This window comes from Cryptomeria japonica, chromosome 2 (assembly GCF_030272615.1).
Source record: "Cryptomeria japonica chromosome 2, Sugi_1.0, whole genome shotgun sequence".
NCBI lineage: Eukaryota > Viridiplantae > Streptophyta > Pinopsida > Cupressales > Cupressaceae > Cryptomeria > Cryptomeria japonica.
In genome coordinates this window covers 460,264,619-460,336,707 of record NC_081406.1, presented here as the reverse complement: position 1 = coordinate 460,336,707, position 72,089 = coordinate 460,264,619, and the positions used below count along the sequence as shown (strand labels likewise).

The following is a 72,089-nucleotide window of genomic DNA, read 5'->3' as shown; positions in this document are numbered from 1 at the left end:
ACAAACACATTGCTAGATGTGACCTGGTTAAGGGATTTCCCTCAGATCTATTAGGATCTTCACTTTGTTAGAAGTGACCTTGTCAAAGGATTTCAAACACTCAATAAGAATGTCACCTTGCTAGAGGATTTACATATAAGACTGTTAAGTCCACTCGATTAAGATATTTTCTACCACTTTCACAAAATAACAGTAATAAAAATCTATCTGCAACTTCACATCTAAAATGCTAAAGCAGATTCCTATTTTTTCAATACAATCTTGACATAGAACTAATATTGTCTATCTGTTGGGCATCTATACTTTGTTATTATAACAGGTCTTCAAGCTTATGTGCTCGGTAATCACTATGTAGCATCCTTGTGCATACACTTGCCCGCATACATTGTTTATCAACAGTTTCCTATTTATAAACAATCTTCTAACCGCTTAATCTCCTTGATCACATTTCCCATGATCAATCATAGCCATCAGATCTTCAATGTTGTCTAGGTTCAATGTATTCTTCAATCTGAAAACATTTTACCCCACCTTGGAACTTGCATATTTGCCTTGGAACTTGTGTTAGGGTATTGCGGTTCAATTTGAGCTGTAGATCTTCATGCTGATCTTTCTTTACCATAGATTTTTTAACAATATTCATACACGGCTTACAAATCATTGAATTCTCTCCAGCTCATCAGCTTCCTTCATTAAATATCACATGTAAACATTTAATGCATTCTGTTATAGCTCGGTTGTAACTCAGTGAAAACTAAACTTTACTCGATAGACATTCTACCTTCATTAACCGATAGCGATAACTTTAGGGTTTACCGACTAGGTTCTTTGCCTGATAACATAGTATAGTATTATCCTTTACATTTTATAACATATGTATGATGTTAAAACAATCTACAACATCATAATCTCATCATTGTCTGATTCGGTAGTAGTTGCTCATTTGAATAACTTATCCCCTTATTCATCATATTCCTTCCTGTGTCTTTTACCGACTTCTTTATAATCTTCATATCACACTTCTCAAGATATGGCAACATCATACTGAATTAGAAAATCAATTTCTTGACATCAATGACAAAATAATAATATTAAGATAGTAAAACATCTTTAATCAGTTATGTCCATAATCATCAACAACCTTCTCAATATCCTTATTGAAATGTCAACAATCCTTCATTGTCTATTATAATGTAATATTGCCAATAGTAAGAAGTAGTCAGACTACCAATTTGACCACCCAGAATATTACTAATTTTAATCATCCTCTTCGTGGTATTGATAAAATAAACAAATCTTTTAGACCAATTTATAAGTTGACCAGTGGCATTTCCATAGTTATCCAAAGCCTTTTTTAATAATCTATAATCCTTCATTGTAGCTTTCCCCATTATTATAGAATCATCAACAAACTGTTGATGGGAACATATTTGATCCACCGAAGAAGGATTCAAACCACAAAACTCCCTTTTCTTAGCCATCTCTCCAATACATCTCCCTAGACATTCCACCATAATGATAAAGATAACTGGGGATAGAGGGTCCCCCTGTTTGAGACCTCTAGAAGCTTTAATGAAAGGAGAGGAAGATCCATTCATTAAAATAGGGAAAGAAGCCAAAGAGACAAGTTGCCTAATAAGGCTAACACTTCTGGGGCTGAAGCCAAAAGCAGAGAGAACATACATCATAAAATCCCAATCCACTCTATCATAAGCTTTAGAGAGATCAAGCTTCACAAAAAAAAAACTTCCTTTTTAGAGAAACAGAAAGAGTGGATATTTTCATGGACAGCGATGATTGAATCCAAAATTTGTCTACCCAGGACAAAGCCACTTTGCTAAGGCAAAATGATAGAGGGGAGCAACTTAAGAATTCTAGGTTAGAACCTTGGAGATAATCTTATAGAGAGAGTTGCATAGACTAATAGGTCTAAAAAGATCCATTGAGTTAGCCCCCATCTTTTTGGGTATAAGACCAATAAAGGTACCATTAACTGCTTTCAACATTTTTCTAGCACCAAAAACTTCTTTCATATCTCTGGTAACATCATCTCCAATAATATGCTAGTACATTTTGAAGAAGAACATGGGAAAGCCATCCCGACCTGGGGCCTTATTACCCTCAAAGGAGTTTATAGCTATTTGAATTTCATCATGGGAAGGGATGGCAGTCAGGTGAGCATTATGATCATCCCCTAAAATGGTAGGAATACTATCCAGGAGGCCCCTTTGGGCCTATATATCCAAATTCTGATCCTTAGCAAGTAAATTGGAGAAAAAATCCATAGCAGCCTTGCTCATGGAATCATCATCTACTACACATCTGACATTCATTTTAATCTGAACAATTCTATTAATGGCCTTATGTCTCAAGGTGGACATATGGAATTATTTGGCATTCCTATCCTCCTCCTTCAACCAGACATTTCTCAATCTTTGTTTCCAGTAGGTTTCCTCTTTAGCTATAATATCATGATATCTCATAAGAATATCATCTTAAGTGTCTCTAGATGTATTAGTATAACAATTGTTTTGTATCTCATCCTGGATTTCCTTGAGCTCTAAGAGGATTGTAGATTTTGAGGTAAAGATATTCCCAAAGCATTCCTTATTCCACTTCTTAACATTATCTTTAACAATCTTCAGCTTTTTGACCACTTTGTACATGGTGTTTCCTTCAATACTGACCTGCCACGAGTCCTTAATCTTACTTTCCAGATCTAGGTGTCTAGTCCACATTTTTTTAAATCTATAAGGGAAATGTCTCCTTCTATTCTTTACTTCAGCCATGAAGGTTATAGGGCAATGATCTGATCCTGCCCTTATATGAGAAGATAAAGAGCAGTCATGAAGGTTAAACCAATCTAAGGAAAGGAGAGCTCTATCAAGTCTAACCTGAATCAAATTTTCACCACTTCTTCTATTAGTCCAAGTGTATTTGAATCCTTGCAGCTCCATATCATGAATGGCATTATTGTTTATGAAATCCATCAAGTCTAATCTACTGTCCAAATTAGCTTGACTCCCTCCCTTTTTCTCATTTTCCATCAAGGGTGTATTGAAATCTCCCATGATTAACTAGCTGTCCTCAGCAAACCTACTTCTCAACCTAGTATGATTTCTCCACATCTCACTTCTCCCAGTCTTAGTGTTAGGCACGTATAAATTAGTTAGGACCCAAGTAGTGCAATTCTTGAGGTGCTTAATTCTTATGCAAGCCAGGTTGTTGTCCTGAATCAGCACCTCACCTTCTACATTGTTTTTTTTCCAGAAGGTAACAATTCCTCCTGATGCACCTTTTGAACTACCTCCGCTGACTCCTCCAATTTTTAAAGATATTCAGACTTTCAACTTTATCTTTTGCCATCTTAGTTTCTTGAATCAAAAAAATATCAGGATTTTTATCTCTAATCATACTTTTAACTAAATCATATTTGTGAGGGCTGTTTAGTCCCCAAATATTCTAGGAGATGATTTTCATGGGTTTTTGGAAATACCTGCCTCAAAGATGGTTCTTTGGGTGCCATCTGCTATATTCCTGCTTGTTTCCATTGATCTTTTCTTCGCATTTTAATGTCTTCTTGCAGAAGTGTGTTGCGCTCCCACATCCCCAAGCCCGCTCTTGGTGTTTCTAGTCAGCATACTATTGATTAGGTTATTGTTATTCTTTTTTTTTGCTTATTCTTTCTTTTGTCCTTTGTTGCTTCTTCATCCTCCTGCTTTGTTTCATTCTTCCCCAGTTCCTTTTTGATGTCTTCCTCATCTCCCCATTTTGGATCTTATTCCTCTGAAAAGGCCAGCTTTACTTTTGCTGTGGTAGCTAATGAGATTTCTGATAGCCCTTGGCCCAGGATCTTATCAGGTTGAGCCTCCTGAAGCCAGTCTAATTCTTTATCTGGATCATGAGATCTTGCAACAAGGTTAAAGTTATCTCCTTCCTCTTTGTTATCTGAGGGCTTTTGATTTACTTTACTCTCACTTTTATCTAGGACTAACTCTGTCTTGTCCTCTTCTAGATCCTCTTGTTGAATGTTGTCTCTTTCTTTATGCTCTGAGTCCTTATCACTTGGTTCCAACATCTGAATCTTTAGTGTTGGCATTATAATAGACAAAGGGAGATTATTGGCATTTCAATAAGGATATTGAGAAGTTTGTTGATGATTATGGATATAACTGATTAAGGATGTTTATTGTCTTAATATTATTATTTTGTCATTGATGTCAAGAAATTGATTTTCTAATTAAGTATGATGTTGCCATATCTTAAGAAGTATGATTTCATGAGTATAAAGATGTTGGTAAAAGACACAGAAAGAATGTGATGAATAAGGGGAGGAATAAGTTATTCAATGGGCAACTATTACCGAGTTAGACAATGATGAGATCATGATGTTTTTATTGTTTTGATATCCTACATATGTTGTTGATTGTAGGGTTGATACTATACTATGTTACCGAGCAAAGAACCTAGTCAATAAACCCTCAAGAACCTAGTCGATAAACCCTAAGGAACCTAGTTAGTAAACCCTAAGGTTATAGCTATTGGTTAATGAAGGCAAAATGTCTACCGAATGAAGTTTAGTATTTATCGAGTTGCAACCGAGTAATAACAGAATGCATTGAATGAATAAAAGCATGATTTAATGAAGGAAGCTGATGAGATGGTTATGATTAAATGATTGGTATGCCGTGAATGAAGTTTGTTAAAGAATCTATGGCAAAGGAAAATTGGCAGGAAGATCTACAGCTCAGATTGAACTGCAATACCCTAGCACAAGTTCCAAGAAATGTATGCAAGTTCCAAGGTAGGGTAAAACATTTTCAGATCAAAGGATACATTGAACCTAGTCAAGTTTGAAGATCTGATGGCTATGATTGATCATGGGAAATGTGATCGAGGAGATTATGCGGTTGGCAAATTGCTTATAAATAATGAACTATTGATAAACAATGTATGCGGGCAAGTGTATGCACAGGGATGCTACATAGTGATTACCGAGCACAGAAGCTTGAAGACCTATTTTGAATAACAGAGTATAGAGCCCAGCAGATGGACAAGATAAGTCCTATTGTATTGAGCAAATAAGAATCTGCTTTAGCATTTTAGATGTGAAGTTGCAGATAGATTTTTATTACTATTATTTTGTAAAGGGGTAGAAAATCTCTTAACCGAGTGGACTTAACAGTCTTATTTTTAAAACCCTCTAGCAAGGTGACATTCTGATTGAGTGTTTGAAATCCTTTAACAAGGTCACTTATAACAAGGTGAAGATCCTAACAGATCTGAGGGAAATCCCTTAACCGGGTCACATTTAGCAATGTGTTTGTAATCTTTAACAGGATTTGATTTTAACCGAGCATACTCTAGAAGAGTATATTTCTTAGTGGGTCTGAAATCCCATAGTGGTTTTTGCCTATTCGGGTTTCCATGTTAAATCTGGTGTTATGAGTTTTATGATGTTTATATGCTTTTGAGTTTTTATGTTTAGCAGTTTTGGTTATATTACTGGAGTATATGTTCTGATTGATTGAAAAACAGGTTTTAAGGACCCGAAACCATTACAACATAGTTGCATAGAAAGCTGAGAAAAAAGAGTCCACATACAAAGCGACTGGTCAAAAAACCAGTGAACAGAAAAAATAGCTAAACAACAAAAAACAGCAAAGAACCCAAGGAGACACTACCTAGTAATTTTTTTCAACAAATCCTCTGCCTTAGTCACCAGCTCATCATAGGTCACCCCAACTTCTTTTAGCTCCTCCAAGTCCTTATTCACTTTCTTTTCCTTCCTCTTTCCATGGGTGCGGGTTTTGAGACCTTGGGCTTCCCCCGTTCCTTCTGCATCTAGGTCAATTTCCTGGGTTTCCTTTTCATCATCAAGCTTGCTGATGAGGGTATGGGTGTTGTTGGCTGAGATTTTCAGAATGCTAAGACTCTGCTCCGCAATGTTCTTGAGGCACTCCTCTATCTTGTCCACTTTGGCAACTGTATCCGAGAGCTTCTTTTCGCTAGTTTCCTCCAGGGTTTTTCTATCCTGTATCTCCTTTTCAATTTTCTCAAACCGGGGATTAAAGGCATCTCTGATGTCTTCTGCTTTGGCAATTGTGTTCTTCAGATCTTCAATATAATTGGCCATAGTGTTCCCCTCTCCAATGTTAATGGTCTCCAGGATCATGACTCTGTTGCAAAGTTTTTTGTATTCATCCGCAGTATTCTTATTCCCATCAATAAGCCATTCAATGGTTTTCATAAAACCCTTCAAGGCCTCAGGGTGAGGACCAGGAGAAGGAGTAACTTTACTAGGGGTTATCTATTCATCTTTAGCGATATGGAGGGCATAAATAGTATTGGTGGCCCTGAGGGTCTCCTCCATAGTCTCCATCTCCAGGCTTTGTTCAACTTCCAGGGTTCTTGTTTGCTTGTCCTCTTCCGGTTCCTTGCCAGTCTCCTCCGGATCTTTGCCAGTCTCCTTTGTTTTCTTTTGCTTCTTCCTAGGTTGGACTTTGTTCTTAATTTTTTCATTTAGCACTCCCTTAGGGTTCTTCTTCTCCTCAGGGAAATCAGAGTCCTCTTCTTCTAAAGAAATACTAATCAAGGGTTTGCTTTGGGGTTTTTTTCTCTTAGAAGAAGAGGGTTTTGATTTCCTCTTCTTTCTCCTCTCATACTCTAAGTCATCTGAGCTTTCCTCATTATCAGTCGAGGAATCATTATCTGAATCCTCCTCCTCCGAGAAATCGGAATCAGACATATCTTCTTCCGAATCCACAAAGATATGCATTCGGTTGATTTTACTGGCCTTTAAATGATCATAAATGAGGACCATAAGTCCCTGGTGCATTGCAGTGTCACCCCGAGGATTTTCTTTATATGCTTTTAGGGATGCATTCATATAATAGAGCAAGAAGTAAGGGAAATTCACCTTATCATTATGCCTAAAATGATTTAAGAGGACAAAGTGATATCCATATACTTTCATAAACCTGCCATCTAGAGTTATATACCTCACTAAAACAAAGAGAATTTACTGCCACGGTTTTGCAAAAGCCCTAGGCGGGTAATAGGTTTTACTCAACTTTACCAGTCTTTTCTTCTCTTTCTCTATGACCGGGAACCTTTCAATGGCTTCCCTGTTGACCTTCCTGTCTCTGTAGAAGTTGTAGCCCTCCCTTTTGAGTCCCGTAGCTTTAGCAATTAGCTCTTCATCAATTACCACCAGTTGGTTGCCCATTTTAAGCATGCCCTTCTTCCAATTTTTGCAGAAGAAGCTGGTTATCTTTCCATCATGGCCATGGAGTCTCTCAATGAAGCTTGAAAGACCACCCTTCTACAAAATTTCCCACACCTCTTCTTTCTGTTTCCACTCCTTACAACTTCCTGGCTCATATCTTCTCCTATTTCCGCCCATGGTGTCATTTCTCACAGTCAAGTTTAGGTTATAGAGCTGGTGAAACAAAAAGCTTTTCAAAGTTAAAACAAAAACCCAGAAAGCGTGCGTAGCATTAGTGATTTTATAGGTTATAATGCACGTTCTGCTAGCTTTGATGTTATAATGAGTAATTCCCTCATTATCGAAGTAACTCGAAGCGCTTACTTCAGTACATATCATAATTGCCCTATCAATCAAGATTCTTTGGGGTACTTCGATATCTTTCATTTATTATGATTTGTCTTACATCTCTGGGAAGACCTCTCTCACCTGTCCACGTGGTAATTGTCTCATTCTTCACCACCACGTTTGCAGCCCAATCAGCAGAACAGTTGGCCTCCTGATATATATGGGATATGTGGCATTTTTGAAGGTTCTGATGATGTCAATGGCAGAAAAAATTATATTGTGAATCAACCAAGAGGGCTTAGAGGTCCCATTGAGACACTTAATAATATTATTGGAATCCCCTTCGATCTAGAGATGGGTATAGTTCCATTTTTTGGCTAGAATAATGCCTTGAAGGGCTGCCATAGCTTCCACCTTATGATTGGTTTGAGTGCCAATAGGGACAGCAATCATACCTTTGCAAATGCCTCTGCCGTCTCTGAGAATAGCTCCACAGCCTGAAGGACCTAGATTTCCTTTGGCTGCTCCATCAAAATTGATTTTAAGCCAACCATGGGGAGAGGTTTGCCATTTAACTTCAAGTCTTTTATTGTAGCTGATTTTATGCCCATCGGTGATCTTCATATTCCAGGCTCTTAAGATATTTAACTCCAAAGAGTTGTTTGAGTAACAAGAGACCTCCATAGTTCCCATATTTTCCTGAATAGCCCTTTGAATTTTCTGAAAAACAATGTCTTGATTTAAGGACACATCCCTGAAAATTTGGTTGTTTCTTTCTTTCCAAAGGCCCCACAAAATGTGAGGAAGAGAGAGTTGCCACATACACCTCAAAAAAGAGTTGGTCCAATGAATTTGCCAGGAAGAGAACAAATCTCTGATGTTACTAGGAAACACCCAAGCAAGACTAAAGCTTTTGAGGAAGCTTTCCCAAACCAAGGTTGAGAAAGAATAGTGGAGGGAAAGATGGTCCACTGACTCTTCCTCTTGAAAGCACAACACACACCTATTTGGAAGGGCAAAACCTCTGCATTTAAGGTTGTCAATAGTAAGGATCTTATTTTGGAGGATAGTCTAGAAGAACATATTGATTTTAGGAGTGAGCCCTTTTAACCAAGCTTTAGACCAGAAAGGATTCATAGGAGGGGAGGGGGAGATGATAGAATACATCGAAGATACAGTAAAGGTACCTTTGGGGTTATATCTCCAGATCAGAAAAATCCTCTTCTTTATTCAGCCAAATAGTAGACAATTGGGTTTTGAGCTTGGAGAGGCTGGGATGAATACTATCAATGTTCTGCCAGTTGTTCCCATCCCAGTAATCTGCCACTAAGGTACCAAAAGAGCCAATACAAGAGGGTGCATGGGAAGCCCACTCATAGAAATCCATGAGGGGTTTGTCAAAAAGCAAGGGATCTTCCCAGAATCTAAATTTTCTGCCATTTCCAAGTTTCCATGTCACACCTTTAGCAATCACATCTTTACATTTAGAAACATGGTTCCAGATATGAGATCTATTTATACTGAGATCCAAATTAAGAAAAGACGATAAAGAAGAAAACAAAAGAGAATACTTACTTCTCCAAATTTTACACCATTCAGAGTCAGAGTTAAACCATCTCCAAACTTGTTTTGACAAGAGAGCTTCATTTAAAGTGTGAATCCTCCTAAGCCCCAGACCACCTTTGCTTTTTTGCTTGCAGACCTGATCCCATGCCACCAAGGACATTCTTTGCTTTTCCTCAACCCCAAACCATAGGAATCTTCTTTGAATTTTCTCAATAGCTTTAGCATACTTGCCTTGAATTTTGAATAAGCTAAGAGCATAAATGGGGATACTTTGAAGAGTAGCCTTAAGAAGAAGGAGCTTACCAGCTTGACTTAAGAGAGCCCCTTTCCATCCTGCAAGTTTTTTGTGAAATTTATCAACCAGCGAACTCCAGTAGGAGTCGGGAGGGGCAATTCCCATGGGGAGACCAAGGTAGGTAGTAGGAAGGTCAACAATCTTACACTCCAGAATTTTGCTGATCCTTTGTTGTCTTCTCTCCAGGGTGTTAATGAAAAAGACATCACTTTTGGCCCAGTTAATAAGCTACCCCATTGCAGAAGCATATTTACACAAGGTATTCTTCAGAACTTTAGCTTCTGAGATGCTTGATTCCCCCAAATAATTGTATCATCAACAAACTGCTGGTGTGAACAAATAAGGTTAGCGGAAGAAGGTTGAAGACCCTTAAAGGATCCTATCTGCACCAAATTTTCCATGGTCCATCCAAAGCATTCTGCCATAATAATGAAAAGGATGGGGGAGATAGGATCTCCTTGCCTAAGACCTCTTGAAGCTTGGAAAAAGGTTGAAGGAGAACCATTGACAAGAACAACAAAGGATGCAGTATTGGTAAGTTGGGAGAAAAGATCCACAACTCTTGGGGCAAACCCAAAGGAAGTGAGGACTTTCTAAAGAAGAGACCAGTCAACCCTATCATAGGCTTTGGAGAGATCGAGCTTAAGGATGAGACCCTGCTTCTTCGCTTTAACAAGAGAGTGAATATTCTCATGAACAATAATAATGGAATCGATAATTTGTCTTCCAAGAACAAACCCATTCTGCTGGTGTTTAATTAAAGTTGGGAGAATAGACAAGAGTCTAGAGGTCAAAACCTTAGATATGATCTTGTAAAAGGAATTGCAGAGGCTAATAGGTTTGAACTTGTCCAGAGAATCAGCACCTTGAATCTTGGGGATAAGAGCAATAAAAGTACCATTTATTTCCTTCAAGAGTTTTCTAGCCCCAAAGAATTCCTTAACCCCATTAGCAACATCAGTTCTGATAATGTCCCAAAATTATTGAAAAAAGAGCAATGGGAAACCGTTAGGACCAGGAGCTTTGTTTCCATCAAAGGAGAAAGCAACATTTTTAATTTCTAAAGTGGAAGGAATGGAAGAGAGAAATACATTATTTTGGTCATTAATGAGACAAGGAATGTTCTAAAGAAAAGAGGACTGAGCTTCAGCATCCAGACTTTGATCCCTCGAAAGGAGGTCCGAGAAATACCTCTTAGCTTCATTCCTTATTTCATCTTCCTTGACCAACTCCTCATTGTCCACAACTAACTTGTTCATCCTGTTGGCAACTTTATGTTTGATGGTTGACATATGGAAGAATCTTGTATTCCTATCTCCTTCCTTGAGCCACATGCATCTCGATCTTTGCTTCCAGAACATTTCCTCTTTAGTAATAATATCATGGTATTTCTTAAGAATCTCATTCTCCTCAGCAATAGAAACAGTACTGAAACCATCCTTTTGGATCTGGTTCTATATTTCTTTAAGGTTTTCCTGAATTTTACTCTTAGCCTCAAATATATTCTCAAAGTTGTTCTTATTCTAGATTCGGATGTTGTCCTTCACACTTTTGAGCTTCTTAACCACTTTGAACATTGCCGTTCCCTCAACTTGGATACTCCACCATTTTTGAATATCAGGGTGAAGAGTCCACATTTTTTCAAATCTAAAGGGATAATTTTTTCTTCTGTTGATCAAATCAGCATTAAAAGTAATTGGAAAGTGATCGGAACCAACCCGAACATGAGCAGATAAAGAACAGAAATACTGACTGTACCAATCATCAGAAATAAGAGTTCGGTCAAGGCGCACTTGACTAAGGTCATTACCATTTCTTCTATTTGTCCATGTGAAATTACAACCCTGTATCTCCAAATCATTAAGAGCTAGAGAATAAATAAAATCCATGAGGGCCATCCTACTTTCCAGCTGAGGCGGGTTGCCTCCAAATTTTTCCTCCTCTTTTAAGGGCGTATTGAAATCCCCCATAACCATCCAACTTAGATTTTTGAAACTTTCCCTAGCCTGTTTTATCCTTTTCCAAAAAGAGTTTCTAGCCTTTAAGGTATTAGGAGCATAAATTTTTGTGAGAACCCATGAAAAACCATCTTTAAGATGCTCAAATTTAATACAAGAAAAATTACCTTCCTGAATAATGACCTGGCCTTTAACAGTGTTAAGATTCTAGATGGTTGCAATGCCTCCAGAAGCACCCTCAGAACTTCCCCCACTAATTTTACCATTTTTATAAAACTTCAAAGATTCAACTTTTTCTCTACTCATTTTGGTTTCTTGAATAAGAAAAATGTCAGGATTTCTATCTCTTATCATATTCCTAATAATATCATGTTTATGGGGATTGTTTAGACCCCTTAAGTTCCAAGAGATTATCTTCATAGTTACTTACCAATTCCTAGCTCCTTGAGAGTTTTCTGAGCTCCATCTGCTATGTTCTTGCTAGCCTCCATGTCTCTAACTTTGTGATTAGAGGGTCGCCCTGGGGAAGAGGAGACATATCCCACATCAACTTGAGCTATTCTACTGGATTTCCTAATCAAGGATGTCAAGGGTGTTGCTGCTTTCTTACTCCTGTGTTTAGGCTACTTCCATTCCGTTTCTGACATAGGAGCCACTTCTGGATTGGTTAGGGTTTTGGAAATTTCATCTTCATTACCCCATTTAGGAGTTCTAGACTTAGTTGAAATAATGTTTGTTGTTCTTGAATGCTGATCCAAATCTGAAAGACTCAATCCCAAAATTGCACACTTTTGGGCTTCTTGTATTTCATAACTAGGTATGGCTACAGAAGAGTCTGTCCTTTCAACTTGTGGATTTGGGATCTCACCTTCCTCCGGTTGATAGTCTCTAGCTTCTACTGCCTTATTTTCATATGTGTCATCCACCACTTCATCTTTTACTTTTGGAGGATCATTCTGATCGATCAAATCCCTTTTCTACATAATTTTTATGGGGCTAGCTTTGGTTGTTTCATTCCTATCTGCCTCCTGAACCATGGGACTGAAGATAGATTTTGAAGCTTCCTTCTATTCCCCCAAAGGAGAAAAGCGATTTGAATTTTTTTCCTTATTTTCTATGTTTTTAACTTGCCACACCCTTTTCTCTGGCATATTCTGGCTTTCAATCTGAGGTTTTAACTGATTTTGTTCCGCCTTTTGCTTTTTTGGGCAAGATTTTGCCCAATGATCTACCTTTTTACAATGGAAACAAGCAAAAGGAATAGTTTCATATTCTATATGTTGCTTCCAGGTTCCTAGTTTTGAAACTAGATCAATCTATTCTGACATATCTGCCTCAGGGGCTACTCCAACACAGAACCTTGCATGGGTTAATCTTCTTTTTGAAGCAGTGACTGGGTCAATAGAGAGCAGCTCACCCAAAGAGCTTTCTATTCCAGTGAAGATGCTTTCTGCCCAATACTCGAGAGGCAATCCTGGGAGTTTTATCCAAACTAGAACCTGTGCCAGAATAGAATCATTCATATTTAATTTCAGATGCCATTTTCTTAGGACCAGGCCTGTCTTTCCCACCATCCAAGGACTCCCGCACAAGATCTTAACCTTATCTTCTTCACATGAAAAAGAGAAAGATAGAAGACCTTTGGGTAGAGCCGAGACCTCTACATTTCCTTTAAGTGCCCATTTTCGATTAACAAAGGCCCTAACAACTTCAATGTTTGGGCGCGGACCCATAAATTTCCCTACCAAGGAGTTTGACATACTGTTGATATTATGGTCCAGAACCTAGTCAGGGATGGAGATAGAAAAATTACCACCAGAAGGGTCAGAAATGTTCTTAACAGGAGGAAGGGAGGATTTACCAGTTGGTCTAGATCCAAAAATGGAAGACCATTTTTTTCCCTCGCTCCCGTTATCCACAAAGTCAACTAGTGGCATAGGCCCCCCATTGGACCCTACCCCCAGATGCCCAGAAGAATCCGCTATCATGGCAAACAGAGTACCATCAGACTGTGAGTCAGCAACCGGAACTAGAAGGTCTGGGGGCTTGTCCTTATCGTCAATAGGACCAGCACCATTGATCTGGCCACTCTCACCATTGGAACCAAGGTTCCCGCCTTGATGGAAATTTGAAATTTGAGCTCCCGATCCTCCCACTCCTCCCATTTTTTACTAAGTTGTCACAACTTGGTATTACTGGAGTATATGTTACCAAGGTTGAATCTGTTGTTTTTATGGAAGATTAAGTTTGTATGATTCACCCCCCCTCTCATCTTATTAGCTTGGCATCTGTACTTAACATTAAGTATCAAAACTATCAATTGGTATCAGAGCTTTGGACTCCGGAAGAAAATTTTTAAAGGCACTTGAGGAAAAGATCTAAAGATGTATAAGAGGGATGCATCGAAGTTGAACAAGTCAAGTTTCTCTACATGGCAGAAAAGGATGAAGCTGCACCTATCAGGAGTTGGAGAATATGTTGTATATTATCTGGAGAATGATTTAATTACACCGAGCACCTATCCATTGACAATGGAAGAGATAAAGGCAAAGCAAGAACATATCCAAGCAATTATTGAAATAACATCTGCATTGACCAACTCATAGTTTAATGATCTAGAAGGCTGCAATGATGCAAAGGCAATGTGGGACAAGCTCATATCTATGTATGGCGGTGATGAACATGTTCAAAGAGAAAAAGTGGACAGTCTAAGAGTAAAACTTGAATCTATCAGGATGAATGAAGGTGAGAACATAACCCAGTACAATACAAGACTAAAGGAGATTGTCAATCAAATCAAAGGAGCAAGTGGAACTATTGAAGAAAAGGATATAACAAGTGAGTTGTTAAGAACCCTTCTACCAACTTATGCAATCCCAGTCTCTGCAATCAATGAATTGAGGTCTGTACCCAATATGCCAGTTTCTTTGGATGCTACTATTGGTAAGCTACATGCATTTGAGTTATGTAATTTTGATAAGGGTGGGTCTTCGGTAAATAAAGTTGAATATGCATTTAGTTCTTTTCATATTCGTGAATCTGATGATTACAATGATAGAATGAGTAAGTACACTAAACGGGATCACAGTGGAGCAAGTGAAAGATTTCGCAAGAACATGGAAGAAGTACATAAACTATATGAGGAAATCAGAAAGCAAGAAGAATTTGAAGCACTGTTGGCCAGAAGGTTACCGAGAGGCAAAGGTAAGTATAAAGGAAAACTACCTTTGAAATGTTTCAATTGTGATAAGATAGGACATATGGCTTCTAACTGTCCTGACAAAGAATCTACTGAAAAGAGAGATTACCGAGATGACAGACAGAAAGATAATCATTACAGAGGACACCGAGATTTCAGGAGAAGAGATAGAAAGTCATGCCTAATAGCTGATGAAGAATCCAATGATGATAAATCAGATGAAACTGATACAGAGGAAGTAGTTTATGTGGCTATCAAAGATGGATCAGATGAAGAAAGGTATGAAGAAAAAGCCCTAATATCTCACATTAATACTAATAATTCTTGGATCATAGATAGTGGATGTTCACATCACATGACAGGTGATAAACACAAGTTTGTTATGTTAGAAGATTATGATGGAGGCTATGTAAGATTTGGTAATGATACACCATGTCCAGTAAAAGGTAAAGGATCTATAACACTTCTTGACAATGCAAAATGCAATGATGTTTATTGGGTTGAAGGTTTGAAATACAATTTGTTGAGTGTAGCACAACTAAACAACACAGGTTACTGTTAGAATTTCAGAAAGGAATTGCCAAAGTTCATGACAAGCATGGAAAGTTAGCTGCTACCACTACACAAACAAAAAGTAACACATTTCACCTTGACTCAACTCAGAAGAAGTGTTTGTATGCAAAGATAGATGAGACCTGGTTATGGCATAAAAGGTTTTGTCATGTAAATTTTGATAATCTGATCAAAAGAAGCAAGAAGCACCAAGTAAGAGGTCTACAGAGTTTGGAAAAACCTGAGAATGCTATGTGTCGAGGATGCCAGATGGGTAAAATGACAAGTTCAAGCTTTACAAGTAAGTTCTACACTTCTAAGGGAATTTTAGATCTTGTGCACAGTGATCTTTGTGGTCCTATGAAAGTTCAAAGTTACTATGGTGATAAATATTTCATATTATTTGTGGATGATTACTCAAGGATGATGTCAGTTATGTTTTTAAAACAAAAATCAGAAGCTTTTCAAATGTTTAAATGGTACAAGGCAAGAGTTGAAAATGAAATAGGAAGACAACTGAAATGTCTTAGATCAGATAGAGGAGGAGAGTTCACATTTGATGAGTTCAACTTACTCTGCAATGATCATGGTATAAAAAGACAAGTCTCTGCACCGAGAACTCCACAACAAAAAGGAATTGTTGAGAGAAGAAATAGATCTATTGTAGATTGTGCCAGAACCCTGATGATTGAAAAGAAAGTGTCACAAACATTTTGGAGAGAAGCAATAAGCACAACAGTTTACACCCTGAACCGAGTACAACTGAAGAAAGGAACTTTGAAGACACCATATGAAATCTGGTATGACAAGAAACCTAATGTAAGTTATTTTAAAATCTTTGGAAGTAGATGCTATGTTCATAAAGATGATAGAAATGGAAAGTTTGATCAGAAAAGTGAAGAAGGAACATTTCTAGGTTATTCTTCTAGAAGCAAAGCATTTAAATGTCTGATCAAATCATCTAACAAAATAGTAGAAATTGTACATGTGAAAATTGATGAATTTGTAGAAAGAAATGATGAAGTAAATTCCAAGGAACTAGAAGATTATGATGAATTTGTCTATGTTCAACCAACAAGTCTTACCAAGAAAACTGTTGAAGGAAATGAAGAGAATATTCAGTTACCCAATGATGAAGAATATCATACAGAGCCTACCGAGCCTGTATTAGCCAAGTATGTCAGAAGATATCATACATCAAGTCAGATCAAAGGAGATAAGAATGATCCAGTGATGACAAGGAACAAATTGAGATAGAACACATGTCTGATATCTGAATTTCAACTGAGGATAGTGAAAGAGGCATTTAATAGTGAAGATTGGATAAATGCTATGATAGAAGAGATTGATCAAATCAAGAAGAATGACACATGGACACTGGTCCCAAGACCAAAGGACAAAAATGTAATAGGTATAAAGTGGATTTTTAGAAACAAGCTGAATGAAAAAGGTGAGGTCATTCAAAATAAAGCAAGACTAGTTTGCAAAGGTTATGCCCAAAAAGAAGGAATTGCTTATGGTGAGACTTTTACATCTATGGCAAGACTTGAAGGAGTAAGAACATTTGTTGGCATATGCTGCTTACAAGAATTTCAAGGTATATCAAATGGATGTCAAATCTGCAAACAAGCACCTAGAGCATGGTATGAAAGATTGCACTCTTATTTAATCAAGATTGGTTTTATAAGGACAAGTGAAAACAACAATATGTACATGAAGAATGATGAAAACGGAATATTGATCTCAACCATATTTGTTGATGATATTATCTTTTGTGGAAATGACTCTCTATGCAAGAAATTTGGAAATGAAATGAGCAAAGAATTTGAGATGTCATTAATCGGTGAGATAAAGTATTTTATAGGTTTACAGATACTACAAATGAAAAATGAGATTTTCATTACTCAATCCAAATACATAAAGGAAATCTTGAAGAAATTTGGAATGGAGGATTCAAAACCAGTAACTACTCCTATGACTACCAACTATAAATTATCAAAGAATGATGAATCTGCATCTATTGATGAGACACTTTACCGATCCCTGATTGGAAAGATACAATATGTTGTTCACAGTAGGCCAGATATAGCACATGCAATAGGTATAGTTGCAAGATTCTTTGTAGATCCGAAGGAAACACATATTACAACAATCAACAGAATTTTCAGATACTTGAAAGGCACTGAAGATTATGGCTTAGCATATCAGAAAGGAAATGTTTTTGATTTAAAAGTTTATACTGATGCTGATTGGGTAGGCAACATTGATGATAGGAAAAGCACAAGTGGAGGAGCTTTCTTTTTAGGAGAAAGACTAGTGAGTTGGCTTAGCAAGAAACAAGGATGTGTTTCACAATCAACAATAGAAGTTGAATACGTTGTTGTAGCATTGAATTGTACCAATATAGCATGGATCAAACAACTATATTCTGTGACAATACTAGTGCCATTAGTATTTCAAAGCATCCTATTATGCACTCTAAGACAAAGCACATCTCTATCAAATATCATTCTCTTAGAGAAAAAGCTCAAGAGAAGAAAGTGGTGTTGGAGTATGTTAGCACAAAGGAACAAATAGCAGATATCTTCACCAAGCCACTGCCAAGGGACACTTTTCAGTATCTCAAAAGTAAGTTAGGGGTCCTACCCCTATCTTACATTCATTGACCAAGTTTGGTGAAAGCATCAATTCGACGACTCTACAGAATATCTTTTAGGAGTTGATGTTGATTTACACACTTTAGGATGTTTTCTAAACATGTGCAAGAAACAATAATGGGGAATAGGAATTGAAGACAAAATGCTCTGACCGAGACTAAGTTGACACATAACAGCAAGAAATCACTTCATACAGGAAGAAAATATGTTTTAGTTCTTTACTTTTTGGCATTGTTGTCAAAGGGGGAGAAGACTGAAGAAAAGGGTCGAAGACTAATGTATGGGGGAGAAGATTGATGACAGGGGGAGAGCATTTTAGCATTTTGTAATAGCAATCCGAATCAATTAGGTCAAATCAATTGATTTTGCCATCAATGCCAAAGGGGGAGATTGTTGGCATTATAACAGATAAAGGGAGATTGTTGGCATTTCAATAAGGATATTGAGAAGGTTGTTGATGATTATGGATATAACTGATTAAGGATGTTTACCGTCTTAATATTATTATTTTGTCATTGATGTCAAGAAATTGATTTTCTAATTCAGTATGATGTTGCCATATCCTAAGAAGTATGATTTCATGAGTATAAAGATGTCGGTAAAAGACATAGAAAGAATGTGATGAATAAGGGGAGGAATAAGTTATTCAATGGGAAACTATTATCGAGTTAGACAATGATGAGATCATGATGTTTTGATCGTTTTGATATCCTACATATGTTGTTGATTGTAAGGTTGATACTATACTATGTTACTGAGCAAAGAACCTAGTCGGTAAACCCTAAGGTTATCGCTATCGGTTAATGAAGGCAGAATGTCTACCGAGTGAAGTTTAGTATTTACCGAGTTGCAACCGAGTAATAAAAGAATGCATTGAATGAATAAAAGCATTATTTAATGAAGGAAGCTAATCAGATGGTTATGATTAAATGATTGGTATGCCATGAATGAAGTTTGGTAAAGAGTCTATGGCAAAAGAAAATTGGCAGGAAGATCTACAGCTCAGATTGAATTGCAATACCCTAGCACAAGTTCCAAGGCAGGGTAAAACATTTTCAGATTGAAGGATACATTGAACCTAGTCATGCTTGAAGATCTGATGGCTATGATTGATCATGGGAAATGTGATCAAGGAGATTAAGAGGTTGGCAAATTGCTTATAAATAATGAACTGTTGATAAACAATGTATGCTGGAAAGTGTATGCACATGGATGCTACATAGTGATTACCGAGCATAGAAGCTTGAAGACCTATTTTGAATAACAGAGTATAGAGCCCAGCAGATGGACAAGATAAGTCCTATTGTATTGAGCAAATAAGAATCTTCTTTATCATTTTAGATGTGAAGTTGCAGATAGATTTTTATTACTGTTATTTTGTAAAGTGACAGAGAATCTCTTAATCGAGCGGACTTAACAGTCTTATTTGTAAAACCCTTTAGCCAGGTGACATTCTAATTGAGTGTTTGAAATCCTTTAAAAAGGTCACTTCTAACAAGGTGAAGATCCTAACAGATCTGAGGGAAATCCCTTAACCGGGTCACATTGAGCAATGTGTTTGTAATCTTTAACACAATTTGCTTTTAACCGAGCATACTCTAGAAGAGTATATTTCTTAGTGGGTCCGAAATCCCATAGTGGTTTTTCCCTATTTGGGTTTCCACATTAAATCTGGTGTTATGAGTTTTATGATGTTTATATGCTTTTGAGTTTGTATGTTTAGCAGTTTTGGTTATATTACTGAAGTATATGTTACCGAGGTTGAATCTGTTGTTTTTATGGAAGATTAAGTTTGTATTATTCACCCCCCCCCTCTCATCTTATTAGCTTGGCATTTGTACTTAACATTAAGTATCAAAACTATCATTTAGTTCATTCCCCACTTCACTGGTGAGTTCTTCCTCAACCAATCAATCTGAGACTGTTTCTCCTGATCCGGGTCATTGGACTCCAAGGCTTTTAGAGGCTTATCCACTTTTTTCCAAACCTTAGTTTGGAGGTAGGGTTTACCCTCGATACTTGGACATTTTTTAGCCCAATGTCCAACTTTTTTAAAATGAAAACAAGCAAAGGGGATAGTTTCAAAAACAATATTCTGCTTCCACTTCCCCAGTTTAGATTATATCTCTATTTCTTCTGGCATATTCGTGTCAGGTCCAACTCCAACACAAATCGTAGCATAAATCAGCCTTCTTCTTGATGTCGTGATCTGGTCAATAGCGATAAGCTCCCCAAAGGTATTGGCTATTCCTGCAAAAACATCTTCCTCCCAGAATTACATTAGAAGCCCAGGGAGCTTGACCAACATCGGGAATTAGATCAATAAATTCTTTCCTTTTGCCACATTAGGGTGCCACTTGTGGATGTACATGATGTATTTGCCTACTGCCCAAGACCCACTATAGAGAATGTTTCTTCTATCCTCATCGCAAGAAAAAGAAAAGGATAGATAACCTTTGTTCATTGCTACCACCTCAACCTAACCATTCAAGAGCCACTTTCTTTTGACAAATCCACGAACTATTTCTATATTAGGTCTAGACCCAAAAAAATTACCGATCAATGTATTTTCCATTCTAGCAATGTTTTGATCTATGATTTGATCTAGAACAATGATAGCAAACTTGCCCTTAGACACATTCAAGGTGTTTTTAACAGGAGGCGATGAGGACTTACCTTTAGGTTTAACCCCAAACATAGAGGTCCACTTACGTGTCTGTCCATTCAAATTGGGTCCCCCCTTAACATCCGTTGACGAAAGATCCTTTTCTAGATAATCTTTTCCCTCCACCGTGTTCTTCGAACCCCTAGTTGCTTGCTGTCCTTGGGGTCCTTCTAAGTTGCCATCTTCTTTTTTTGGAGTTTGAACCTGCCCTTTCCTGCTCTCATCTGCTAGCCTCTCTTCACGTGGTGTTGGTCCTTCCCCTAGGTCCCCCAAATCTAAGGGATCATCAGGATCTTTAGTATCTGAACCCCCTCCATTTGCAGGAATCTCTGAGTCATCTACCTCAAGTTGTCCTGACACTGATCCAGAACTCCCACTCAAATTAAGATGTTCTTTTTTGCTAAGCCTCTCTCAATGAATTCCTTAAAAGTGGACAAACAAGCTTTCCTCAAGTCATAACCAATATATCTGTTGACATTATGTATAAACATCTCTACCACTTGTTTTTGTGGACTTTTGCAAGAGCATCTACTGGCTAAATTCCTCTATCTTTGAAAGAATGATGAAAATGACTCCCCATCTTTATGTTTGGTATTGCACAAAGTGGAAACTAATATATTTGTCTCTATGTTATATGATAAATGTTGGATAAATGCCTCTGCTAAGTCACCCCATGACTTAATTCCAAGTGGAAGTTGGTAGAACCATTCCACAGCTTGTTCACCTAAGCTTTGTGGAAACAATCTCATCAAGTATGTTTCTTCTGCTGGTTTTGGTCTATTGATGTCCTCCATATTCTATTGTAAGTCCTTCATCTGTTGTTCCAAATTGTTTTTGGGTTGATATTGACTTCTTGGACCATATCCCATGCTTGAGCCACCACGTGGAGGATGAGGATATTGCATGTATGAATCGTATTGATCGTAAACATGCTCATATGGAGGGGGTCTATAATGATGATGTGTGTAGGGACCTTTTGATATAGGTCCATAATGAGGATTGGAATGTCTGTTTATACCATGTTCTATAGGCATATCATGAGTTTGCTTTTGTGTATTGCCCCCAAATTTGACACGGGGTTTTCTTGTGTCCAAATTTTGAGCATGCCTATGGGTATCCAAGTGCTTTTCATGTTCACCTATTATTTTGTTGTCTGTGGTTTGTCTCTTAGTAATGTTATGACCTGTCCAAGGATATGAGGACACCGTGAGTCTAGTATGAACTGGGGCATTCCTTGTTTGCTAGTATGTTTGTTCACCTAAGATTTGTGGAAACAATCTCATCAAGTATGCTTCTTCTATTGGTTTTGGTGTATTGATGTCCTCCATCTTCTTTTGTAAGTCCTTGATCTATTGTTCCAAAAAAATTTTCGGTCGACATTGACTTCTTGGACCATATCCCATGCCTGAGCCACCGCATGGAGGATGAGGATAATGAATGTATGAATGGTATTGATCATAAACACGTTCATATGGAGCGGGTCTATAATGATGATGTGTGTAGGGAACTTCTGATATAGGGCCATAATGAGGATTGGAATGTCTGTTTATACCATGTTCTATAGGCATATCATGAGTTTGCTTCTATGTATTGCCCCTAAATTTGAACGGGGTTTTCTTGTGTCCAAATTTTGAGCATGCCTCTGGGTATCCAAGTGCTTTTGATGTTCACCTATTGTTTTGTTGTTTGTGGATTGTCTCTTAGTAATTCTATGACCTGTCTAAGGATATGAGGACACAGTGAGTCTAGTATTAGCTGGGGCATTCCTTGGTTGCAACTATCTGATCTCCATACAAACAGGTACAATGACTTTCTGGGTCAAACCTATATTTGGATTGTCATAACCTATTTTCCATAATAAATCTCAATGATGATAAAGCACAAGAATCTCTATCCTATTCTAGGGCCTCTACTTGAGTGTATCTTCTTGAGTAGTTTCCTGATTGGCAACGTATGTCCTATCACAGAATTGTCAATCCCAACCCTATTTTTTATCCTTGTCTTCCCTAGAGGACCTATTTGAGTGTATCCTCTCAACAACTTATCCAATCAACATCATATGTTTATCACGGAACTGTTGATTTGACCTTGAAGACGTAAACACGCTTTAAACATACACAAATGTGCCTTCCCTCCACACACACACCTAAAACACACAAACATGACTGTATCTTGCATAAGCACACCTTCTCAATATAGACACACTTGCATCTAGCACAAACATCTTTGAAATCATAGATGCATTTAAACTAGAAACAGACACGCCTATCCTTCCCAAACGTGCCTGGCACCAACATACGCACCTTTAAGTTTTTTTTCCCCTGCTTGAAATTTTCTATCCCTACCTAACATGCATTTATGACAACAATTAATACACTAAAGTACAAGGAGGTTTTTTGGTACTCACTAGCTCTCCTGCATTTGTTGGCCTCTGATATTGGTGAACACGGTTGAATCTGTGCACCAATGTCATCTTTCCTAACTTCTCTTCCCTTTACTCTCTTTTCACTTTGATCTCTTAGGTATGTGGATGCCAATGAGGATGGTTTCCCTCATAGCCTATCTTATAGGCTACCCTAGCCCTAGTCTCTTGCGTTAGTCTTCTTTATCTCGTGACTATGTCACTCTATCCTATCTTGTCAGTCCTTTCTAGCCTTTCTTTATTATCGAGAGATTGTCTGTGATCTTTTCAAACATATTCATCCAATCTCTCAAGGGGGCATATCATTCTCGTCATGGGGCAACTTTGTATTAGTTTATCATATCTTCTTTTAGCCAACATGACAAGATACATTGTCTCAAAGAGGGGCAAAATGAAGACACCTAAAATTGTCATGTCTTATTAAATAAATATTTTTATTTATTTAATTATTTTATCCTAAGTCTTATATTAATTAAATAAATATTTATTTAATTAATTAAGTCATTAAATAAATATTTAATTAATTAATTAATTCATTAAATAAATATTTAATTAATTAATTAATTCATTAATCCTCTTCTAAGCCTTTTTCCACATTTAAATAAATAATTTTATTTATTTAAATTATCTTTTTCCTAAATTAAATAAATATTTTATTTATTTAATTGATCCCACTTCCTCTATTAATTAAATAAATATTTATTTATTTATTTAATTCATTAGACTTTTCTACCCATGACATATGTCATTCATCTCTTAATTCCTACACTAACTACCCCCTTTATTATTTAATTATTTCTTCTACCTGCCCTTTAATCCTAGCCGACCATTTATCTTTACACCTCTTAATCTTATCCCTCCATTTCCTATAGTGTCATCTATATAAGAGGATACTCCCCTCCATTATCAACCCTAATCATTATATTCATCTAGGGAGCATTCTAATCAATCTTATGCGAACAAGCTATCAACCACATTTCCGTTCTTTGTTGAGCTCTTGTGAACACATAAAATCTAAGAGCAAATATATCAAGCAAGATTAATGGAGATAGGAAGAATGGAGATTCAAACCCTAGTGGACATGTGATGGTATAATCTTTTTTATTTTGTTGGTTTGAATTGTCTTAGATAATCTTCATATGTTATGGTGGATCTTTGTTGTTGTTAGGCTAGGGTTTTGTGGTTGAATTCATTTATTATTTCAATATTATTGTTTCCATTATCCACTTTTCACCATACACATTTTGCACAACCATTGGAGGGAGAGATAGGAGACAGGCATCGAGTGGTGGGATCATGGGTCCTCCACCACCACTATTTAGAGGGGGCATGAGAGATGATTCTGGGGTGGTGATTTCCAGGGCTCAGACTCCATCGAGGTCGGTTGGCTCCGAGGGAGGGAGTTTATCATAGTCTTAAATGGATCCCTAAGTATCAGTTTTTGTACCATTTTTGTATGATGATGTAAATACCTTCGAGTGATTGTAGCCATATGATTTTGACATCATTGAATCATGACACTTATGATTTTTTAGATATATATATGAGATGATTCATCCTTTCGACAGCTATATGCATATGTACCTATGTGATGTTGCTTCTATGTGATGCATGTTTGTCTGTGTTAATAAAATTTATGATTCTATGATGTATGAATGCATATAAGATACATGTATCTATGATGTTTAATTATGATAGGAATGCAGATATATATATATATGATGAAATGCGATATTTTTTGTTCTTTTATGTTTTATATGTTATACAAATGTGAAAGTATGAAATGTAGATAAATATGATAATGCAAATAATTCTTTACATGATGAGAATATAAAATGTGCTCACATGTGTTGTGTTATTATTTTGGCATTTTATGTTTTATATGAGAATGCATATACTAACTAATGATATATGCAAAATGCACTGCGATTGTGATATCTATATGTATGTATGAAACACTAATATGTGGTAATGCAGGTGCAATCTACATGAAATGCAAAAAGTTTTGGCGTGTCATTTTACTCAGTCATGTGATAGCGGGCTACACGAAATCTGGAAGGACGATGGAGGTCAATCACGAAAGGGGGATGGAAGATAGAAGATATGGAAGTGAAAAATATTCTTGTGCTTTATCATCATTGATCTTTATTATGGCAAATAGGTTATGACAATCGAGGTATAGGTTCCACCCAGAAAGTCATTTTACTCGTTTGCATGGAGATCAAATAGTCACAAACAAGGAATGCCCCAGTTCATACTAGACTCATAGTGTCCTCATATCCTTGGACAAGTCATACATTACTAAGAGAAAATCCACAGACAACAAAACAATAGGTGAACATATCCCATCCTCACCTTTCTAGTCAAAGACATCTTGGAGATAGAACCTCTAGTCAGAGACATCCCAAAAAAGCTAAAAGACATGTGACCAAAAGACAAAGTCAAAAGAAAACCAAGACTCGACACCAACATCCACTGCAGTCCTCAATTTTAGTGTCTCTTGTCACTTGTATAAGTCTATTTGATTTTGGTCACAATGTTTACTTTCATAAAAGGGATAGATAGTACTAAACCATAATGTTGTCTGAGTCTGTTGAAAGATTTGATTTGTTGAAGCCCATTGCTGCTATTTACATCTCATCTGAGATTGATCAAAATGGACAAGACAAAACTTTATTGTAAATCCATGATGTAAGTGTTTATTTATTGTGGATTGGGTGCAGATAGACTAAAGAAAACTGGAAGAAACTCTACTCCTCGGAATGTGTGATGCTCTTAGTTCCACACCCATCACTAGACTTAGGATTTGCCCTAGCCACAAATAGTAGCTGATTTATTATGGATGAAAAGGGCTGAAAATGAATTATTATTATGAATGGCTAACCAATCTAAGATAGTTCAATAACAAGCCATGATGGGAATGGGTAAGTTTATTATGGATGGATAGGGGTGAAAAGAATGGATTATTATGAATGGCTAACCAATCTTAGGTAGATCAATAACAAGTCATGATGGGAATGGGTAAGTTTATTATGGATGGATAGGTTGTGAGTGTATGCAAAGTGAAGGGATGCGATTGAATCCTAAAGGAGGGAGAAGCAATGTCTCTACACATGGTGTCAGTAACCCGATTTTCACCATGGTACTTGCCCAGGGTGCCACTGAAGTGGTTTTCACCATTGGACGAATTTATTTCTTTATTTTGTTTGGATTTTTTTGTGTCACAAGGCACCTATTTGCTAGGTTTTCACCAAGTAACGATTTTTTATTTTTTATGATTTTTTTGTATTTTTGAGCATTTTTTAATTTTTTTGTATTTTTGATATTTTTTTATTTATTTTGTATTGTTGATATTTTTTTTTATTTTTTTTGTATTTTTGATGTTTTTGGTTTTTTTTGTATCTTTGAATTGGGATACTCTGAAGAGCTATGTGTAAAACTTGTGAAGATGCATGTTGTTGATCGGATCTTCCAAAGGTTCTCCATCTGGGGTCAAAAGTTGATATGCACCTAATCCGTAAACTATTGTGATGACATAATGACCAAGCCAATTGGGTTCAAATTTTCGTTTCTTCTCTCGGTCCTATTGATTTCTTGGATTCTACTTGAGAACTAAGTCACCTACCTCAAATGTGTGATGCTTTACCTTATGATTGTAACTGCATTGTTCCTTAACTAAATGATGTGTAGCTTGAGTGACTGTCTTCTTTTATAAAGTAACTGAGAGAATTACTAGTGTGTGGACTACACAAGCCCATATCTGTGTCACCTAAAGAATTTTGGGCATCCCTGACAACAAATTCCTTCGAGGAAGTTCCATTAAAGGTCTGTTGACATGATGTATTGCCAAAAGGGAATGGATGTGTGGAGCAAGTGGATGAGTTATGAAGGCTTATGATTGCAAAAAGAAGTGAAAGTAGGATGGCATGATGGAGACTTAGGATCAACAAGTATTCTTTTTGACTTGAAATTGTAGAAATTTCACCCCCAGTTATTTTGATATTAGAGGAGATCATCTCTTGCTCTTTTTCTTACATAGGATTTTTATCCTTGACCTTGAGTTTTGTATAGTCCAATAGCTTTTGATTTTGATTTGGACTAGAGGACTTTCCTTTATTTTTGAATTTTAGATTTTTCTTTTCATAACTTCATTTTTGATCCCCAATGAGTATGGGCTTTTCTGATTGTTGTTGATCCAACACTGGGAGATAAGTGGAAATGGAATGAATAGATGAAATGGTAAAGCTATGTGAGTTATCAAGAGGGATGATGATACACTCAATAGATTCCTCATTGGAACCACTCTTAGGACTATTGATATCAAGAGCTTCTTGCACCACTAGAGGAGATTTGCATTCAGACTTAGTAGTCACAATGCTAGGTGGCTCACACCCAATTCCTTGGCATTGCAAATTGTTTATAGGTTTTTCATGTCGACCAAATACCTTAGGAAACAATGGGAGTTGATCAACATGAAAGATATACTCACCACATCCCACATCTTTAATCTTGAACTTTTCTTTGAGCTTTGTTTGTTTGGATGTTGAAGCTATCAAGGATTTTGGATCCACATATGTTGATGAAGGAATAGCCTCTCGATTGACTGGTATTGTTATTTCTGATCTATGTCGCAAGTTTTGCAGGTTGTTGCAATATATGAACATATTCAGGCCGCCTTTGATGATCACTTCAACTCCATTGTATGGGAATTTGATACATTAATAATATGTTGAGGGAACAACTCTCATTTTGTGAATCCATGGGCGTCCCAAGATTGTATTGTATGTGAGATCTAGATCAAGGACTTGAAAAACCACATCCTTAGTTACTGGCCCAACTCTGAGAGATAAAGTGACTATGCCTTTAGATGAATGCTCTTCATCATCATATGCCTTGATGGTAATTTAGTTTGTAGCATTCACAACTTTATCCGAGTATTCCAATTGTGTTATTGTGTTCAAAGTATATATATTGAGTCCAGATCCCCTATCTATCAGGACTCGTTTGATGCATTTTTTATAGATAAAGGCTTCAATATGTAGAGGTGCATTAAGAGGCTAGGTTATAGATGCCTCATTGGATTCTATAAATGTGAGGGTATGTGGAATGAAAAGGTATCCCATCATGGCTTGAAACTGGTTCATGTTCAGATCAGTGGGTACATAAGTTTATCTTAGGACTTTGTCAAGTATGGCTTTATGCAAAGGAGAGCTACGTAATAGTTCAAGGATTGAGATAAGCGCGGGTGTCTTCCCAAACTGTTCTACTAGGTTGTACTTAAGTTTGGCTGAAGATGAAGTGGTGGTTTTAGCTAGAGCACCTTGCAGGGTGACCTTACCTCGACGAGTTGTGACATTACATTCAAAGGTGGATTCAGAAGAAGGTACAATTCCTTTTAGGACAACTTTGGTTCTTTGGGTAGAACTTCTAGGTGTTTTGTCCTTTACGATAATAGTAGAAACATGGTTGTCCATTGAAATGTAGTTAATAGTTGAATCATAGTCATAGGACAATTTGGTATAGTTGGCTTGATTATCTGTGGCTTTGGCTTTTCCCTTGTCATGTTTAGGGAATGGTTCCTTAAACATTTCATGTTCTTGATTGGATGTATGTCCATTAATCTCAATGTCACCTCTATCAATAAGATCCTTTATAATTTTCTTCAAGCGATGGCAATTTCCTATTTTATGTCCCTTTCTCTTGTGATATTCGCAGTAATCATTGTCATTCCACCAATTTGGTTTGAATTTTGGTTCATATAGAGGATTGTCTAGAATTTTTATTAGCTTGTTTGCTACTAGATTCCCAAAAGCTGACTCAAGTGGTTCTCCCAATGGGGTATATTTCCTTCATGATTTTGAAGTTCCTTGTGTATTTACTTGGTTGTTTGTAGAAGAACTTGGTCCTAAAAGAGTGGTTTTTGGTCTCACCGTGTTAGCATCAACAATGCCATCATTTACTGTGTTCTTTTTCTTGTTCCAAAATCATGGCTTGTATTTTCCTTTAAAATCTTCTTTATTTTTAAAAAATATCTTGATGATACCTTTCTCAATTAAGACCTTCTTAGTTGCTAAGCCTCTCTCAACGACTTCCTTAAAAGTGCACAAACAAGCTTTCCTCAAGTCATAACCACTTTCTCTATTGATATTTTGTGTAAACATCTCTACCAATTGTTTTTGTGGAATTTCACAAGAGCATTTGCTGGCTAAATTCCTCCATCTTTGTAAGAATGATGAAAAGGACTCCCCAACTTTGTGTTTGGTATTACAGAAAGTGGCAACTGATATATCTGTCTCTATGTTATATGAGAAATGTTGGATAAATGCCTCTGCTAAGTCACCCCATGACTTAATTCTAGGTGGAAGTTGGGAGAACCATTCCATAGATTGTTCACCTAAGCTTTGTGGAAACAATCTCATCAAGTATGTTTCTTCTACTGCTACCTCAATGCAAGTTGTGAAAAAATGTCTTATATGTGCCTTAGGGTCCCCTTTGCCTCTGTAATTTTCAAAGTTTGGTGTTACAAAGTGTGTAGGAAATGGAAGCATTGGAATTTTTGTATCAAATGGATAAGGACATATATCTCTCATTGTGTAAGTTGGTTTAGGTATATTGATGTCCTCCATCTTCTTTTGTAAGTCCTTGATCTATTGTTCCAAATTTTTTTTGGGTGGAGTCTGAATTCTTGGACCATATCCCATGTCTGATCCACTGGGTGGAGAAGGAGGATAATGCATGTATGGATGGTATTGATCGTAAACATGTTCATATGGAGGGGGTCTATAATGATAATAAATGTAGGGACCACCCAATATAGGGTCATAAGGCATATCATGATTTTTCTCTTGTGTATTGCCCCCAAATTTGACATGGGGTTTTCTTGTATCCAAATTTTGAGCATTCCTCTGGGTATCCAAGTTCTTTGTGTTTGGTCCTTAGTATTGGTGTGTGGTTGGATGTATTTATCCACATAAGATTTCCATAAGGGTCTGCGTAGACAGAATTGTTCATGAGATGTTCTTTCTTAAGTATCATAAGCTTGACCATGTGTATTTGAAATCTCATATTTTTAACATAAGGATGATGGTGACTTAGGCACGAGACATGATATTCTATTACCTCGACTATTAGGTCTCCTCTGATCCATGTTGACTTAATTTTCTTGAGCAGGTCAATTTTCTATTTTTTGGGACATGCCAAAATCATGAGGTATCTTAGCTCCACTTTGTGCCATCACTTGTAGGAAATATTATCTGTCTTCTCATGATTTCTTGTATCATCTTGTTGAAATGAGGATCCATGATTGCATCTTCCACCTCTGCTGAGTGTACTAAATTTTTATCCATATTGTCATCTTGTGCATCATGATTGTTTGTATTATCCATGTTCTCAATATTCTAAATGTTTCTATAGATGTCCATGTCAGGTAATGTGGTATGGTCAAAATTGAAAAAGATATGATTGTCGTACTCATAGCCACTCATATTTGCAGAGTCTTGAGCCTCTTTAGCTTCCATTCTAGATTTTTGGGAACGGGTTTCAACCATGAACTAGGTCTTGACCAAGATGTGTGAGACTAGATGGAAATTGAAATAGTATGGAAGGCCAAGAGTTGGATGGAATGTAAATGAATCTGAGGTGTATTTGCTATGTCAAAGTGTAAGACCAAGTATGTATGTAGTAGATTAGGTGTGAATTCCAAAGAGATGATAGATCTCTTGATGAAGTAAGTTGACCTTGACTCCATGTAAGACCAAATGAGACCCAAAGTTGATAGACCAATATGAGGGACCACTTAGCAAAATGTTGTTGTATGTATTGTGTTGAAAAAGTAAGATGGGGATAAGCAAGTGAGTTTAGAAAAATGTGAATGTAATTCAAGGTGTAAAGCAATGATGAACTCTGTGAGACCCAAAAATAAGTTGAATGGTAGATGAAAACCTGGAGAAATAACCTAGGAATCTCAAGAATTCTGAAACTGATTGCTCTTGTTCATTGGATTGTAAGTTTTCCTAATATTGAACACAGGTGTGCATGCATCCTTCACACACACGGTTATTAAAGACAAACTTGACTAGATATTGTACAAGCACGATTATGAGAATCTTGTGAATATACAGTTTGCATGATGACACAAACATGTTGCTGTCCTACACAGGTGCGGTTAAAGTACACATATGTATTTCTATCAGACACAGACACGTTTATAAAGCCCGATTGCAATTTTTCCAATTTGTTAAGTTGTTGTTGTGACCAAATCTGAATCTTTGACCATTTTTTCATGACAAGAGGACACAATGTTGATGAGGACTCTATGTTTGCAAGTGTTTAGACTCAAAATGACTCAAAATAAAGTGTGTTGTTTGATGTAAAAATGTTTTGCATACACTTGAAGAGACAAAAGACACAATATTTTGATGTTTGGCCTTGAATGTTTGAATGTTTAAAAGAAGACAAGCACAATTCTTATGGTTGGCCAGGAAAATAGTTGTTGATCCCGCATTGGGTTTCCCCCGAGGATATGCTATTTAAAGAGGATACTTAGGTGCTTGACCCCACTAGCTCCACCCTCGACACTCACTTCTCTGGGGTAGCCAAGAATTAGTCCCCATGAAAACTCCTCATGGCGAACTTTGTACCTCTACTAAGAACCGTATGTTTGTGGGCTGCTCTAGAGGTCTGACCTCCTATCCCAGCAACTAGAAGGATTTTAGCTTTCTAAAAGAAAAAGGTGTCAGTAAGGGAATCCGCTTGTGTGGCTATACATGTGACACTTTCAACTCTATAATTACAGAAGGCTCCTAGCCTATAGGGGTTATGCCCTACTATTGATCAAATAAATTTGATCAAACGGGTTTATGGGGAGACATAGTATCGGTGTGGACTAATCAACACATGTTACCCATGGATTTCACCATGGATACAACTCTTTATAGTGGTTCGGAAGAGGGGGTATTGCCTCGCTACCACTTGGGTCATTCCCTCCTCACTAGTAGTCCTAGTGACCATGTGGCGAGGTAGATAAAGATTAAACACAAAGAGCCTATTGCTCAAGACACAAAAGACATTGGTTCAATTTTAGTGCACCAATTGAAGTGTCTGCTAATCTATGAAAACAAAGCATACAATGAAAATCAAAATCAAACCCATGCCAAGGCCCCGCAACAAATATTTGTTAGTAATTTGGGTTGTTTCAAATAATTACCCCTTCTTGCAAGCAAACAAGTTAGGTTATTTTTAAAAAATCCCAAAATACTTTGTAAAAAATAGGGGCCTTTGATTCATGATTTGCTTCCAAAAACAAATTGCACCACTTCATTAGTTGGATCACAAGATATTAGCTGAAATGAACCAAATCTAAAACCCTAAATGCAAGACCAAATGATGAAATAGAAACCCTACGTGAGGAACTGAAAAATGCAAAACACAAAAAAAAATGCAGAGAATGCAAGCGCTATTAAACCAATCACAAACTTGATTTAAACTCATAGACTCCCTTGAATACTGCATAAACCCGAATGAAATGAAAAACTGCAATCTGGAAAATAAAAATGTTTTCAAGAATACAAACACGATTTTGGAATGTGTGGATGTGATTTAAACTCACAGATGCCCCTAAAGACGCATAGATGCGACTAAAATGAAAACCTGCGATCTGGAAACTAAAAATGTTGTCGGGAACACATACGGGATTTTGGAATGTGTAGACGCGATAGAAAAACAAAAACATGATTTCAGAGGGTGCAGACGCAAAAAGTTGAAATGTCATCAGAAAATGTCAGATCTGGAAGTTCAAAAACACAAAATCTGCAACAAAAGATGTTAAATGCAAAAGGGACAAGAGTCCCACTGGGTGTGCAAAAATGTGTATGGTGAAAAATGGATAATGGAACAACAATATTGAAAGACTAAATGAATTCAACCACAAAACCCTAGCCTAACAACAACAAAGATCCACCATAACATATGAAGATTACTTAAGACAATGCAAATCAACAAAATCAAAAAGATTATACCATCACATGACAACTAGGGTTTGAATCTTCATTCTTCTTATCTCCATTGATCTTGCTTGATATATTTGCTCTCAGATTTTATGTATGCACAAGAGCTCAACAAAAAATGAAAATGTGGTTGATAGTTTGATCGAAAAAAGGCTTGATTGCATAAGATTGATTAGAATGCTCATTAGCTGATTTGAATGATTAGGGTTCATAATGAAAGAAGCATCCTCTTATATAGAAGACACTGTAACAAATGGAGGGATACGATTAAGAGGTGTAAATATAAAAGGTCGGCTAGGATTAGAGGGTAGGTAGAGGAAATAATAAAATGATAAAGGGGGTAGATAGTGTAGGAATTAAGAGATGAATGACATGTGTCATGGATAGAAAAGGCTAATGAATTAATTAAATAAATAAAGATTTATTTAATTAGTAGACGAAATGGGATCAATTAAATAAATAAGTATTTATTTAATTTAGGAAAAGGAAACTTTAAATAAATAAAAGTATTTATTTAAACGAGGAAAGGCTTAGAAGAGGATTAATGAATTCGTTAAATAAATAAAAAATTATTTAATTAAATAGGACAATTTTAAGTGTCTACACTATTAATGTAGTGGATTGCTCTTAAGGATTATTTGATTGTTATAATGAATAATCCCTCTACAAATTTCGTAGAGTTAATTTACACCATACATACACTTGTGTGGTATTGAAGCATAAAATTGTTAGTCTCATTGATAATATAATATAATTCATATGAATTGTATGAATCATGAGGGAAATTGTTAGGTTGCTCCACTAGAATGAAATTGAAAAAGATATGCTAACAGTATTTCATTGGATGCACAATCTAAAAAATATTGAACACTAATAGGTATTCAAACATACAACTAATTATGTGATGTATACACTTATGGATATAGATCCTATGGATACAACTTGCATGTTTGTTCCTTTTTCCCATACTTCTACAAAAAACCATTTATGACTATTATTCATAAAATTTCACCTCCTCATGTACCTTTATTTATTTCATTTTACAACGAGATCCTAAACCACAATTATTATGGTCATTATTTTCTCCATAGTCAATGTTGGCATTTGTATGAAGATTGCATTAATGATATGTTATGTTGTCATTGATATCAATTAATCGGTAATGTTATTATTGTAATGATGTTTTGTAACCGGTAGGAAGAGCTAAGTGAAGGAACTGTAACTGGTAGGAAAGTTTGTGGAGTGAATTGGTATTGCTAAGTATTGGAGGGTTGAACCAGTAAACCCTACTTGTTGTTTTGATAAACCCTAACCAATTAAGTTTGGTGAATTGGCTATGTTGGTTTATGACTTGATGACGAGTGGTGATGATTATGACACATATGCATATTGTATGAAGACAGTTTCAAAGTGATTTTGGCATGTTGAGGTAATATTTTTTTTGTATTGGGAATGAACAAGTATATTGCATATAATGCAAAGTAGGTGATGAGTTACTGAGATCGATGAAGCGGTGATCAAGGAGCAATCGAGGCTTTCTTGAATGCTGTGTAGAGATTAAGTTTTTGTTCTATTACCGACCTAGTTGATTTGTTTATAAGGTCAATGATTTGTTTAGTTTGAGTGTGTTGGCAAAGTTGAATTGAATGTGTGGTTGTCAAACTGGATGATGTATCTGTAGTTTGAGTAAAGGAAGATAGTAGCATGAAAAGGATTTGAACAAGCAAGTGAAGATTTATTCAAACAGATCAGAAAACTCCTATTATTTTCTAAAAATTATAGCAGTTAAATCCCCTAACCGGGTAAGCTCTAACAAGCTTGGTGTTATTCAAATCCTATAACAAGGTGATCCATTATCTTGGATTCTAAATCCTTTACAAAGGTTACTCCTTACAAGGTATTTCTTCTAACAAGGCATTATAGCCAATCCCTTAACCGAGTGGTTCCTAGCAGGATCAATTCTTAACAGGACCTTTTGTAAAGCTTTAACAAGCTTGGCTCATAACAAGGCAAACTTCAAAAGAGTTCAAAAGTTCTTGTGAGTTCCATCTCACCATGGTTTTTCCCATTTGGGTTTCCACGTCAAAAAAATTGTGTCAAGTGGTGAATGTTTTTGTGGTTATGTTTCTATGGTTGATTTTCTTAACTACTTATTCCACTTTGATAAGTCATGATAACCGACAACAATATGAAATGAAGTTTTACTTATGTCAGTAAAAGTATTTGAATGGTTATAAGTTTCAAGTTGATTATTGTTATCTGTTGTAACAGTCAACCAGTTTAGTTTGACAGTTTTTATCTTGATAGAGATATTGCATTGATAGTTCTAAGTTTACTTTGAGAGATTGATTTTGAGATTCATGAAGTTTTATCAGTTTTTCTATCTACTAATTCACCCCCCCCACCTCATTAGTTGACCAGATCCTTGTTCTTTCATAATACCATCAATTGGTATAAGAGCCAGGTTCTTAGGTCCTCTAAGGTCTAATCCTAACAACTTGAGGTAAAGATCTTGTAAATAATGATGAAGAAGGAAGGTCTAAAGTTTAATAGAGAGAAGTATAGGATATGGAGTGATAGAATGAAAATTTATATCAAGTGTCTTGGAAATCAATACTAGGAACATATTGATACTCAATATGTTGCACCTACTAGAATTATGAATGATGATCAAAAGAAAGAGCAACAAGAAAACAATCAAGCACTAGAGGCTATTATCAGTTCTTTATCTGATACTGAATATGTTGATGTTCATGTTGGTATTATGGATGTGTTGCATTGGTTTTGTCATTGATGTCAACACTTTTCAACACTTATCCTTGTGGAGATCTTTGGTTATGTTCACTAGCATGTTCAGTGACTTATGCACAGTCACCGGTATCTGGTTAACCTACAAGTTATATTGTTTACCGGCACTAAGGATGATCTGTTATCATTTGGAGATTACTTGGTTATGTCAAAGACATTGTTTGGACACTTGGTTTTGGTGATTTGATTATTGGTACAATCGAGTTTACATATTTGTTGTTACCGGCAAATAGGTCTAGGTTATGGACCGAAAAACATTATCTATTCCAGATCAGCATGACACATTATGGAGATGTTTTGTTACTATTGTAAATGTATTGAGCTGACATGATGCATCGCATATTGATTCATTTGTAATTGATTTTATTGTAATATCTTAGTGAGTCGACCTACACATCTAGTCTTAGGTTTTGGTATATATGTAAGATCTCAGTTGTGAGATTATGTAGAGGAGTAAGGAAAAGGATTTTAATAAGATAGATGTGAATATAACCAGAGCTATACATGCAGACATCATTTGAAGATTTAAGGAAGATATGAGGAAGATAAACAAAGCTTAACTGGTACTGAATCTAGCATATGAAGATGTTATTTTGAGCAGTACATTATCATTGGATTTAACCATCCAATTGTAGTCAGTGTGACTCCCATTTTGTGGTTGAGCAATGAGATCTAGGCAATTGACCTTTCTGCATGTGCAGACCCCATTTGTACACACATACTATCTGCAGTAGTATCATCTGATTGTGGGTAAGGTTTCCCACCGTGGTTTTTCCCCTTATAGGGTTTCCATGTACAAATAACTATGTTATGTGTTATGTATGTTATTTGTCTTTCTGTTTCATGAAGTAAACTTTACCGGTACTATTATTAACTGCTAAACTATCTACCAGCATTAAGTTTGGTTAAGTTATATTTGGGTTGAAATTAATAGACAACTGATTCACACCCCCCCCTCTTAGTTGCCTTTGGGTCCTAACAGTTCATGGTCTGGAGACTACACGTGAGGTACGGAAGAAACTTGAAGAGATTTATAGCGATAATGAACATGTGAAGATTGCCAATGAAGGAGTCTAAGAGGGAATTTTGATGACATATGGATGGCAGAAGGTGAGAATATCCAACAGTATGGTCAGAGTATAAAAGAGATAGTTGGTGAGATCAAGGGTGTTGTTGGTAAAATGGATGATGCCATAGTAGGTAGTAAGGTATTGAGAACCCTGCTACTAGTATATGCTATCTAAGTTGCAACCATTTAGGAGTTGAAATCTTTTGACAAAACCAAGGTAGCCCTTGATTCCATCATTGGTAAACTTACTACTTTTGGATTAAATGGTTATGATGGTAGTGTTCAGAAATTTGAATCACCATTTAAAGCTTCTATTTCTAACCCATCTATGAGAAAAAGTAGAGATGTCAGTCACAGTTATGAATCTAGATCCAGGAAAGAAGTCGATGATGAAGATAATTTATTTTAGATTGAATCTTTGTTGGCCAAGCAGTTTCCCAGAGGAACCGGTAAATATAGAGGTAAATTACCTTTGAAATGTTTTGCATGCAACAAGATTGGACACATAGATGCTAATTGTCCCAATGGTGATAATGAGCACAAGCGAGACAAGTTCTAGAAGTACAAGGGAAAAGGAAAAAGAGATTGTCTTATTGTAGTTGATGGTGGTATCACTAATGAGGAATCTGATGGTGATGCTAATGAAGACATTGTGTTTGTAGCCATTAAAGAATTATTTGATCAGAAATCTTTAGTTTCATGCATGGATAATTCTGATGATTGGATCATTGATAGTGGTTGTTCACATCATATGACCGATGATCGGAACAAATTTCTTTCTTTGAAGGAATTTGATGGTGGAGTTATAAGATTTGGTAATGACTCACCCTGCATGATTAAAGGTAAGGGAACTATTTCTATTAATGGAAAGAGCAGTGTAGATGATGTCTATTAGGTTGAAGGTCTAAAGCACAATCTGTTCAATGTTTCCCAACTCAATGGCAGAGGATATCCATTAGAGTTTAAAAATCGTATGTGCAAAATCTATGATAGCAAAGGTGAACTGATTGCAACCGGAAAGAAAACTAAAGGTAACCTGTTTCACCTAAATCCTAAAGTCAGCAACTGTTTAATTGCTAAAATAAATGAAAGTTGGCTTTGGCATAGGAGATTTTGTCATTTGAATTTTGATAACATTGTTAAAGTGAGTAAGTCAAAGTCAATGAGAGGTTTGCCTCAATTGGACAAACCAGTTAATGCTCTATCTAAGGAATGTTAATTAGGAAAGATGACATCCTCAACTTTCAAGAGCAAGTCTTTTTCAGTAGACCTATGTGGACCAATAAGGACTAAAAGTATTCAAGGTGATAGATATTTTATGATCTTCACTGGTGATTGCTCAAGGATGATGTGGGTCACATTCTTGAAGGATAAAATAGAGGCATTTGGTAAATTCAAGGCATTCAGGGCCTTACCTAAAAAGGAGAGTGGAAAGAAGATAAAGTGTCTAAGGACAACTCAAGGCAGAGAATTCACTTCTTAGGAATTCACTAGATATTGTCAAGAGAATGGTATCAAACAACAGCTTTCTGTACCGAGGACACCACAACAAAATGTTATTGCAGAAAGAAACAACCAGTCAGTTGTTGAAGCTGCTAGGACGATGTTGATACAAGGAGGTGTAGTGAAAACTTTTTGGAGAGAAGCTGTCAGCACAACTGTCTACACTATGAATGAGATTTTGGTAAAAAGAGGTAAGGACAAGACTCCTTATGAATATTGGTATGGTAGATCACCTAATGTTGATTATTTTAAGATATTTGGTAGAAAAAATTTTATTAAGAGAGGTGACTATATTAGCAAGTTTGAGGCTAAAAGTGATGAAGGTATATTTCTTGTTTATTCCACCAAAAGTAAGGCCTACAAGTGTTTTAACAACCGAACACAAAGAATCATTGAGACTGTTGATGTTTGAGTGGATGAGTATCCTAAAGTCTCAGGAGAAACCAATGTAGAGAAAAAGGATGAAGACCCTTTCATTTTGTTTTTGGAACCAGAACCTGTGAAACCTTAAACTGGTAAAGCAAATATTGATGTACTAGTTCAACTAGAACAGGTAGACTCAGAAGAAGATGATGATAATGAATATTAACCCAAAGATAATGATAATCTTATTCCAAGGTATGTGAGACTCAATAACAATCTTGAATAAATTATTGGAGATAAGGATGCTGGAGTGCAAACCAGAAGAAGAATCATAGAAAATTCCTGCATGATCTCCACTGTTGAGCCTAAACTGCTAAGGAAGCATTTGATGATGATCATTGGGTTAAAGCTATGGAGAAGGAGCTTGAACAAATTGAGAAGAACAACACATGGACTCTAGTACCTCGGTCGGTAAATAAAAATTTAATAGGTACTAAGTGGGTTTTCATGAACATGTTCAATGAAGATGGTGTTGTAGTTTGCAACAAAGCTAGATTGTTTTGCAGAGGTTATGCACAAGAAGAAGGAGAAGATTATGGTGAGACTTTTGTACTAGTGGCCAGACTAGAAATTGTCAAAACTTTACTAGCTTTTGCAGCTCATAAAGGATTCAAAGTATACTAGATGGATATAAAGTCAACATTTTTGAATGGAATACTAGAAGAGCAAGCATACATTGAGTAGCCAGATGGTTATGCTTTAACAAACAAGAAGGACATGGTATTTAATTTGCACAAGGCACTATATGGATTGAAAATAGCACCAAGAACATGGTATGAAAGGCTTCATTCACACCTAATGAAGATAGGATTTCATAGAACCAGTGAAGATAGCAAAATATATCTTAAATCTGAAGGAGATAAAATATTGGTTAGTGAAGTGTTTGTAGATGATATCATATTTGGAGGAAATGATGACATGAGCAATAACTTTGCAAATGAAATGAAAAGTGAGTTTTAAATATCTCTAGTGGGAGATAAAAAAATTCATAGGTTTGCAAATACAACAAATGAAGAGTGGTATTTTCAACACAGTATAAGTATGTGAAAGAGGTATTAAAGATATTTGGTATGAGTGACTATAAACCAATTGCGACACCAATGGTTACATGTTGTAAATTTTCTAAGGAAGATGAAGCCACATCTGTTGATGAGAAAGAGCACAAGTCAATGATTGGAAAATTGCACTATGTTGTTCACAGGAGAGCAGATATAGCTCATGTAGTTGGTCTAGTTGCAAGATTTTAGAAGAATCCGAAGGAAACACATTTGATAGAAACTAAGAGGATTTTCAGATATTTGAAAGGTATTGTTGACTATGGATTATGCTATCCATATGGAGGAAACTTTGATTTGAAGGTGTACACAAATGCAGACTGGGCAGGTAATGTTGATGACTAGAAAAGCACAATCGGTGGAGCATTCTTTCTTGGAGGAAGACTTGTTTCATGGAGTAGTAAAAAGAAGAGTTGTATTTCACAATCTATTGTTGAAACTGAGTATGTTGCAACTTATATGAATTGTCCCCAGGCTATCTCGATGAAATACATTTTGGAAGGTTTCAAGATGAAGTTTAGAAAACCTATAAAGATCTTATGTGACAATACTAGTGTTATAAATATCTCAAAGAACCCTGTCTTGCATGCACGAACCAAGCACATTGAATTGAACTATCATTTCTTGAGGGAAAAAGTGCAAAGTAGAGATGTGATCTTAGAGAATGTTTCTACCAAGGAGCAACTTGCAGATATCTTTACTAAACATCTTCCTAAGACTACTTTTGAGTATCTTAGAAGTCAGTTAGGGGTTGTACCCCTTCATGAGGTAAATTGAGCATGATGTAGATTGCATCAGTCTCGGAGCTACTTGCAGAATTTTACAGCAAGATTGGTGTAGAAGTGGAGTTATTCCATGGGGGGGAGAATCAAGTTGTAGGTTGTTGATGCTGCACAATGAAGTTTTACATTGCCTATTTTACTTTTTATTTGGCATTGTTGTCAAAGGAGGAGAAGAACTATGTGATTATTGTGAGCAGAATTGTATGATGTACAACCAGCTAGTAGCTGAAGACAAATTGAAGACAAGATGAAGACAAGGAGAGTACAATGGTAAATTCTAAACTAGGATTCCTATTCACAATCACAACAATCAATGGTATTGATATTTGTATTGCCATCAATGCCAAACGGGGAGATTGTTGGAATTTGCATGAAGATTGCATTAATGATATGCTATTGATGTCAATTAAGTGGTAATGTTATTATTGTAATGATGTTTTGTAACTGGTAGGAAGAGCTAAGTGAAGGAACTATAATCGATAGGAAATTTTTTGGAGTGAGCCGATATTGCTAAGTATTGGAGGGTTGAATTGGTAAACCCTACCTGTTGTTTTGATAAACCCTAACCATGTAAGTTTGGTGAATTGGTTATATTGGTTTATGATTTGATGATGAGCGTTAATGATTATAACATGTATGCATATTGTATGAAGAGAGTTTCAAAGGGATTTTGGTGCATTGAAGTAACATTTTTTTGTCTTGGGAATGAGCAAGTATATTGCATATAATGCAAAGTGCATGATGAGTTACTGAGTTCGATGAAGCGGTGATCAAGGAGCGATTGAGGATTTCTTGAATGATGTGTAGAGATTGTTATGTAATCCAATGGTCATACTTGAACTGAATTTTTGGTAATCTCTATGAGAATTAAGTTTTTGTCATGTTATCGACCTAGTTGATTTGTTTATAAGGTTTATGAGTTGTTTAGTCTGAGTGTGTTGGAAAAGTTGGATTGAATGTGTGGTTGCCAAACTAGATGATGTATCTGCAGTTTGAGTAAAGGCAGATAAGAGTGTGAAAAGGATCTGAACAAGCAAATGAAGTTCTATTCAAACATATCAACAAACTCTTGTTGTTTTCTAATAATTACAACAGTTAAATCCCCTAACCGGGTAAGCTCTAACAAGCTTGGTGTTATTCAAATCCTCTAACAAGGTGATTTATTAGTTTGGATTCTAAATCCTTTATAAAGGTTAATCCTCACAGCGTATTGCTTCTAACAAGGCATTATAGTCAATCTCTTGACCATGTGGTTCGTAACAGGATCAGTTCTTAACAGGAGTTTTTGTAGAGCTTTAATAGGCTTGGCTCCTAACAGGGCGAACTTCAGAAGAGTTCAAAATTTCTTGTGAGTTCCATCTCACCGTGGTTTTTTCTATTTGGGTTTCCATGTCAAAAATATTGTGTCAAGTGGTGAATTTCTTTTGGGTTATGTTTCTATGGTTGATTTTCTTAACTACTTATTCCACTTTGATAAGTCGTGATAACTGACAGCAATACGAAATGAAGTTCTACTTATGTCAATAAAAGTATTTGAATGGTTATAAGTTTCAAGTTGATTACTGTTATCTGTTGTAACAGTCAACTGGTTTAGTTTGACAGTTTTTATCTTGACAAAGATATTGCATTGATAGTTCTAAGTTTACTTTGAGAGATTGATTTTGAGATTGGTGAAGTTCTATTAGTTTTTCTATCTAGTGATTCACCCCTCGCTCTCAGTAGTTGACTGAATCCTTGTTCTTTCATCATACCATCAGTCAACAATGTGAAGGTATTCACATTAATCCAGGCAATTAATATAGCATATGCATAGAATAATTTGATATAATTAAAAAATTAACATCAAACAAATATAAAACTATTTATGTGTTTGTCTAAACATAGCCAACGGGGTTCTTGTGGACACTTTAGAGAGTTTTGTATTTCCTCTTGAGATGGGGTTTAAGGAGATAGGTGAAGTTTTCCATATCGTGTTCCATGGGCTAGATTTTGTAGTTTACTTGGAAGACCTTTGTTACAATAGTAATTGTGATACCCTCTCTGATACATCAATGTCTAAATTATGTTTTCCAAGAGAATATTATAGTAGTGATGAGAGATACATATATAGTACTTTAAACTTGAAAATTATGTTGTCACTCGAACAAATAAATTTATAAGATTGCAAAGGAAACAAACATCAAATAGAAACTTTGTATGAAACCAAAGAAAAAATTCATTAGTTAAATCTTTTTTGTGATAATTACAATATTTTTAAGATATTCCAAATGATTAAAATGATCATGATTACATTTTAGAGTCAAGTCACTTCACACTTGAAAATTATGTTGGACACTCTCAGTGACATTTGTTATGATTATAAGAGTAACGAACATTAAATAGAATTTTCTTATGAACACAAATATAGAATTTATTAATTATACCAAAGGAATATATCAAAAGAACAAAAAAAAGGGTAAAAAGGGAAAAAATAGTAGTAGACAATAATAATTTCATTCCTCCATATATGAAAACACGGAAGATTCCATATTTATGCTCCAAAGAAAAATAAGGAATCAAATTTCACCAATCTTGATGCCACCTTATTTGAAGATGCTAATTTCAAATGGCTTCCAAAGAAAAATCAAAATATTAAGAAAGAATAAGTGGAGCCTAGTCAACAAGCAAAATATTAACATAAAAAAAGGTCAATCTACTATTTTGCATACATCAAGCACATTAAACAACAATATATCATGATTAAATTGAAAATATTAAAAATGTTTGTAAAAGTACAAGATGAGAATAATCTAAAATATGATGACCCATCTACCATTATTAGTTGAGATTTGAAGCTTTTATGCTTCTTTCTTTGGTAATTAAAGATACAGATAAGGGCCTTCTCTTACTCTATTAATAATTAGATATAATTTAAATAAAATATCACATTGATTATAGATATGATTGAGACAATACATATTTTCAATTAACCAAAAAGGATGTAGGACAAGGTAGTGAGAAAACCCAAGATAAAAAGATAAAAAAGAAAAGAAAACAAAAAGATAAAATGATTGAGAAAGCAAGTCACACTAGAGTCATTAGAAAATAGAAGCATTAAAAAACTGTGGTTGAGGGAGATATAAAAAGAATCTTATATGTTCCATAGGGGACTATCTATATATAATATTTCATTAGGAGTAAGTGTATGAAAATGGGGGCCCAAATGGGGCTCTTAAGTGGCCACTTTTTTCTTTTAAAAAGAGAAAGACTTATAAAATTGAAAATGTATGAAAATAAGAGTTATAATGCGCCAAATTCATTTTCTAAACTACAATTTTTTAAAAAAACGGTGAGAAAAAGGGGGCCAAAAAAAGTGGTCATGTTTTTTCAAAAACCATAAAATACATTTCTGTAAGGATCATGATGGGACAAACTAGGCCTCTAAGTGACAATGAAAAAAAAAAGCTCAACAACTTCACATAAAAAATTGAACAAGTTATTGTACTCTCGTAAATTGTATATCTTTACAATTTGACACTAGGTTTGGAACCACTTTGGTATTTTTTCAAGTAATTTATGCCTAATTCAACTTAGTTTTATGATTGTTTCTTTAAAACTGATGCATTACCCTATTCACAACCTTTTTCATGGCTCATTTTTCTAGGAATATAGTGGGGTGCCCTTGTCCAAACAAATTAGACTCAAAATTCAAAAGATGAATGTTGACTTTGCAAATTGTGGGAATTTACTTACCTTTATTAACCTTACTTGAAAATTAAATTTCAAAAGGTTTAAAAGCTACATATAAACACAACTCTCTCTCTCTCTCTCATTTCAAACTCTAAGTCTCTAAAACCAAGTTCAACCAAGCATAATCAAGCAATTCAAGTTCAAGTATGCATTCAAGGAGAAAAGCATTCAAGCATACAACTTTGTTACAAAAATCATGTTCGACTACATTGTGTTTCCCCGTGATGAAATCATGCACTAACATGTTGTGTGAATTCACCCAATCTACAACAAGGCTTGTGTGGTATTTCATGCCAAGGGTTTCATATTTGGGGTAACATTTGTCAATTCAACATTTTCATTATTATTTTGCCTCTATCCCCCTAGGACATGTACTCTTATTAGGATGTTATGCCCCTATGATGATATTTATCTTATATAAGTTCCTTTATGTTATTTTCTATAATTTTATAATATAAATTTAGCAAAGAGAATGGTGGCCATTGATCTTGCTTTGATCTAATGGCTTGCATATTTGTATTCATTATCAAATCACGTGAATTAGTCATCTAATCTTCACTTGATGATATAGTTCATGCAACTCCTAATAAAGCCAATGAAATGTCTCAAGGTCCTCAAGCACCATTGGATGACCCCCATTTTTATTCTTCCAATTATTCTTATGGTAGCCATTATTACATAAAATTACCAAATTGCATTAACTTGCAACCTATAAGGATTGTTTGGAAATTTCCCTCCAAGTGATGTGCCAACAAATTACTCCAAGGATTGTTTTAAATCTTGTGCTCATGTGTTTGTTGTGTTTCGTGCTTTCATGATATATTATTGCAGTAATTTTATATAGTTGTGACTTGAACTTTAATTTAAGATTAGAAATTATGTAAATTTTTAGGTCCAAACTAATCCCCCCCCCCCCCCCCCCCCACTTCTACCCTTCCCCCCCTCCCCTCTCATTCCTGTGGTGTGTTCAACAAGGAGATGGTATGAGAACAATGCTTTTCAATAGCTCAAATAACAATGAATAGACATTTATAGATAAAATATATACATATCCAATCTTGACTATATGAATATTTAGGTTCAACTCCTATTGTAAGGACAATGACAAGACCTTGACTATATACACAAAATTAATACTTATTAAATTTTATAATGAGATAGTGCATAGTTTATTAGGCTCAAAAAGGTATTATAAAATAATTTAGTGGCTAAAACCCGAATTTTATTACCAATGTAGTAAGCTCCAACATTAAAAGTTATAAACTTTATCTAATGCCCTTAAGACACAACATACATTGCTAATCTTAAAAATGTTATAGTTAATATTGGTTATATCATCTAATGACATCCAAAATTAATTATTGATCTTGTTTTATTGTCATCTACCACTCATGCACAACTATCATGTGGACATTACATTGACTATAATCATTTGTGCTCTATCTTTTTGCTATTATGTGCAAACAATGTGGTTTTATCAATCATGAAGAACTCGTGGCAGTATTTATGCCATTGCATGATCTTACCTCTTCCACACACAATCTAAAGCTTACTTACAAAACTTCATAAATTGTAGAATTTTACTTTCCAAAAGCATGCCCTTACACTAATAGAAAAATGAACATCACTATATCAAGTGCCTAATATTGCAAATGTAAGCCAATTGAAGTTTTGTACTAGAATGTACCTTTAAGTGTTAGCTTGATAATGGATGACAATTGATAGAAGAAAGTTAACTTTAGATTGATTTATGATGTGATTGAATGACATGCATATGCAAATAAAGAGAAGATTTTTTTCAATGTTCTATCGAAACATTCTTGAATAATGTGAAAATGTCTTAGGATGAAATTTTAAAATATGTACACACTCGATATATGAAATTAAAATTTGGCATTCATATAACTGAGTAATGGTTGGATCTGAGAATTATTAGATTTGAAATATGAAAATTTGTATTTTTATTTTTTTTTGATCGATAAAAGGTCGAGGCCAAAGAATTTTATTAATTTTTTAAAAATAGATAGAATTACATTTACACCTCCATTCGGTGTGGGCATCGGTAGGAAAGAATGGAGGGAAGAAAACCTCTGGTCTAGCCCAGATCCCTCAAGGATCAGAAAAAATTAAGAATGCGATACAAAATGGAGATACAAGATCACAAAGGGAACTTGTCCAAAATAATGAAGATTGTCTGTAGAAATCCTCTGTATAATTTTATTGACGATGACTAAGCTATTCAAGTAAGAAATAACATGATTCTAAACAAGAAAATAAAATATACTATTTTAATCAACTAAATTTTAAATTAATAAATACATAAAAATAATCATATCATATGCTAAAATGATACAAACAAAGCATTGAAATAAAATACTATAAAACTATATAAATATCACTCTAGTATCGACATGCAAGGTTTAGCTAAATTAACTTCTTACTATTCACATTGATTAAGGTAGACATTGGAGGATTTACGTGGGCTGGTAACCCACGTTACCATTAATGCATGCCACATGTTTTGGCAGATTGCAACATGGATAATCTTTTATTTAATTAAAAAGGAGTGGTTGGTGTTAATATTGTTTAAAATCTGCAAACCGTTGTCTAAGTCCCTTTTTGCCACGTCGACTCCTTCTATAATATGCATGCCTTGCATTTATCCTACATCTTGGTGTCACTTGCAACGTGGTGGAGTTTTAATTTAAATGGGAGGAAGGGTGGTCGGTGGTAATACCGACCCCTCCCTTTAATTAAGGGGGTTGGTCGATATTACTATCGACCACCCTTGTTATTATTTATTATATTTTTTTTAAACAACTAACCCGCCACCACTGTCGTTCGCTATTATTTTTTTATAATTTGTTTTACTTTTAGTTTTAGTTCTTTATATATATATATATATTAAATTTGATAACATGTTCTTTAATAAACCCTTTTTCTATAATTAAATATATATATCGGATTTTCATTAAATAATTTAATTTCATAAATCTATTTACATATACAATAGTTACATACATATCTACAAGTTCATGATCACATTATTATTAGAATTCATATACACATATAATGTATATATATTTTGAATCTCAAATGAATACGTATATGTATAAACAAAATTCCTGACGAAATCAAATTTCACAATAATTGGATATTTATAACTATATAGATACATGTATATGGTTAAATCAATTTCTCATATACATATATATTTAATACTATTGTCCAATTTACAAATGTAAACTCATAAGTAAATTTTTTTCATACATTTATACATATCTAAAGAGAACATAAACCCTAGGGTCGATATTCCGTTTCGAATCATCTACACATTTTATCTCTTTTAACAATACAGCATAATATTTCACAATCACTCACACAACTTAGATTTAATTCAAACACTACTCACATCATGTATAAATATTTAAATCAATCTACTTCTCATTCCAAATTCATCATTTCAATTTGAACAAACACTCAAATAAGGTCATTTAAATCATCCATATTTTCAAGATGCAAATATAAATCCTAATGTGGTGTGTGAGAGATTCCATCTATCCTAACGAAATACAAGAGCTAAGGCAACTCTACCTGAACCCTGTTCTCGCCTTCATCATTGTTCACCTGTTCCTGCATTCACTTTGCACTCAATCGCTCATTAGCAATGACGATCCCAATTTACAATAAAAATTATTACTGATCATTCAATTGTATTTAAATCATATCAGTACATTCGATATCCTTTCTTATTTCATTAACAGTTCTATTTCATTTCAATTTCATTTGAAAAATAAACATTATTTTCTTAATTAAATAATTATGGAAAAATAGGGTTCGTGACAATTAATCCTATGTAGTTTATCTTGTGATGGATGTTAATACCTTTCTCTAATGCTCCCACTTGCCTTTTGAAATATGGAATTGTCACACTGATATCTAGTGAATGGACATTTTTTTATAATTTTTTGTTACATAATTTTTTTTAGTTAATTTTTGAAGATAGAGTAATTGTAATTTGGACAGATGCATATTTTGTAATGCATAACTCTTTTTTTATGCATTTGAATTAGCTTCTTCTTTTTGTGTTGAAATGAGGATATCAACACCTAGGGAAAATATATTTTTGTACAATTTTTATTTTCTATTTTTCAAATTCTCCACATGTGTGAAACACATCCTTAATTTTTGATGAAAAACCTAAATTCATAAGAAATAAAACATAAATATATTAATGAAATTAAATATATTAAAAATTATACTATTTGGAAAGCTTATAATAAGGACTAAATACTTTAAAACTCAAAACTTTTAAATGAATTGATTTGACCCCCAAAACCTAATGTAAAGGTGGGCTTTAATCAACATTTTGATAGTTGCGAAGGAGGCTCCATTGTGGGTATGATTTAGAAGTAGAGAGACTCTATCCAAGAATTTTTGATCTAAGAGCCTTTGATCTAACTCTCCTCAATTAATTACTTCAAATGGGACCTCTTCTAGCTTAAATCACTATATTTTCTTAAAAAATGTATGATTTCAACAAAAATCAAGATGTACCAAAAAGTGTAACCAAGTATTGTGGGGTCACCCCATTGTGAATTTATGTGTGTGCGACAATTTCCTTTGTGTACACGTCACTATTTTATGTGAATGTGGCATAGCGACCTGCAATTGCATTACCAATTAAAGCAAATGTAGTGAAGATTCCATGAATGCAGTACATAAAACTTGCAACTTGAAAGATTTAAAAACCCACAAAATAGATTTAATTAATGCATGATTTCACATCAGGTTCATCAAATGTAACAAATGTAAAATGTGAAACATGTAATAGATCAAACGAGAAACCACAAACTCAAATCAACTACTAAATTCTCAATCGTGATCAATGTAAGAGTAAAAAATAAAAATCAATAACAAAGTAAACCCAATGTCAAATTCATGAAAGAGACTCCCATTGCTCTCCTTCTTTTTGTGTTGTATGTGATGGCTCTCAAAATCGTCAAACTTTTCCTACAACATGATAACAAAAAAATTTGAAGACTATGATTATTGATGAATAATAATTAGGTTTTCTTTTATAGATTTCATGATATTGATCAACAATTCACATTAAAATAGCAACGAAATTATCAATGGTTGAGGATTGTTGACACAATTTGATTGAGAGTTGATTTCTCATGTGAGTTAGACTGACTGATTAGCCAATTGGCTTGATTGATGTATTGGGATAGATGACTAGGCTATTATCTAAATTGATTGGGAGTGAGGTAGATTAATTGGCTCGATCAAAAAAAGGTGATTATGAGTTGAAGTGGAAGTCAGTGGTAGTTAATGGGAGGGAATAATTAGCCATTTTAAACATATCTTGTAGGAGAAATAATTAAAATAAATATTTTATCTATTTTGGAAGAAATTGATTTTTGAAATGGGATGGACAATTAAATAAATCGGTAAATTAAATAATTTGGAATAATTGTTTGATTGTGAGAAATTGATAGGAAGAGATATTTAATTATAGATTATTTAATTAAATGGGATTAGGGGGTTAATTAAATAATAAAAATATCCAATTAATATTACAATAAAATAAGATGATTAAATAATTAAAAATTATTTAATTATGAGAAGAGAGGGAAATTTAATTTTTAAATTTAGAATAGGAAAATAAAGTTGGATGAATTAAATATTTTTTAAATTATCTAATTAGTTAAGAGGAAAAATTAATAAAAGTGGCATTCACGGGCGTTAAGGCAATTCTAGATGTCTACACATATATGTGAAAACATGAATTGTAAAAATTAGGCTGACATGAGTAAGATATTCTTGAATTGATTCAAGTACAATACAATGTTCACCGTCATTGATTAGGATACATGCTACTTAATTAGAAAATTAATGTACACCGTGTATCTTCTATGAATACAAAGGAAACCTTTGACAATATTGAAAATACCATGGGATGGACCATCTTGCCTCTTTCATTTTTTTATATATCACCAATCTCTTCCACAAAACTTATACATGCGTCATTTATTAATTGAGACTAGAAAAACCTCATGCCTTTAAAAACATTTCAAGATAATGAAATAATTGTCAAATTCTTGGAACTTTGCAATGGTATTAAAATGAGAGATCATATTAAATAATTTGAAATCAATCTTGATACCACTATCTATTTTGGGGAAGAGGAAGAGTTCCTTAGTCATACTTTTAAAAAAAAAATCCCCTATAGAAACCCTCTGTAATGTGCTATCAAACATAGAAAAGATGAAAATAAAGATTTGTTTAGTAATGAAAAATTCTTAGAGGCCTTATTACATGAGGAATCCAATCTTCCCCTAGCACTTCCACAATGAAAATATCACTTAGCAATCTTGATTGAAAATAAAAATGACATAAATTTGTTGGTATTTTGATGATGTTTAGTTGTGATTGTCATTGATGGACACACACCTATTTTATGTATGAGTTAATCTCCATCGGTAATATGTGTTGTATTGTTCACACCGGTATTATATAACATTTAATTAATAGTCTTTGTTTGTAGAAGACTATCGATGTTTTGCAAAAAATGCTTTCTAGTCAAAGCATGACTGAAGACCTCAAGCGGAACAAGGACCCCTAGTGGTAGTCAATATTTTTTATCGGAACACTATGTTCCATTTTACTAGTCTTTGTTTATTGGTATATTGTGATTAAGAAGTAAAATGGTAGAGTGTGATGAGTTATCATCCACCGACACTTTGGCGGTGCTTCTATGTCGTGTTGCCAAATGTGTCTAGATGCTTTGAACCTAGGAAATTGTAATCCAATCTCATTGGACCGACATGAAATCAGCATCCTATTTAAGGACATCATGTCTAGGGTTTTTATAGGAATGAATGTATGTGTGTATGTATGTTGAAGAAGTGGAGTTGTTATAGAAGCATCATGTAATAGAGATTGAACATGAAAAGGATAGAAGACTGAAGTAATGTTGCAATGCATTAACAAAGAGTTGTCAAGGATCTAATCAAGCATTGTATGCTATTGTCTAGATCATTCACTTGTTGATTACTAATCTCTTTGACAAGTATGAAATCCTTAACCGGGTAGGCCCAGTCAAGCCTTTTGTAAATCCTCTAACAAGGTGGTTCACAATTGTGAATCTGAAATCCTTTAACAAGGTAGTCTTTAACAGGACTTATCTCCTAACAGAGATCTGAATTCCTAACAAGATCTGTTCTGATGAAGAAAATTGTAAGGCCTTAATTGGTCTAACCTTAATCGATCTGACCTTAACCAGTCTGGTTAGTATTCTGCAGATAGTTGACTTGTGAGTTTTACTCACTATGGTTTTTCCCATTTGGGTTTCCACATCAGAATATCTTGTGTTATGGTGATTGTGCTTATGTGGGTGAATTCTCTATTTGCTATTTCGCTTGTTTGTGTTTTAATCTGTTTATTGTTTAAACTACTATAGTAAAATTGCTTAAGAGTTTTGTTAAAAGTTTGGGCATAGTATTTCACCCCCCCGCCCCCCGCCACCTCTTAGTATTCATTAAAATTTGGGGATAAAAAATAATCTATATATTTACATTTTAAAATCCTCCAAAAGAACACAGAGTGTCATCAATTTTGCAAAGCACATTTCATATATTTTTATTGGTCCTATGCTAACATTTTTGGATTGGACCCTTCTATTTTGGTTAACCTCCATGCATGGTTTTTTTAATGCTAAGTTTCAATTAAGGAAAACTACATTAGATGCATCCTAAAATTTCCCTACTAGTCAAAGAAGAACTACAAAAACTTTTAAATGTTAACTTCATACTCCCAATTGACTATCTTGAATGGATATCCATTATAATTCATGTCAAAAAAGATAAAAGGAATATGCATATGTATAGCCTTCAAATATGTTATTGCATCTTGCCCAAAAGATGATTTTCATCCTTCCAACATTGGCATAATTATTGATCTTGTAGCTAGTTATAAAATGCTATCACTTGTGGATAGTTTTTTGAGTTGTAATCATATTTGAATTGTTATTATAGACCAACACAAAATTTCTTTCATAATTCCCTTGAGGTATCTTTTTCTATCAAGTGACACCTGTAGATGGATAAATGTCGGAGCTACTTATCAGAGGGCAATGATAGTTACATTTCATGACATGGTCCATAGAAACTGTGGAAGTTTATTTAGATGATATTTAAAATGGGAAAATAGAAAATAAGAGAATACCACTCATCTCCTTGAATTTATATTTGAATCCCTATATATATATATATATATATATATATATGCCTTAATTCCAAGAAATGTATTTTTGGTATAACATCAAAAAACTCTTGATCTTTATTATATCTCAATGATATATAGATTTTTATATTTCTAAGTTTGCAACTATCATGGATATGCCACCCCTTTAAAATTTTAAAATAATATAATTGACTTCAAGGAAAGCTACTAGCCATATGAAGATTAATAGCACAACTTTTTACAAATGTCAACCATTTCCCCACCTTCTCAAGAAAAATGGTGGGTTTCAATGGAATGAATCCTACTGAGAATATTTTGATCATATCAAAGACTATATTGCATCACCAATGGTTCTTATGTCTCCTATTAAAATAATCACATACTTCTACATATCAACTATATTAGTCTCCTTGGGCGCACTCTTAGCACAAAATGATAAACAAGATTGTGAGAAAACAATCTATTATCAATCAAACCCTCATGAAAAATGAGCTTTCCTATATTTCTATGGAACGGTAATGTTTAGTAGTCTTTTTTGTACACAAAAATTGTGACATTACATGCTTAGTCACCAACCAAATCTCATTTATTAATTGGATCCATTCAAATGCCTCTTATTCAAAAATTCTCTTACAATTAATATGGCTAAGAGGGTAACGTTGTTAGGTGAATTTGACAGTAAGTTTTAAGATAAAAAGGAAATTAAAGCATAGGTTTCTATGGATCAATTATTTAAGGCACATCTTATAGATAATCATCCATTCGTTATAGATAATCTTGATGAATCTATCTTTACTATTGAAGAGCCCTCTATATAGAAGTTGTGTCTCGATTGTTCTTGTACTAGTCATGGAGCAAGTGTTTGAATCTTGTTTATACTCAAGGAAATTCCATGTTGAAAGCATTTAGATTTAGCTTTCCATGTGCAAACCATGTTGTTGAATATGAAGCTTTTCTTGTTGGTCTTAATATAACAATTCAATGGAATATCCAACACATCCTTGTTCATGGTTATTCTAAACTAATAGTAAAAAAGGTTAATGATGAATATCAAACAAAATATGGTGAATTGATCACCTACAAATACATGGCAAATAGTTTCAAGAATAATTTCTTGCAGATCTAGTTGGAAAAACAATCTAGTTGATGATACTATAGCCATAATTGAATGTGTCTTGGATATGCCATAGAATAGTTGACATTCTAAGTTCTTGTTGAGAAATTATTAATACCCACACAATGTCCCTAATTTTGAACTTATATGACAACTTATTGGTCCTTATTTACCCCAGTATCATGATATTTACGCTTACCACCACGGTCAAACTTCACCACCTAACCTTTCACATAAATAACACAAAACTTTCCTCCAATGTACACCATACTTCACTATCCTTGGTGATATTTTATATCAAAGAGGCTTTGATAGTTTGTTACTAAGGTACTTAAATATGGCATAGGCCAATTTCTTTGATAGATTGTTACTAAGACTACAACTTGTTTACACCATATGAAATAGTTTATGAGATAAAATATTTCCTTCCAATTGAGTTTGAACACAATATATTAAGGTAAAAACTTTAATTCATTATGGACTTATTAGCAGCCCAAAAAAAGAGAATGATGCAACTTAATGCTCTTGATTTTATCTTAAGAGAAACCTTCCATCATATTGAGATAGTGAGAAAATATTAAATTAAGTGGAAAGACCTCTTTATCAAGACAAAAATGTTGCAAAAGGGTGAATGGACTCTCCTTTATGACTCACAATATAAGGATCATAAGATCAAGATGCAAACAAGGTGGTTAGGACCATATTAGGTTGATGAAGTATATCTAAATGGTGTGATTCATTTATCCACCATTGAACCAATCTATTTTATTTGGCTGGTCAATGTTCACTAATTAAAGATGTACTAAAGGCATTAAACAGAGATTTTTTAATCGAGCAGTTCAAATCACAAACCGCAAACATCAAACATGCAGCATTTCAAAAAGATCTTAAATTTTTCACAGCTGTGATTTTTAATATTATTATTCTCATCTTAATAAAATTCTTTTAATATTACATTGTAATTTGTTTGGAACATTTCTGGTCATACTAATTCCAATAGTAGTAGAATGCCTAGTTGCTTACACAACCATTAGTCTTGTGTAGTCACAAGTCGTGTGTGCTGACGTTTTTTTCCAAAATTGTACCCATTAAAACCTAAAGCTTTGCGATTACTTATTCTTGATTTTAAATATTAGTTTGGCCAACGAACAAAACTCAACCCAAAGGTTGACACCTTTTGCTCTTTAGGCTCTGCTAGACCTAAAGCTATCCCTTATCGAAAATGATATAATATTCAGCAACAACAAGCAGATATAAAATAATATGCAAGATTTTCTCAAACTGACAGTGTTCTTGACTATATCACTTCTTAAATCAAAGAACATGAAGAATCCTAAGCTAACAAAGCAAAGAACATAACTGAAAATAAAGTGTTCAAATGATTCATCTTTGAATTCCAATGAATGCTTAGACCTTTGAACAAATAACTACTCAGATCAGTGCTTCATCCGGGCAACAAAGTCAAATACCAAACCATGCAGAGACTCATCATGACACTACAAATTCACATCCAAGGGGCGCCTTTGTATTATTACATTATAGAAACACTCCCACCAATAGACACTTTCTGCAATTCTTCCGAGAAATCCAAAGATGAACATACATTACTCCATATTCCATTTAGACCAGATTAATCCATTCCTTGAATGAAGACAGTAAATGGAAAATGCAACTCAGAAAGACTAAGAAGACCAATATCAATGTCCTTGACATATCAATTTGAAAGCAATGCACACTCATCCATGGAGACAATAACAAAAAATCAATTTATTCAACCTGAAAGAGAACAATATCATGAAGAAATCTGTTTACAAAGTGAGCATATTCACACTGAAACCTATGTATTACCAAGATTTCCTGTGCATATGTCACAGTATTAATGATATCTTCTCTTATTTCCCCTGTAGCAGGATTAAGGTCTTCACTGCAAAATTCACTCCTTTAAATTTCTCTGACTGTGAGACAGCAGTTTGGAAACCGCCGTTCGCGACGGGGAAAACGCGAAACGAAGTTCTCCCGTCGCGTTTCTGGTAACATAGCAGTTCATAGGACATTCCGTTACAAAACTCTCTTTAAAAATTGTAGGTTTGTTCGCATCTGCTAAGGATATCACCCTTCGACAAATTAGAGCATAAAGTCTTTCAAGTTTCTTCTTTAAAGGATTATCAATCTCCATGGGTTGTGATCTGTCCTCAGCAAATGGATCAGAGTCCCCAGCCACAACTTTACCTGTAGAAAAAACACATTCTGAGAATTTCAATACAATTGCGCTTCTAATTCTAAATATCAAAAATAAAAAAGGATTACAAGTGGCATGGTGCAAAGCATAATTCCACCTTGATCAGGATCACTATTCTGCTTTGAGCGCTTCAAGACCTCGTAACTTTGAGATACATTCATATCAGGCTGAACGTTGCGTAAGCATTCACTTGCTCTTGTAATATGAACTGGTTGAGCAACAGGATTCGAAGGAAAATTTGTAGTTGAATCCTCTGACAAACGAGTTGGCCCACCCTGAGCAGCAATTTTATCACAAAAGGCAACTAGTGCAGGATCCATTTGGGAAAGCATGCCAAGAATCTGATTATGCGTAAGACAAGGATTAGCAAAGTGAACAATAAATGCTTACTACTTGACATAAAACATTTGAACTTCAATTACTGTATGTCTCTATTATTAGCATATTTAACCATACCACATCCCTTAGTGCATATGCTCTGCTGACAATTCGAGCTCCATTGTAGTCATCACCATTATATGCCTGTTATGCAAAACTAATGATAGTTATTATCAGGAATGAATGGAAAACAAATTTTTGTTCAACCCCATAAAGCTGATAGGATCATAGGCATGTCCAATCATGCTTACTTTTGCATTGGCTGGAATTAGTTCCACATCTTGCAGGAATGGTGAGCGTGTCAAGTAACGTCGATTATCTACTCGTTGCAGTAAAGTATTAATATCCATTGGATTTTGAACTATTGCATAATAGTCAGGAGCGTCTTCATCCATGACAGGGTAATGGAAGACACTGAACCGTTTTTCATACAGAAGTCTGCACATTGTATGTGGATACATATAAGCACTCAAAATTAATTTTCACTTGGTAAACACATCCTCAACAAATGAATCAAATAATGATTGATGCATCACTACAAAACCTGCTGCAGACATCCCGAAGACACATTCGGAGTCGTCGAATACAATGCTCCTCTGCTTCTACCTTGGCACGTAGCTCAGTTTCACTTGGTCCTCTTGCTGCTTTTGGTACCTTTGGAAGTTCAGGATTAGAAACATTCTTTTTAGGAGTAATTACTACTTGTTGATCAGGGATAGTAAGAACAGCATCAACTAGTTGCGAGATGAATCTACACCTGTCATCTGAACTTGGTTTTTCTACTTGGTAACTGCACATAAAGCAAAAGAATGTAATCCGTTCAGGATTTTACCTTCTATTATACTAAACCAAAATAAAATTTGCAATGCATTCAAGGTGTACCAGATACCATCGAATTCATGTACACTCAATTCAATGACAAATTCAGTTTATACAGAGTCAGAAGCTAACGAGGTACCTAGTTCTTCCAGTATAGATAGTAGAACAGCTCTTAGCTTATCATGGGCCTATGAAGCTCAGTGAAACAAACAAAATCAGATATATAGTCATTTTAGGAAGCTCTAGCAATAAAAACAAAGTGATTTCAAATATATCACAGGAAATCCCAAAGGCATAGAGCTTTAAAAGTATAAGTGTACTAATGTAATGATATACACACCGTCTCCCACCAAAGTTGAAGTTGAGGCAGATACAAGATAGAAGGAGTAGTCCTCCTTGCTTCTCCCACAATGTGTACTAGTGCTTCCTCAGGGGTCCGTGCACTTGGGTCGGACAAAAGTGATGGAAGCCCAAGACAATGCACAGGGAACCTCTCTAATTCGTGTAAAACTGCAGGGCCAATGTGATCCTGCCAAGAAAAGTAGAAATATAGCATCATTCAGAAATGTAGCTAGATTAGAAGCCAACCAATTCAAAAGTTTTAAAAAATAGACTAATGTTATAGATGCATAAACATCTATGAAAGCAATTTCTAATCGTACCAAGCCAGCACCCTCCTTCCCACAAAGTAGAAGTCTTGGTCTGTAAACAAATGGAATGGAAGAACCATAGGGAAATCCAAGTAACTTGGCAAGATGGCGCGAACTCTCATTCAGCGAATCTTTTTTATCACCCTTGGCCACTAAGTAGAAGATGTCAGAAATATAATCACTGATTATTTTTAGTTGTCCTTGTAAGCATGGAGCTATTACTGGGGACAATGGCCTTGACTGTACTGTTGCACCTCTATGGGCAGCAGGAGTAATAGTAGACATAGCTTCCAAGAAATCATGCTTCTCTACTTTCACAAAATCCAAATCTATGACAAACTTATCATCACTAGTTTATATTTGAGGATATTCCTCACGGAAAGCATTAATTGCAGCTTATGTGCACAAAGCTTTTAAATCAGCACCACCCCATACAAGCTGCTACTAATTCCATTCTTAATTCCTCTGATAAAGGATTCTTCCACTTTCTTGTGTGGATCTTTAATATCTCAGCTCGTGCTTTACAATCGGGTAAGGAAAATACAAATTCATGATCAAACTGACCAGGTCGGCGAAGAGCTCCATCAATAGCATCAATCCTGTTTGTCGCTCCAATAAGCACTACTTGACCTCTAGAGTCTAGACCATCCATTAGAGCAAGAAGCATAGATACAATAGAATTGTGAATTTGTTCTTGTTTACCAGACCTCACTGGGGCAAGACCATCTATTTCATCAAAAAATATTATGGATGGTTGGTTCCTTTGTGCTTCTTCAAAAAGTAATTTCAGCTGTCGCTCAGCTTCCCCAACCCACTTGCTGAGCACATTAGCTCCCTTTCGCATGTAAAAGTTTACTTTCTGTCCTGCCTTGGAAGCTGCACATGCTAAAGCCCTTGCAATCAACGGTTTTCTAGTTCCCGGAGGACCACACAATAAGACTCCCCTTGGAGGAGAGATGTGATAATTTGCAAAGAAATCAGGATAGAGAAGAGGGAAAAAAAACATTTCTTTCAATGCATCAATGTGGTCAGAAAGCCCTCCAATATCATCAAAACTCACTGTTTCATCAACCTGCAAGGGTTGAATGTCAGCTCCACCTTTTGAACTAGGCTCACTAGGTTGTGCACCTACACCTCCATAACCAAACGTATCACCTTGGTGTCCCCATCCAGATGCTGCAACTTTCAAACCCCATGCAGTTGCGTTATGTATGTCAAGTCCGCCACAAACCCATTGCTGACCAAAGTTTGTATTTCCCACATGCATCCATGATGATGAACCAACAGGACCCTGATCCATCTCATCCACAAGAAGAGAATCATCTGAATCATCAACTCTTTGTGCACAACGATGTTTTTCTGCCCTTGAGCCACCTCATCTCGCATCACGTGCATTTTTTATTCCCATTCCTTTATGCAGTACTTTTCATGGTGGAGACTACAGTCATTGCTTTTCTTGTTTTTCAAGAGAAAACCTCCTTGCCTCAGTGCATTTTTGGAGAGCATACCGTCTCCTTCCTTCTTGTTCTTTACCCTCCTCACCCTCTTCCTCAACTTCATCAACTTCATCTTCCTCTCCTTCATCCCAGCCTCCCCTTTATTTCTATCATCTTCCTCCTCTGTGCATTCCTGGTCTTCAGAATCTTGAGAAGAATGTCGGATGGTTGACTTTCGAGGCCGAAGTCCTTCTCGCTGTGGCAAAGATATAGTATCTCTTGTCCTCTTCTCTTGCATTGGACTGGACTGCTCATCCTAGCTAGGGTTATTCTCAACTTTAATAGTAGCTGGCCGATATGTTTGTCTCTGCAACCATTGATACCCAAACTTATAATATTATGCAACAAAGTATTGGGCAAGAGAAGTTATATCTTCACAAAAACCAGAAATAATGGAGATTGGAGAAAATCCTACCATCAGATCTGCATCCTCTGTGTCTATGTTATCTGTTTCAGAATCCTCTAAATTGACAGAATTTGTCCTATTTCTTGTAGAATGAGGTGGAGTGGATGTATGTGACTGCCAGTATAAGCAACTTCAACATACAAATTTAATCATGAAAGATGCCTACATATTTGACAACATAACGAGTAAAAATTTCTTGGAAAGAGCAGCTGAGAACTCTATCGGTTACCTGCACGTTCATGCTCTCTGTCCGATTCAAAGGACCAGCAGTTTTATGCACCTAAGAAAAGAAATCAAAATAATTTAGAGGCTTTTACAAGATCAATGAGAAATCCACAATGATCTACATAAAAAAGCATAGAATGACGGATGTATTATAATAAACAAAAGTCTCAAGTATCCATGACTCAAAAAGCACAGATCAATGAGAAGCGAAGAAAAATGATTTATTATTTAAATCAGCATAAATATTCACCTCTGCCAAGTAAAATGCTGAAGAACACTAGCATACTAAAACAAAGAAGAAAATAGACTCAGTTTAAAACTTACATAAACAAATTATAGAGCTTTAGTATGGTAGTTGTAGCCTAACACCTTAATTGTGAGATTATCATGCTGACTATGCCTTATAGAATGGGGCCCTTAGAAATTTGTTCACTGAATATTGTTGTTTTGTATGGTAGTTGTAGCCTAACACCATGGCTTGAGAGATGATAAAATGCCATAACATTTGTAAAGGGGTTTGATATCATGGCAGATGATTTATGTTCAGTAACGCTTGGTACAAATTTTGAACATAACAATTTTTGATAAGCAGTTTGTGAAATGATAAATACCTTTTTTGAGTATCACTTTTGATTCCACGAGTTATTGTAAGGAAACCACAAATTATGATTTTACTCTATCATTACATACTGTTCATGAGAGGAATACATATATGAGATATGTCTAAATTTATTGATTTATAATTTGTTGGATGAATATGTTTGAATCCCCAATTAGAGGGATAAATTTCCCAAAATGTAGAGGTTGTATTAATTAGAGAATGTGCAAGATGTTTGATCTAGATGACAACATGAGAAGTTAATAATAATAACTTGGCTTAATCTTAACATCCATAAAGAGTATGTATTAATATTGGAAAATGTTTAGTCAATGAGAAATTTCAGTGGGCAGCGTGAATGTCACTGACATCATAGTTACCAAATAGAGGTGGGTAATGAATAAGATCTCAATTAATTAAGTTTGGTATCACTCCTTCGTGTCATACAGTCTATAACCATATAGATTGTTATGATTGGATGTTGACGTATTGATAAACTTAGGTGGTAGATTGGTATTAAATATATCACGAATAAATTGAACATGGCTAATATTATCTTTGTCTGACTGCATTCTCAACATGTTTCCTTTCTCCTCTTATGATGATTTATGCGCAAAATCTCTATACTCATCAAGTTCTTATATTATCACGTCATGGTTTGAGCAATTGTACTCTTACACATTCTTCCTTCCTATATTACTCTTACACATTCTTCCATCCTATAGATTTTCATAGTATCGTCATGTTTCAGTAATCCCTATGTTTTCCTTCCCATGTTATTAGGAGTATGAAACCCATGTTTGCAAAAAGAAAGGCCCAGGTGATTTAAAACAATCACCCCATTTATAAGTACTCATAAAGCATACTCATGGAATAACTAAGCATATTCAATCACGTTGAAACATGTAAGATAAGGGGCATTCGTTCAAAACAAAAAGAATTCATGCTGAAATTACATGAAACAATTGCATAAGATACAAAGCACATCCATGGATGAACACATGGGAGGTAATACACATAGAGGCGGAAATACATGAGAAAGGTATACAGAAACACTTAATTAATGAATCCAATACATCAAGTATGAATCATACAGATGAATGCATAAGGCATGAGTCATACACGCGAATACACGTAAGGTGTAAAGTAAAAAGTATACAAATGAATTACATAAGGCAAGAAGCATCCATGCAAAACATAGAATATACACATAAGGCACGAATACATGTAAAGCATGAAGTGTATGCATGAAGTATACACGTGAATTCACTTAAGGCATGAAGCAAGTATACATAAGTACCATAAGACATGAAGTGCACACAGGCATGAAATAATGGATACATGTAAGCCAAGTAGCAACATACATGACTAAATGCAAGGCATGAAGTAATGCACACAAGGCATGAAGCAGCTATGTAAAGCATGAACCATACATATGAATACATGCAAGACATGAATCATACATGTAAACCATGAAGTAATACATAAATATACAAAAGGTACAAGAATATATGAGAAAGGTACTCGTGGAGTGGACATGCTGAAGACGCATCGATCATGAAGCATACAAGAGAGAGGTATTCATGGAATAGACATTTGAAAACATCTCATTCATGAAGTAACACAAATACACATAAGATATGAAACACATATGCTAGACACATGATAGACATGGTGCAAGCACAAGGTATACATGAGGAAAGTGTACATATAAAACACCCATGGAGTAGGCATGCTCAAAACACATAAGAAACACGTAAGACACGAAGCAGTTAAAGGCACACTCATAAGAATGCAATGTTGGCCTAACCAATTCAATTTTTTATTTATTTGAGAAGAGACTGGAAGAATTAGTCCTAACTGAGTAGTTATTTTGTCCAACAGGCTGGCAGAATCATGCTCTGATACCACTGTAATGTCCCCTAATTAGTTACACTTTAATTTAACCTAAATTTGGCCAAATCTATAAATAGGTAATTGGGTTTTATAGGTGTACCTTTGTATACTGTTTTCCTGCAACAAAATTAGAGAACATATATGAAATAACACTTAAACTGAAACATGAACTATATTAAATGATATCAAATTTGCTATATTAATGACTGTTAGAATTATAATTGTGGGCTATAATCTAAGTTACCAGTTCGGGTTCAGGCACTGGTTCGGGTTCGAAGAACCCGGTACACCGGTATGGCAAAATTTTGAAAAGGGGTTTGGGTTCGTTAGTACAAAAACATGTAAATTATATATATATATATATATATATATATGTATATACATATATGTATATATATATATATATATATATACATATGTATACATATGTATATATATATATACATACATATATATATATACATATGTATACATATGTATATATATATATATACATATATATACATATGTATATATATATATATATGTATATATATATATGTATATATATATATATATATATACATATATGTATATACATATGTATATACATATATGTATATATATATATATATATATACATATATATATATATATATATACATATGTATATATATGTATATATATATATGTATATACATATATATATATATATGTATATACATGGGTCCCGGGATAGTGCCCAGGGCACGCTCCCTGTCGCTATAGAGGGTGGGGTCGAGGGGATGTGCCCCCATTGCCAACACTAGATTACAACCTTCAAACCCACATGGAACTCCATGGCGTGCATCAATTTTCTGCTTTTTTAAGATGTCAGGAACAAGGCCAAAGAAGTCAAAATTCTGATCAAGGTGCATTCTCCCATACGGGAATTGTGATTTCTGACTTGTTCTTTCATAAAGACTTGTGCTTCTAACTTGGTTGTAAGATGCATAGGTGTGTGGCTTGAGACATAGGGGTCATTTAAATTTTTAATGTGGTGGAATTCAAAAAAAAAAAAATTGCAATAAAAAAATCCATTTTTGGACTGTTAGACCCCTGGGTTCGTCTTGGGTCCTCTTGGGTTTGACCCTGAGTCATCTTGGGTTCGCCCTAGTTTGAACCAGGCCTGTGAACCACAAACCTTGTTCGAACCATAGGCGAACCAGACTCGAACCCCGAACCAGGACTGTACCGGACTAGTATCAAGGGTCTAGGGGGCCGAACCCAGTAACTCAGGATATAATCATATTATTATATTTCCTAATTGAGATTAGATTATTATATAAAGTTAGTTTGTAAGTTAGTTACTAATAAATTCCTTTAGTCCATTAGTTGGATAGGGTGTCCTAGAAACCATCCCTCCTAGGCCCAAGGGCAGAATACCATATCCCCCTTAGCTCCATATGGCAGGTGTTAGGCATCCATCATGGAGTGGCGTACCCAGTGAGGTGTTCTATCACCATTCCCCCTCATCACAACCGCCTTCTCTCTTAAGCCCAAGAGCAGATGCTTCACCCCTCTTGGCTCCATGTGGCACGTGTTAGGCATCCACTATGGAGTGGCATACTTAAGAGAGTCACTCATTTACAAAGAACCTTTTGTAATATTCCAATGAAGTCATATTTATCATTCAGTTGAACTAATTATGATAATCAATTGGTACTTGACATAGTTATTATACTTCATCATATTATATTGCCTTAGTGTCTTATATCAGATTGTTAACAGTTATTTTTGTTAGTATTACTTTAAATCAGAATTATTAAATAATTGTTATTGTTGTATTTTATGTTATTAGCATGGTACAGTATTATAGCAACTTATACAAACTGAATTTGATTGCCTTATTCCTTCTGAATTCATTAACAGATATATATGTGTGTGTCTTATGTCTAATAGTGTTCTCATGTATAATCATTTTAATGGTATCTTAATAATTATGCATTATTTGCTTCTGAACTTTATATCATATTAATTCCATTAATTTAATTAAGACCATATAAAATTTTATATATATAATATCAGCTATTATATTCCATTACAGGCCCTCTTCTCTTTTATTATCCTTGCTGGCAGGTTCTGTACATTTCTCTATCCTTGCTGGCAGATCTGACTTTCTTGTTCCCCTCCTGTAATCTCCCTATTCCCATTTGTATAGGGGGGTATTTATCCTACCTCCCCATGTGGTGAAGAGCCACGATGGTCTCCTAATAGGCAGCACCCCCCTTTTTGAAGAATTGATGTCCCTCTATTTCTGACGACTCTTTTCAAGAAGAGCATCGCTTCATATAAAACCCGATTTGGAACTATTCAAACCACCCTTTAAAGAATGGTTATCGGGCCTTGGTAAATATAGGGGTTAATTGGTTAACAAAAATAATATAAGTTTTAATACAAAGCACCATTATAATATAATGTCTATTGTTAATATAATAAAATCATTCAATAAAAAATGTAAATTGATAATATAATATTATTTATTGTTAATATAATAACATCATTCAATATAAAATGTAAATTGATAATATATAATATTATTTTGATGTTAATTTGATATAATATAATTTTATATGGCAAAAACTATATTAATTATTTCTACTATAAATGTGGGGACATGATAGTCTTCCCTTCCCCAGATTGCTTGTCCTCAAACAATTTCAAATTAGGGTGATCATAATGGTAGTGCTCAATATGACTCTACTCTAATATTACTACATGTTGTAGGTTTGAATTAAGGCATATATGCTTTTACCTTGAGTGTGAGTTATAACCAATAGTGGGAAATTGGCATGATTTAACTTAAGACAAGCCCGCTCTCTTCTAGAGGAAAGGATCAAGGCCATCCAATTGTGTTTGCAAAAACTGGTTAGGTTGGCAATATGATGATTTCAAAAAAGACCTTAATTGTGAGATTATCATGCTACCTATGCCTTATAGAATGGGGCACTTAGAAATTTGTTCACTGAATACTGTTGTTTTGTATGGTAGTCGTAGCCTAACACCATTGCTCAAGAGATGATAAATTGCTATAACATTTGTAAAGGGGTTTGATATCGTGGAAGATGATTATGTTCAATCACGCTTGGTACAAATTTTGAACATAACAATTTGTGATAAGCAGTTTGTGAAATGATAAATACTATTTTTTGAGTATCACTTCTGATTGCAGGAGTTATTGTAAGGAAACCACAAATGATGATTTTACTCTATCATTACATACTATTCGTGAGAGAAATACACATATGAGATATGTCTAAATTTATTATTTATAATTTGTTCGATGAATATGTATCAATCCCTAATTAGAGGGATAAATTTTCCAAAATGTAGAGGTTGTATTAATTAGAGAATGCACAAGATGTTTGATCTAGATGACAACATGAAAAGTTAATAATAATAACTTGACTTAATCTTAACATCCATAAAGAGTATGTATTAATATTGGAAAATATTTAGTCAATGAGAAATTTCAGTGGGCAGTGTGAATGTCACTAACATCATAGCTACCAAATAGAGGTGGGTAATGAATAAGATCTCAATTAATTAAGTCTGGTATCACTCCTTCGTGTTGTACAGTCTATAACCATATAGATTGTTATGATTGGATATTGACGTATTGGTAAACTTAGGTGGTAGATTGGTATTAAACATATCATGAATAAATTGAACATGGCTAATATTATCTTTGTCTGACTGCATTATCAACATGTTTCCTTTCTCCTCTTATGACAATTTATGGGCAAAATCTCTGTACTCATCAAGTTCCTATATTATCACCTCATGGTTTGAGCAAGTGTACTCTTACACATTCTTCCTTCCTATATTACTCTTACACATTCTTCCATCCTATAGATTTTCATAGTATCGTCATGTTTCAGTAATCCCTATGTTGTCCTTCCCATGTTATTAGGAGTATGAAACCCATGTTTGCAAAAAGAAGGGCCTAGGTGATTTAAAGCAATCACCCCATTTATAATTACTCATAAAGCATACTCATGGAATAATTAAGCATATTCAATCACGTTGAAACATGTAAGATAAGGGGCATTCATTCAAAACAAAAAGAATTCATGCTGAAAGTATATGAAACAATTGCATAAGATACAAAGCACATCCATGGATGAGCACATGGGTGGCAATACACATAGCGGCGGAAGCATACATGAGAAAGGTATACAGAAACACTTAATGAATGAATCCAGTACATCAAGTATGAAGCATATGGATGAATACATAAGGCATGAGTCATACACACAAATACACATAAGGTGTAAAGTACAAAGTATACAAATGAATTACATAACGCAAGAAGCATCCATGCAAAACATAGAATATACACAGAAGGCACGAATACATGTAAAGCATGAAGTGTACACATGAAGTATACACATGAATTCACTTAAGGCATGAAGCAAGTATACATAAGTACCATAAGACATGAAGTGCACACAGGCATGAAATATAATCCAAGAAATTATAATAATGTCCACCATTAACAAAGAATTTGGTTTACATTTATATGATTTATTTCTTCATTTGGCTACAAACACTGCATTGTTATTGACATGTCTTTACAATAAGTGTTCATTAACTATGATATCAGCTGAAGCTATTAAGACTTAAGAATATAACAACAAATGCCCCTAGAGCAGGGGATTATTCTACCCTATGTAAAGCTGAAAAAATGTTATATATCTTCCAAACTTCAAGTTCATGGACAATCAGATAACTTCATAGACATCTAAAAAGAAAATTAGGAGGAAAACTCCTATACTAGATCACAACCAAAAAAGATATCAGTTTTTTAAGATCACCACCAAACAAGACACCATTTTGATGTATGAGAGTACACTCATGCAAGCATTCCACTAGATGATTTGTTTTTTCCATTTACCTTATGTTTCTTTGAACTATACAACCCTACCCACTCCAAATTTATAAATAAGACCTCAATTATATTCCATAACAAAAGCTAAGCCATTGCAAAAATTAAAACCATCAATGGAACTATAGTGTAAAAGTTGAGCAATCACCAAAAGGAAAGTGTTCAATTCTTGTGGGTTTAGGTCGCCGATGATAAACCCAAGCGAATTGAAAATTGGATGTAGCGAGAATTATACATCCTCTTGAAAGAGGGGGAAAAAAAAATAGAAGGGGTTTTCGCATACAATAAAACATCATCTAAATCTGAGTTGCAAATACATAAGATTGGATATAGCCAGAATTATACATCCTCTTGAAAGAGGGAAAAAAGAAAAATAGAAGGGGTTTTTGCATACACTAAAACATCATCTAAATCTGAGTTGAAAATACTTAAGAATGATAAATCATGAACCCATACAAATAGAAAAAAGCTTATGACACAATAAAAATATGAGGAGAAATATGAGGAGAAATATGGTGGCAAACTAGGGCAAACTAAAACATTGCACACAAGGAGTGAAACACCATCTCAGGAACACGACCAATTATTTCCCTGCACATCACTTGTTGGATTTTCCAGCCGTGATAAAAATAGAGATGCATTGTAAGAGATTGACTTACACTTAAATAAGCTGCATTGCGTAGATTAGGTGTGGGCTGCAGCATTTCGGCGAGGTGGGACGCCGATAAAAGGAACCTTTTCTTGAGCTTGGGACTATGCTCGTGCTTATGCTTGTCATGATACATCTACAGGCTATGGTGGATATTCTGCCTCCTATGTAGGGCTCTCTTTTGCAAATTCTTCTTCTCCTTCTATTTCTGTTTCTTTGAATCTCCACTGCATTTTGCGGGCGAAGGGGAGGTTGACGCTTTTCCATCCATAGCTCATACAAAACAAAGCAACTACAAACAACGATCTGCAGAAAACAACTCTTTCTTCTTCTTCTTTGTTTTTGTTGTTGTTAAGATAGCGACTCTTTCTTCTTCTTTGTTTCTTTGTTGTTAAGACATAATTCCCTGGATCTATCCCTCCAATACATTTCTTATCTCAGGAGTATTTTTGCCAATTCCACTTTAAGGGAATTCTCTTCATGGAATTTTTCATTTGTCATCCCCTTCTCTATCACCAAATTATTAATCCTATTTAGTTCCTCTTCCACTCTGATTTTTTCAGCAAAGATGTTCTTGAAGGAAGCCACGTTCCATATTTTGATCTTGTTTTTGAGATATTTTAACTTTTGAACAAAACAAAAACTAGGAGTGCCTTTAATATCTTTACATTCTTTCCACCATTTTTCCATGTTTTCTTCAAAGTTTGAATCTCTCCACCACATGCTTAAGAACTTGAAGTTGCCTTTCACCTTCATCAATGGTATTGTGCAAGTTAACTGAACCAGGTAATGGTCCGAAAGTGTTATGGGCTGGATTTTTGATTCCAGATCAAAACTACCTCTTATCCAAAATGAACCAACAAATATTCTATCCAATCTCTCAGAAATTCTACAAAAGTTTTCCCTCCTATTGGTCCAAGTGAAATTTCCAGTTTTAGGAACAACATCAAAAAGGTTATTGTTTTCTACAAAATCTCTGAAATCTTCCATCACTCGGGTATTCATTCTTAAACCTCCACCTTTTTCATCATTGTTGAGGATTGCATTAAAATCTCCTGCTACAATTGTTTTCTTTGGATCGAACATTCTGATCTGATCTATAATTTCTTTCCAAACCCTTTTCTTTTCCTCTGTCTTTGTCGGTCCATAAACATTGATTAGGGAGAATTCCAAATCTTCCTGCAATGTTCTTGCTTTACAGTGCATCCAATTATCTTGCTTATTAATCAATTCTACTATCACTTTATCTGGATTCCATAGAGTCGTCAGTCCACCCATGGAGCCTTTTGCCTCTTGAAAGACACTATCCCACATCCTACTTAAAGATTCAAAAAAGAAATCTTTTTCTTCATTGAGCTTGGTCTCTTGCAACATGATGATGTCTCCTAAAATTGTTTGAAAAGCCCTCTTGACCAAGCATTTTTTGTCAGGGGCCAATAGACCCCTGACATTCCATGTTGTTCTTTTCATTGATTTCCAAGGGAGACTCCTCCTCCCTTGGTTTTCTTTATGTAATCCAACACACCAATAATACCCTTCTCTTTGGCTCTATCCTCTCTCTTCTGTTTATTGCCTCTTCTGCCCCTTATAGTGTATTAGCGATTTTTATCTACCATTTGAAAATTATTTAATTTTATTGGCTAATATTTTGTTATTTATGGAAAACTAAATATTTTATTGGCAATTTCATAAATTCATTGCCATTTTCGTTATCTATTAATAGCCATTTTTCGTTATCTAATTAATGCAACATTGCGTCGAGTTCGAACTCTACACGATGTACATATACAAGTTTAGATTATTTTATTTACTTGAGAATAATCGTATTTAGAATATTATATATTTTTTATAATATTATTGTATACATTATATAAATTGGTATAGGTATTTTCAATAGTCTTGAGAAAATCTAAAATGATATCAGTTTTAAAGCTATTTCATTTATTAAAATTTATTTTATTTTATTTCAAACTATTATATTTACTATTATTTTATAAAATATAAAACAACATATTTTATTAAAATAAATTAATTTTCCTTAAGATCTGTTAATAATTTTTTTTATATTTAATAAATTTTAATTATTAAATAATAGATTCATTTTTTAATATTTTATTTTAATTTATTTTCAATATTTTTAATTAATTATTTAATTTAAAAAATTATATTTATACAATTATCTAATAATATTAGTGTAGACACCTAAAAATATCTCATTAATTCTACACTAATTATTCATCTATTTAATTAAGTAATTCTTTAATTATTTGATTAAGTTAAATATTTATTCTGATCAGAACATTTAACATTTTGAATTATCAAATTCTTATCATTTCATCATTAAATCAATTAACCCTATCTCAATTATTAATTAAATATCAATTATTTAATTAATTGCAAAAAATTCCTTAGTTAAATAATCGTTATGATTTATTTAATTGCCAAATACAAATTTTATGACGACATTAATGTGATGGCTCGTGTGATTTTGGATAAAATCATTACAGAATCAAATTTCTATCTTCTGTCTTTTGTTGTTGTTTATTTAAAAATAAATAAAAAATTTCTTTTTGCATTTAACTGATGAGCAATTAATCTTATATTGCTACACAATTGCTCAGATACCAATTTGCAATTTCTATCATAGTAATTCGCAATTGCTAGTTTAGGATTTTTGCATTCTATCTCTATTTAGTTCTAGTTTTTATCAAGATTGCTCTCTATTTGTGAAAATATATAGATTTTTAACTGAGAAAATTAGCCTGGATAGCCCACCATATGTCTACTAACGTTATTTTCTCTGTAGGGTTAGAGTAGAAAAATTCTTTTGGCGTTGTTAAAAAGAACAATACAATTTTCATCATTGCTATGATGGTTAAAATGAACCCAATGCCTTTTTGGAGTAACATCTGTAGTGTTTAGAAAACATTGCAATGAAGGTTTAAAAGGAATCATTGTTCTTCATGTCTTCAAGATGATAGGTATATGCTCTCCCCTTTTTTGGGTAATCAAAAAGTCATACCCACCTTTTTCATGCTTTAATTCATTTACTACATTAGGATAACACCTTTAGAAGACTCTCCTCCCAAGTATCCCATAAGGCCAAGTGAGAGGGAATAACCTAAGTGGCAATGACTAAAGCCAAGTAATCCAAGCCACTCTAAATAAATGTGTATGTGATAAAAATCATATGCGATGAGTGTTACATGTTGTCACAACAACATTATGCCTCCCTCAATGCCTATACGGTACGTTAAAATCTGTAGAGGGTAACTTCTATAGACTGGGAGACCTCCCTCAACAGAGTGTAAAACAATGCTGATTGTGACCACTCGAACGGAACTCTTTCTAAACACCTTAGAAATTAGAATCCCAACTAAGTCAGTAACTAGACACTTGGATTATCAAAGTGCAAGGGTGGGGAACAATTTCCCCCCAAGACACTCACCATATATCTCCTAGGATAACAGGTCAATGGAGGAGCAATCTTCTCTGGTCTAATTTCCTAAAAAAGGTAAAAAAATGGGCGCACCCTAGGGTGTGATAGGGTTGTTTGAGGTAATGGAGTATCAAGATGTAGTTTTTGGTAATACTTGTGACCTTTTGACCATTAGGAGAGTCTGCTTGATGTTCTATCGATTGACCAATTACAACGAAAACAAAATGGGGTTTTGAAAAAGACTCCAACATTCATGAGAATTTGAAAAAGTTCTTTAAACAAGTATTATTTTTGTGTTATTATTCTTTTTGATGTGTCTATTGTGTCCTTTGCTACATTTCAACAAATTCAAACATTTTAGAAAATACCAAAAACAAAGTGGAACCTCAACCAGGTTTAGTCAAAACATCAACAAGATCAAGTCCCTCAACAAAGTCAAGTGTCAACATCAACACCAACATCAAACCAAAACTTTTGCAAAATTCAAAGATAAAAAACATGTCTTTCTCAAGTGATCTTAAGTTGTAGACATCTAGTTAATGTATAAGTCCTTTAGTGTCATCATACTGTACAAAGTTTTTGCACAAGTCCTCACATCACAAAAAGAGTAGTCTTCAATCAGGTTGCATCCACTCATATAGAATTAAGTATTGCATTAGAGTCTAAGAAACATACCTCAATACATGGGTCTGAAAGTAGATGACAAATTTCCATTTGAGCAACCCGATCTTGGGCCAAACAATGACCAATTAGGAATAATTGATAGTTTGGACAACCTTGCTTGG

The 72,089-nt window shown here is 34.8% G+C and overlaps 1 pseudogene; it reads right to left on the bottom strand.

Annotated features, from left to right (window-relative positions):
- Positions 1-19,901: 19,901 nt before the first annotated feature.
- LOC131058197 (ATPase family AAA domain-containing protein At1g05910-like) lies at positions 19,902-69,143 on the bottom strand (annotated as a pseudogene).
- Positions 69,144-72,089: the final 2,946 nt, after the last annotated feature.